General features: G+C 41.4%; 2 protein-coding genes and 1 long non-coding RNA gene across 5 annotated transcripts; 2 read left to right on the top strand and 1 right to left on the bottom strand.

Annotated features, from left to right (window-relative positions):
- Positions 1-876: 876 nt before the first annotated feature.
- On the bottom strand, positions 877-19892 carry LOC129498342 (uncharacterized). Its single transcript, XR_008662108.1, has 3 exons — positions 19376-19892; positions 5042-5209; positions 877-4494 (listed from the first exon to the last, which is right to left on the bottom strand). It is a non-coding gene; the product is annotated as an uncharacterized LOC129498342 (long non-coding RNA).
- Positions 19893-20040: 148 nt separating this feature from the next.
- Positions 20041-34449, top strand: SNRPB2 (small nuclear ribonucleoprotein polypeptide B2). 3 transcript variants are annotated; one of them, XM_055307211.1, is made up of 7 exons: positions 20041-20110; positions 22016-22105; positions 22486-22658; positions 26479-26619; positions 31673-31723; positions 33149-33237; positions 33697-34449. In XM_055307211.1, the coding sequence occupies exons 2-7, from the start codon at positions 22042-22044 to the stop codon at positions 33854-33856; spliced, it is 678 nt and encodes a 225-aa protein (XP_055163186.1). In that variant the 5' UTR covers positions 20041-20110; positions 22016-22041; the 3' UTR covers positions 33857-34449. The 3 variants fall into 3 exon arrangements, with proteins under 3 accessions (XP_055163186.1, XP_055163206.1, XP_055163195.1); XM_055307231.1 differs by having other exon boundaries at positions 20042-20110; positions 22020-22105; XM_055307220.1 differs by lacking the exon at positions 20041-20110 and adding an exon at positions 20128-21170.
- A 6536-nt stretch (positions 34450-40985) lies between these two features.
- OTOR (otoraplin) lies at positions 40986-44411 on the top strand. Its single transcript, XM_055305606.1, has 4 exons — positions 40986-41127; positions 41487-41626; positions 42529-42639; positions 43468-44411. Exons 1-4 carry the CDS (start codon positions 41013-41015, stop codon positions 43489-43491), a joined length of 390 nt encoding a protein of 129 aa, XP_055161581.1. The 5' UTR covers positions 40986-41012; the 3' UTR covers positions 43492-44411.
- Positions 44412-71477: the final 27066 nt, after the last annotated feature.

A 71477-nucleotide genomic window follows, 5' to 3' on the forward strand; every position in this document is an offset into this window, starting at 1 on the left:
GATAATTTATTGATTAACTCACTGAAGTAGTTAGTAAAGGTCACTCTTGCAGGGGGGAATATATATGATTTGGGAAAAAAGTGTATTCAAGGGATTCATGTTCATTTTAAACCTGGAAGTATGACTACTAATGAAAAATTGAGGCCGAAGCTTCTGATTAAAATTGATTTAAGGGTGGCCTTACCCAAAGCCAAGGAAATGCAGTAGACATTCTCAGTATCTCTCATGCTTGGTTGTTCTCCAATTAATTAATTAACCCTTAATTGTTCTGCATAAGACTCTTGTGAGCCAGGAACCTGGTGAAGGACTGCCATTTTCATGGGAAGGAACCTGAGACAATGGGATGTAAAATGATCTCTTAAGTTATAGAAGGAATCTATATTAGCACTTGGCACAGAAGGTGCATCCTCCCGGCTGCTTCTTCTGCACCATAAGGGGGCTTCTCCTGAATAAGCAGATGGTTGCTCTTTGTTCCCCATCAAAGGCAGCCTTTTTAACTTAAAGCAGGAAGGTGATTCACCAAATTATCTGCAGCCTTTCCAGACAAGCAATTACGATGCCATATAGTACCTGGGTTTCCAAATCTTGCCTATTTACAAAGGGTTTAAAAAGGAGAGAGAAAAATGGGCATATAGAACCATACAATGATCTTTATCTTCTTATGACTGGCTGCATCTGAACTGTTTATTTCCCTGCCTTCTAAAGGGATCAAGAAATCTAAAGTGGAGAACGCATTTTCAGTACGTTGTGCAGGCAATGCATCGTGAGTGCTCAGCCATGTTCACATTCTTTTTCAACATTTTTAAATCTTCTTCCAAATCATCTTGAAAGATTGAAGTAAATGAATATTTTGGTGGATATAATACACTGCTAGGCCCAAAAGCTCTTTATTTCAAGATTAAGGAGACGAAGAGAAATTACAATCAGAATAAATCCGGAAAACCGAAAGGGGTGGGTGCTCTTAATGAGTTGGCAGATTGACTGTGAAATCCCACCCTGAAAAGCAGGAACAACTTGGCTCCACAGCCTTACCTTCATTCAGATTCATGGAAGAAGAAATCAACAGTGTTTGAAGTGCCTCAGAGCAAGAATGAATGTGACAAGCACCAAGGGGATTACTGAAAGCATGAATCCAGCTTTGTGTGGCAGGGTTACTGAAATCCACTTTATTCACTTTTAAAGCATTCAGAGGGGGGAAAAAAGAAAAAAATACAGTATAAGCAGATGTTTCCTTTTCAGTGTTTTTAGCAAACAGTCTGGGCAATTGGACACAGTTGCTTCCTTGGTCCACACAAGCCATCATTGTTCTACAGGTGGTGGACTGTTGGATCCCCATGTGGGAATTTGCCCCAGTGTACTTCCTCTACCACACTCCATGGGCATTCAGGATTTAGACTTTTTGTGAATCCTGATGTTGCTAGGGAAAAGAAACCTTCCAGCTCCAGTTTAGAGGGATGAAGTTAAGGTCCCATGACCTTGGCCAAAGGATCAAATTGTCTTCCCAGCTGTAACAGGCTGAGTAGTGTCCATGCCCATCTTACCTCCATTCTTGTGTTAAAGCCCTAACCCCCAGTATTTCCAAGCGCTTTCAAAGAGGTAATTAAGTTAAAATGAGACCCACCTAGAGTGGGCCTTAATCTGTCTGGAGTCTTTTTAAGAAGAGATTAGGACACCAGAGACGTCAAAAATACATTCACAGAGCAAAGGTCACATGAGGACATGGTGGTCATTTGCAAGCTGTGGAGAGAGACCTTGGGAGAAACTACCTCTCTGAGGACTTTCAGTCTCCAGAACTATGAGAAAGTAAAAATTCTGCTGTTTAAGCCACTAGTTTGTGGTATTTTGTGAGGGCAGCCTGTGCAGACTAGGGCACCAGCTCTTGATTGTGTCTGCTGTTCAGCACTGACTTGCAATTGAGTGGACTTCCTGTGTCTAGGCATGCAGTAGGAGCTCAAAATTACTTGCTGAATGAATGAATGGATGAATGAATGAATGAATAAAATGGACATCCCTCTTCTTCAGTTTCTTTATTTCCCTAAAACATGCATAGTGATGGTGATAGTAAGATCCAGTCTTGAGCATCATGAGTATTATATTTCAAGCAGTTCCCATATAACTTGGGCTATTTTTCTCTATTATACCCAATTGGTTTGCAGTCCAGAAAATAACACAAATTAAAAATTGATGAGACAGGTCCTCTCACATCTGGCTCATCCTTTAATGGTTGGATTAGGTTGTCTTATGATTGGTATTTTATGTTAGGGGTGGGGACAGATAAATAGATAAACCAATATTCTTTATTTCCACCACTGTCCACCCCCAGAGTCCCAGTGAATGAATCAGACTCAAAGAAGTAGAACTTGGGCCGGGACCGTGCACTGGGGAGGGAGGAAGAAAGGCCAAGTCCTCGAATGCTTCAAGTACAATAAGTAGTAGAACTTTCATGATTTTCATCCTGACAACTCTTCCACTATGGACTAGATTTGACTTCTCCTTGCTCAAAAATGTCCTCAGCTTCACATGGTCACCTCCCTCCCTAGGAAATAATCTTCCACAGGAAAAGCCCCCAAGTGCCGCTCACAGGGCCAGGCTCTGGGCTGTCTATATTTCATGATTATGGAGCCAGCCTGCCACACACTCCATTAATCTCTCCAACCAGCCTCAGACTCCGACTGCATGATAAGTGTTTCCAATTTTAACCTGTCTTCCATGAGGCTTTGTTTATGTAAATGGCACTGTCTTGGGGAGCCCCGTGCCCTTTTTGTGTTCCCACGTCATTTCCATTTCATCATTACATTATTTTTCATTTGCGACTTCTCATTGTTGATTTGCCTACATCCTGCATGCCCTTTAGGTCAGGAGCTTGTGAAGGCACACCTGACGTTGCTTGCTGTTCTTGTAACCTGTCCTCAGGTGTGAGCAGAGAGTGCCTAATAACTAAGTGATGGGCTGGGAGGTGCCGTTCATTGTCTGTCTCTACCTTTGGTCCTTCTGCCCATCTTTAGTACTTGTATTCTTGATTTTCTTTCCCCTTGATGGTTTTTTCTGAGCTGTCACTCTAGTGGAGCACATCAAAATGGACAAGAATGCCATTGAGAGGTAAGCAGACAGGGAGAGCGTTTGATGTTTTTAACTTTGAAATGCTGTGTGCCACCAGGAAAAGCCAATAGGATAATTTTAGCTGTACGGTGGGTGAGGAACACACCACACAAGGGATGTGTGAGCTCACAAGAGCAGCCATTACAAGAAGAACTAAGATGGATGCCAATAAAGGGAGAGAAAAGGGGGCATTTCTCCCAGCCAACTGTCAGACCCAAAAACCGGGGGTGCCAGGGAGGAAAGCCCTGACAAAATAAAGGAGACGGAGGCTGATGGCAGAGAAGCGGAGCAAGACATCTAGAAAGTGCCACTGGAGCCAGTCTTCCTCTTCTGCCAAGGATGCTCTGCACTGCTATGCATGGACCACTCCCAGAACCTGGGACACCGAACAGCGGGCTCAGGTACAGAGGATGACTGGCCGCAGGGCTCCTCCTTGCCGATTAGAATTTCCTTCTGTGACCTAGAATCAAAGAACTTATCCTCTAGTCTTTTTCCAATGGAAAAGAATCATGGGATGTTAGAGCTACAAGCAAGTTAGGAGGTTCTCTGGTATACCACAGCTTGTCATTTCTGGGTTTGTTTTCTAGTATGCTTTTACTGAGACAGAACATAGATAAAAATGCACAAATCATGGGTGGACAGCTCAGTTTGTGTTTCATTGTACTGACATCACGAGCACCCAGATTAGGAAGTACAACATCCCCAACACCCTCAAAATCCTCGCTAAGCCCCTTTCCATGGGCGACACCTTCCTACTCCAGGTTATCTTGATTTTTAATACGATAGATCTATTTGCCTGTTTTTGAAATTTATATAAATGAAACAAAACAGTGAGGCCTTCTTTATAGTTGGCTGCTCTAACTCCACATTATGTTTATAAGATGTATCCCTGGTGTTGCCTGTAGTGATAGTTTGTCCATATCTGTCATCACGTAATATTCCATTATGTGAATTTACATCTTATTCAATGTCTTTATCCATTATACTTTTGAAAGCCATATGGGTCGTTTCTAGTTTGGGGCTATTACAAATGGCACTCTGAACAGCACAGCATGTTTGCTGTGTTGCTATCTCTATTGAATTTGCATGTAGATAGGTGGATTTGCTGGGTCATAAAATATGCCTATCTCCAACTTCAGTCGGTACAATCAAATAGTCTTCCTGGAGTGGCTGTACTAATTTGCACTTCCACCAACAATATTTGAGCATTCCAGTAATTCCACATGTGGTGTTGTCTGTCTTTTCCATTCTAGCTCTTCTGGAATGTGTGTTATAGTTTGCTTTTGAGATTCAAGGATTTGCAGTAAGGAAGCACCTGGCTGGCTCAGCTGGTAGAACATGGTGCATCTTGATCCCAGGGTTATGAGTTGGAACCCAATTGGGCACAGAGTTTAACTAAAAAAAAAAAAAAAAAAAAAAATTAGAGTAAGACTCTTTTTCCTTAGAGGAAACATTCAATACATGGTTAGTATATATGCCTTTGGTTTCTGATGCCTAGTGCCAGAGCCATCTACAGGACTCTATTAACCGGGAACTATTTAATGCCTAAAATGGAATGCTGCAAAACAAGTGTGAGGCCTTCAATGAGCTCACACTCAACCTGGGGAGATAAGAATCCCACATATAACACTAACAGGCCACATCAAAGTCCCAAAGTGTTTGGGACTCATGTTAGAACTCTCTTAATGTTTGTTAAATATTGGGTATTAATTCTTAAATGCAAACAGTAGAACCAGTACCTGAGTACAGAGAGGGGAGACATGAAAGTGTATATGCTGGGAGAAGCTTCAGGAATGAAATGGGACTTCAGCTGGGCCTTTAAGTGTAAGATATTTGCAGGTGGAGAAAGCTAGGAAAATATTTCCTAACATTTTCCAGGCAGATGGGCATGTACACTCATGTGTATATAACCCTGAGTAAATGTCTTAATAGCAACACTTACCGAAATTGCCAGCACCTCGAAGAGAGTCTCAGGGATCAGCTCATTGAATGCTTCAGAGAGTTAGTGCCATCCTTTAGGTTTCAGATTGTCCTCTTATATCTTGCTTTAGCTGTGACTTCAGTCATTTAGACCGAAAGGGCAAATTGGGGAAATGGCAGGAGGGAGGGGCTGTATTGAAAAAATGATTCATATACTGTCATCCACTGTTCAGAGTGGAAATGGATTCCACCGAATCTAGTCCCCATCTCAGATTTTGAAATATTGAATTAAATCTCTCATTTCTTGAAGGCACTCAAAAAGTAGAAATGTTAGCACAATTACATGTCACTAGAAAGGTCTCTAAGATTCATTTAACTGGGTGGGTATCTCTTCTAACCTCTTCAGTTGAAATCTGACAGATAAGGCAAATATTAATTTTCACTTTTTGTGTTTAGGAAACAAGACCTTCCAGACATCTCCTACAGAGAAACTACATTTCCTGGGTCTTGCTTGTAACTAGGTGAGCCCATAAAACTAAGTTCTGTTCAAAAAGATGTAGATAGAAGTATAGTTTGAGACTTTTGAGAAGCCTACTTAAGAGACAGTGAGATACACCACCTCTCCTTCCTTCCTGCTGCCAGGAATGTGGATATAATAGCTGGAACTCCAGCAGCCACTTTAAATCATGAGGTGATCTTTTGAATGGAAATGGAAAAACAGAGCAAGAAGAGCAAAACAATAGAGGGAACACTGACCCATGAAGACTTTGTGGACCTGCCCTACTCAGCTGTTTTTCAGTTGTATTTTATATAATACATCTCTGTGAGTTCAAGCTACCACAAATGAATCTCTGCTGTTAGCAGTAGAACACGATTCCCCACTGATGCAGATGGAGAGAAATGTGCGATCCATCTTTCCCAACCTATAGATTAAGGCTAATCAGTGGGTCCTGATGGTGTTCCCTCTCCATAGGAATCCCAGTGGAGAGGGATATGCACCTAGCCCCATGTTTGGTTCCCTGCACTACTCATGAATGTCACTATCTCTTCAGTTCAGGATTGATCTCAGGAACTGGGGAAAATAAGAAATATCTCCTCACATAAGACTGCAGACCTCTGTTATGACCTTTATATTAGAGACGCTCCTGGCCTTTGAGAGAGTTATCCAGAAATGTGAGAAAACTTTTCGTCTAGAAAGTTCAGGTGGAAGTTTGTATTTTCCAAAGTGAACACAGGAATACCTCTGGTCCCACGTGAATTTCAAGATATTTTCTGCTTCTGGGGTGCTTGAGTGACTCAGTTGGCTAAGCGTCCCTCTCTTGATTTTGGCTCAGTTCATGATCTCAGGGTCATAGTGTTGAGCCCCACGTTGGGCTCTGCACTCAGCATGGAATCTGCTTGTCCCTCACCCTCTGTTCCTCCCTCTGCTTCTCCTCCACTCATGTGTACTCTCTCTTAAATAAATATTATCTTTAAAAAAAAAAGAAATTTTCCACTTCTCTCATCAAGAGTAGAGTCTACGTCCTCTTCCTTTGAACCTGGTCAGGTCTTTGTGACTGTCTCAATTAACGGATGATGACAGAAGAGATTTTATGTGACTTTGAAGGCTGAATCATAATGGTAACACAACTTCTGTCTGGCACATATGCTCTCTCTCTCATTCTCCTGCCACATGCATTTCTAGTTCTGAGCTGTCATGCAAGAGGTCCACTCCCCTGAAATCACAGTGCTGAACAGACCACACACAAGGAGACAGAGATGCCCAAGAATATCAGGCACTCCAGTCCTGCAGCTGTTTGAGTCTTGCCAACCCCGGTAGGGGACATAGGAGTGAGGAAGTCTTCGAGATGATTCCAACCCTGCCACTGTCTGATGTGAGGTATCTCTCAAAGAGCTGTCTAGCTGAGCCTAGTCAACCCTAGAGAGCTGTGAGAGAGAATAGTCAAATGATTATTGCAGTCTCAAGCAACTAATTTTTAAGATGATTTTTCATGACTATAGAAAACCAGAGCAGCCTAACAGCTTAGGTCAGGCTCTGAGGTGCCATTCATTCCTGCCCCACATTCCAGGCTTAGATACCTGCAGAAGTGTCCCTGGTCCTTCCCATTTCACCTGAACTCCCCCAAGGATGAGGACTCACCACCCTGAAACAGCCAGCCTTATTCTCAGTGAGCTCTACAAAGTGAAACCTATCTCCCTGTGACTTCTACCTCCTGGTCTTTTTTTTTTTTTTTTTTTTTTTTTAAGATTTTATGTATTTATTTGAGAGAGAGTGAGAGAGCATGAATGGGGGGCGAGGGAAGAAAAAGCAGGCTCCTTACTGAGTAGGGAGCTGGATGTGGGGCTCAATCCCAGGACCACAAGATCGTGTCCCAAGCCAAAGGCAGACCTAACAAACTGAACCACCCAGGTGCCCCTCTACCTCCTCTTAACTGAGAGCACTGGGACTGTTCAGAGCAAGCCAGGTTCCCCCTCCACAAGCAAACTTTCAATTATATAAAGACCTCTTTTTTTTCTTCTTATGAATTTTTGTTTCTCTAAATTTTGCTTTTTTTTTTTTTTTTCCTTTTCGGTGTGTGTTTAACTGCTTACCCAAAGCCCCTGAGGAGCTAGGAGAAGAAGTGATGAGAGGCAAAAACTCTCTGTAAAGAAATCTTCAGAGGGGGATCCCTGGGTGGCGCAGTGGTTTGGCGCCTGCCTTTGGCCCAGGGCGCGATCCTGGAGACCCGGGATCGAATCCCACATCGGGCTCCCGGTGCATGGAGCCTGCTTCTCCCTCTGCCTGTGTCTCTGCCTCTCTCTCTCTCTGTGACTATCATAAATAAATAAATAAAAATTAAAAAAAAAAAAAGAAATCTTCAGAGGGCAGTGATGTAATAGAAGATAAAAATCAAGATTTTATATGAATATTATGTATTCACTAGAATTATAATTATGCAATATAAGTATATAAAATAGACCATGAAGTAATACCCCTCCATAGAAACATTATATTAGAAGTGTGATTTTCTGCTTGGTTTTCAAAGTTTCCTATACTATCATTAAATTACCTCCAAAGAAAAATAAATAAATAAATAAATAATAACCTCCAAAGAAGAACATGGTGTGTTGTGGCCTAAGGAAGGCAGAGATGCTAATGCTGAAGAGATGTCCTGCCTGCCATATGTATGTGCCTCACTTTAGCTCTCAAAGGCTTTCCCTACATCCACAAAGATATAAAATGATTGTATTCATGCCCAGTCAGCCTGCTCAAGGTCAGCTGGACCATCTAACCTTTGGCCAGCTCCCAGAAAATCAGTTTACCCAAAACAAGTAAACTAAGATTCACTGTTTCCAGACTGTCCATAGTTTTTCTCTTTCCTTTCTCCTTTCCCTCATAAATCCTCTTCCTGTCTTGGTTTATTAACAGCTTTGGATCATCTCCCTGGCAAAGGGTCAATTTGCATGCAAAAAAACCCTAAATATATCTGAATATTTTTTTTTACTTTTTTTAGCATTAAAAGAAAGTCAGCCTGGCTTTTCATTTTCTAGCATCAAAGATAAAAAGAAGCTGATCAGCACTATTTATTCCAGTTTATTTAACATTGCTTTCCAACTCTAACATTCTGCCATAGTCCACTCATTGTTCCTGAATATAACCTATGAATGCCTTACTTGTCTATTTATTCCCAGAGCTTCTTCTATGTGGTTTTCTTTGAGCTTCCAAGCTCAAATTCTCCCACTTCTCTGCATTCCACAGAGCCAGGGTATGTACCATATTTCATAAAGCACCTCTTGGATCAGTTACGCTTCTGAAGTGTCTTCTCTGTTCAACAAGTTTGTCATGCCTGTGAGAGTGGAGATAGTGTATTGCACACGCCTGCTGCCCCCACCATAGAAAGCATGCGCTTAATACATATTTTTTATTCCAATAGAAAGAACTTTTCTGAGTCAAATACAACCATGAGAAGAAATGGAATCCACCTTTTTAAGCACCTACTATGCGTTAAACTTGTAGTAGGTTATTTCCTATTACTTTATTTCATATAATCCATATGCTTTGACAGCATCCTCCTTAGGCAGGAGGGGCAAGAGAAGCCCCTCCCAGTCCACGGGGCCAAGTGGTTGTAACAACCAGAGCCTATATCCCTTTCTTTCATAGATTATGCTCTGGATCCATCAGAATCCTCTGTCTAAATGGCCTGGGTCCCCTTTTTAGGGCTTCCACAGACCTCTTCACACCCAAGCACAGACCTTGTCCAAGGGGTAGCCTGTAGGTGACTTCTTGGGGAAAGGGCAAGGGCAAATTAAGGAGAGAAGAATAGAGCTTAGACTTGCCAACAGGACTCCAGAGAGTGAGAGAGCATTTTCCAGTCTTCCTCCTTTATGTGTGTACATATACATCTGAAAGCTAGGAACTGCTAGTCACAGAACAGGAGTGTCACTACTTATACCACTTATACCTCATCCATTCAGCTCTTTCATTGGAAAATACCACATACTCTGTTCAAAGGGTCCATGACCATCAGGATGGAACCAAACGTTACTGCTGGGATTATGCTATGTGAGAACAGGAAGGAGCACTGAAGAAACCATTAGGGGTAGCCATTCATTTCATAGATAAAGACACTAAGGCCCAGCAAGGATAAGCTGATTGTTCAGCATACACAGCCAGTAGCCTGAACCAGGGCCTTGACTTCAGGGATGTGCTGTAGCCAGCTTGTTCCAGCTTGTAAGAAATCAGTTGTTAAATTTGCTGGAATTTTTCAAGCCTGTGACCATGGTAGGAGTATTTACACCACAGGAATTGGCTTTCTTCTCTCCTCCCCCTGGAGAGCTAATTGTTAGACATTTACTAGAGCAGCATTGGCCTTGATTTTCTTTCCTATGACTTGAGACATTGAATGGAAGCTTCTTAGGCTTTAGGCTGTTCTCATCAGCCAGTTATCCTGCATTCCCTTGCTTCTCACTTTGCTTGAATGATTCCTTCATCATAGGGCTTCCTGTCCAGATTTCCCCTCAGAAATCTCTAGACTTGTCTATTCAACTATCTGCTTGACATCCCCACCTGGGCATGTCACTGTCATATGAAACTTGACCTATTCAAAATAAACACTGGATTCTCCAGCTGCTTCCTCCAGTCGGCTTATGCCTCAACACCATTCACTACTCCTCCAAAGATGTGCATTGGAACCTGGGAAGCATCCTTGGTTATTCCTTTTTTTTCCCCTTCATACTGTGGGATTCAATTATGCCCCCCAAAATGTGAGCTGAAGTCCTTACCCCTGGTACCTGCGAGTGTGACCTTGTTTGGAAATCAGGTCTTTGCAGATGTAATTAGCTAAGATGAGGTCACATTGGAACAGGGTGGGCCCTTCATCTAATCTGACTGGTGTCCTTATAAGAAGAGGAGGAGAGACACAGAGAAAGACCCAGGGAGGCCACCATATGATGGTTGAGGCAGAACAATGTAGCTACAAGCTAAGGGACATCGAGGATCACTGGCATCACCAGGAGGTAAGAGAAAGACATAGAGTAGATTCTCCTCTAGAACATTTAGCGAAAGCATGGCCCTGTGACATCTTGATTTCAGATGTCTCTCCTCCAAAACTGTGAGAGAATAAGTTTCTGTGGTTTTAAGCCACTTTATTAGTGGTAGTTTGTGTCAACCAAGAGGAGAGGCAGAACTGAAATAAAACGAAAGCATTTATTTGGGGTCTCAGAATTACAGTTCGGGGAGCAGAGATTCAGGTAGTAAACTCACATTATGTTGCACTAGGGAACAGAAGTTAGGAGTTTTTAAAGATGAAATGCAATGCTTATATAGGTTGTTTATGAAGATTTTGATTCATGTTGGTGGCAGAAAACATCTCGGTAGACATAAATGGTTGCTAAGGCAGTCACTAAGCAAAAGTCTGTTACTGAAGCAAGTTGCAGAGTCCTTGGAATATTTAGGATTTGGACCCATTCAAAAGTTCATGGTTCTACCCAGTGAGAACGTGCAAAGAGCCCATTTCCTTAATGGCCTCCTGGTTCCATTTTAAAACCCCTTGATATAGCTGCCTCCATTTTATTTCACTTTTCACAATTATTACAGCAGCCATAAGAAACCAATACATCTCACAATCTCAACCCTCTCCATGTTCAATCTACCGGCAAGATCTCTCAGTTACATCTCTAAATAAAACCCAAGTCTGTCTTCTTCTCTGTTACCATATTAATTTAGGCCACCCTCATCGTCAGCATGGCTACTACTACCATTTCCTACCTGGTCCAGACTTTACTCCTCCAATTCATTCAGAAAGATCCATTCAAAGCCTCAAATCATGTTACTCTCTTCTTAAACATGTGATTTCCACTGCTCTTAGTATAGTGTTTGGATGTCTTAACATGGATTATAAAATAATACCTGATCTTTGAAACTCACCCTCCCCCTCACTCTCCCTACTCCAGCTCCAGCTGTTTTGTTGTTGTTGTTTTTAGTTCCTCAAATTTGGCAAATCCCTTTGCAGGAAGTATTTACTCTGCCTAGGGAGGTCTCCATTGTCCCCCTCCTACTTACTACCTTTCTAACTGCCTGCTCTTTATTACCTTCAGTTCTATAAAGTCTTTCCCTCCATCTTTGTGTTTTTCCTTTCTTTCTTTCTATGGAAGATTGCATTTTTGATGATAGTCATAAATAAGATCTGCACATCACCTACCTTCTGAGGGCCCAAGACACTGTGGCTCTGAAGACAGCCCAAATATCCTCAGAAGAGTACCCTCAAGGGAAACAAGTTTGACCCCTATGCCATCATCAAGCCCCCTGACCACTGGGTCAGCCATGAAGAAGACAGAAGACAACAACACACTTCTACTTTTTGTGGATGTCAAAACCAACAAGCACCAGATCAAACAGGCGTTGAAGCTCTATGACATTGATATGGTCAAGGTTAACACCCTGGTCAAGCCTGATGAAGAGAATAAGGCATATGTTCAACTAGCTCCTGACTATGATGCTTTGGATGTTGCCAACAAAAGTGAGATCATCTAAACTGAGTCCAGCTGGCTAATTCTAAGTACAAAGTTTTTCACCATTTAAAAAAAAAAAAATATATATATATATATATATAGTCAGATATATATGACTATAATATCTCCCTTCCCACAAGCTTTCACCATTAAAAAATATATATATAGTCATATATATATGACTATAATAATATCTCCCTTCCCACAAGCTTTCTACAGTGTGAATTTGCTATTCCCACACCAAGAAATGGAATCCAGTTTCCTTTTTCTTGAATCTAGGCTGGCCTTAGGACTCCCTCATTAACCAACAAGAAATTGCTTAAAGTTTTGTCGTGTGACTTTCCAGGCTAGGTTAAAAAAAAGTCATGAAGCTTCTGCTAATTTCCTTGAGACATATGGTCTGGAGGAACCTGGCCCCTATGTAAACAATCCAACTCCCCTGAGACCACCAGGCTGGAAACACCATGCATGGATGCTCCAGTTTCCAGTTCCATGTGAGCTCAGTCTTTTAGCTACTCCTAACACCAAATGTATGAATGAAGCTGGTTGGATCCTCTACATCACCCCAACCACCAGCAGAGTCCCACTGAGTGACTACAGTCACTCCAGGAGGAGTAGAAGAATCACCTAGCCACACCTAGCCACTCTCTGGTCAATTCTTGACCAACAGAGCCGATGAGACATAGTCTCAATGCAGTTTGTTACGCAGCAATGGTATTGGGAATATCCCCATAGTAGCTCTTCACAAGCATTTATTTATTGGTCTGACACTTCTAAGAGATCAGAAGCTCCATGAGACCCGCTAGCACATCTGTGCTGCTTACAATCACATCTTCAGTAGCTAGCACAGAATTTTCTAGCCATTCAATAAGGACAAGATTACCCCCAAAGTTTTACTCCTGTTTTAAGCTATTTAAAGCTTATCATTGTACAAAGATTTCTGGGATACCCTCTGCTGAATGAAGCAAAGGGGGAGCTCTTCCACTCTTAGTCACCTGTAATGAAATCTGACATTTGCAATTTCAGTCACGAGGAAATAACTTATAACTAATTTCTTTCAGACTTCTAAACTGACCAGTCTGACTTAGAATCTTCTACTGAACTGACAAAATGTATTATGTTATATTAATATCTTTCAGAGGCTGAAGTAATTTGGTAACATTAAATGTTAGAAAGCAGCTTCCTATTAAACGTGGAAAAATAAAAGCCTGATTAAGGAGAGACTTTTCCATAGCAATAAGAGATAAATATTATTTCCTATTTTTCAACATCCATTTTAATAAACTCATTAACCTATGTGATATGATGTTTCTGCCAGTGGATGTTAGGGAAATTTACAATAGTTGAACTGATCCCCATTCACTTTAAACAAAATAGAGTAGGAAGTACTAGCCTCATTTACATAACTGTTTTGGATTCCCTAGACAGAAATAATCTCCAGGGTTGTCATGTCCAAAAATAATCTGCAATTCAAACTAGAGGCTTCATTTTTTTCTTTTCAACTTCTTTGTGATAAGAATCTTAACTGTCTGATGTTGTTAAATCTTGCCTGAACTGTTTTATACATATCTTGGTCTCTTGTTGCAAGATGATTCTGACCACTCTAAAATTAGAGTATGAGCATGACGATTCTTTATTTTTTTAGAGCCCATCTCTTAAGATATGTGGAAATGCTACCAACCACAGATTCTTCTCTCAGCTAGGCCTCAAGATATTTTCTTATATAGTCATCTAATATATGTGCCCAATAAGTCTAGGATTAAGTTACTACATAAATGTCATTCAAAACATGGCTACAGTTGACCCTAATGTGGAGGTTAGGGGTGCTGAACCTTCTTGCAGTTGAAAATGCACATTTAACTTTCAACTTCCCCCAAATTTAACTACTACTGTTGATCAGAAGATTTACTGATAACACAGTTGATAAACATATTTTTATGTTATATGTATGATATATGGTATTCTTACAATAAAGTAAACTAGAGAAAGCTATTAAGAAAATAAGGAAGAGAAAATACATTTACAGTGTTGTACTGAATTTATTAAAAGTAATCTGTGTATACATGGATCCACATGGTATAAACTTGCGTTGTCCAAGAGCCAATTGCTGTTATAAATTGATTACTTTGATTTCCCATCAAAAGTAATGAGCCATCTCAGCTACATAACCTCTTATGCACTCAGAGACAGTCCCAAATTGTGGACCTACTCATGTAAAACTCTTGGACTTTCTTTTTTTAAAAAAATATTTTATTTTTTTAACTAATCTCTGCACTCAAAATGGTATTCAAACCCACAACCCTGAGATCAAGAGTTGCATGCTCCACCAACTGAGCCAGCCAGGCATCCCAACTCTTAAACATTCTAAGAATTATTTCTCAGAGATGGTTTCAATTATTATATAAGGCAGGATTGGTTATGCTATGTCACCTTAACAAATAACCCCTAAGTCTCAGTTAATTATTTCTTGCTTATGTTACATGACCAATTTGAAGTGGCATATGTGTGTAGGGGGGGGTTCTACCCATTGAAATCACTCAGTCACATAAGCTTGACAGAGATCCCATCTTGGGATGTGTTTCCAAGATCACAAAGCCAGGAAAAAGGGCACTTGACAAATTGTACACTAGCTCTTAATGTTCCTGCCTAGGGGTGATGTGTATCTCATGTCCTCAGACTTCAGTAGCCAAAACATGTTACAGTACTGTGACAATTTTCAAAGGATGTGGAGAAGTGCAAGCTCTCCATGAGCCTGGCAGGAAATAAGAACCAGAATGTTTGTGCACCGATATAATGGTTACCATGAACAAGGTGACTCTGAGCCTCACGAACGGTGAAGCAATCTCTCTCTTCAGTATGGCGTATAAATTCCAGACTTTGTCACTCTCACCTAAGATTTATTTCTAAATGGCCAGTGGAAGGCAGTTAAAATAAAGCTTCAGAGAAATAGTACTTCCTTTGAAAGAAATAGTTGATTTGTGTTTGCATAAGAAGATAGTATTCTGAAAAAAATAAAAAAAAAAGAAGAAGATAGTATTCTGTATCTGATAGTAGCTCCGTGACTTCAGAGCTAATTATTGTGAGATACCGGATAGTCTGTGGATTAATTCTCTTAAAGAGGAAATGCTTTGGATCTTACTTGTCAAACTATCATAAGGGACCATCAGCATCAGCATCACCTGGAAGCTTGATATAATTGTAGATTCTTAGGCTGTATCCCAGATTTACTCAATCAAAATTTGATTTTAACAAAACCCTTAGGTGATCCATGTGTACACTAATGTTTGAGAAGCACTGGATTAAGGTATCTGGGGTATGTCCATGAAATCGATGATATACCATGTGTGAGATTCCATAACTGAAGTCCAACATTTAAAAAAGAACTTTCCTTTTTTAAATTTGGATTTTTCCAATTGTCATAGGGCTGAGACTCAAAAAAATTTACGGTTTTAAATCATAGAAGCAAAACAACGTACTCTACTTAAAAATTGTTATCTGCATAACGTTTTGCTTGTTAGGTGGCCCTAATAAGTCTGGCATCTTATTTTTCCAGTCTCAAAGAGAATGGCAGTTGTGCGACATTATTACCTCAAGGGAGGTCAGAAGACACCATGCTGAGCACAACTTGCACATATCATAATACTGAGCAGTGAGAAGTTCAGGTCCCCCTCCTACCCCATCCCCACACATTTCTTTGGATTAATTATCAGGTCTTCAAAGGCAAACTACTGCTTCCAAACTTTAAGGAATGCGTATATTATCATAGCTTAACTTAGATTCCACCTGTCAGGGGGAGATGCTATTATTCTTGTGGATGTGAATGACACCTCGTTATTAATATTGACACAGTAGTACATATCAGAAGTGATAGTCACTTCTGGTTTTTTTTTTTTTTCCCTGAAAACAAGAATATTGGGGGATCCCTGGGTGGCTCAGCGGTTTAGCGCCTGCCTTTGGGGCAGGGCATGATCCTGGAGTCCCGGGATTGAGTCCCACATCAGGCTCTCTGCAGGGAGCCTGCTTCTCCCTCTGCATGTGTCTCTGCCTCTCTCTCTCTCTCTCTCTCATGAATAAATAAAATCTTTAAAAAAAAAAAAAAAAGAAAAAAAGAATATTTCCAAAAAGAATAAAATGTAAAGGCTGAAGTGAACTGAAATAATCACACAAAATGATTTCCTCCCCAAATTGCAAGGGTGGGGTGCTTTTTAGGAAGTTTTAGCAAACAATCTCAACCAGCTAGGAAAAGGTAAACCTAATTTAGTACTCAACAATAATGTCTAGGTTTGTTTAATGCTTGTTGTGAAAATAATTTCACTCTACATAAATTTCTTAATATAATCGCCACCTGGGGAGAGAAAGAAGCTACAAACAAATCGTCTTACACTTTTTGGCTCCATCTCACATAAATAAGCTAAAATTTATCCACCAGTTTTATGATGCATTTTCCTGTAAACATGGCTTCATCTCAGAACTACTGCAGCAAGACACTGAAAACATTTAATGAGAGACATAAAACATGTACAGATAAGGTAAGTAAATATTTGTATATTCTGAGTCACTAAGAGACACCTCAGTTATCATCCTTGTAAGTTAGATGTCTTGACACAGTTTTATTCCCAATTGTTTGTAGACATTCTTCTGCTACTGCTAAAATAAGTGAATTTCATCATTAGTAGACACGTAAAGCCTGGCTACGGTGTTATAGCGCTGCCTCTGGGTTTGGTTTGATAAAAAACCTGTTCCACAGGAACGTAAATCATGTTGCTTAACTGGAATGTGAGAGACTAGACTGAGCAGAACTCCGAGGAATACCATTTGCTCTTCTATTATTTTAGAAAAACATGTAAGGTTTTGACACTGATTCCTGATCTGACCCTCAAGAGGTGAATTTAGCTCTAAAGGAATGACAGTTGTGATACAGAACTCAGACTTGTCCAGGCCCCCGATGCGCAGCCAGCCGATGTCTGAGACACCAACTCTGAAGCAAGGAGAGCTTTGTTATCAGAAGGGCAGCCCAAGGAGAAGGCAGGGGACCATTCCCAAAGCTGCCTTGTACTGTTGAGCCCAGTGACAGCTTTTGTATGCTTGGGGAAGGAGGTGAATACACAGGGGAGGGTGAAGGTTTCTTGAAAACTTGACTGGGGGGTGGGACCTTGAAACAATCTGGAGATATGCCTTCTTTCAGCCAATGAAGCCCCCTTTGGGACCTGGCAATCAGGTAAGCAGTTAAGTTCAATACAAATGTTAGCATCATAGGGTCCCTGTTGGCTTACTACATTCAGTGGGTAAACAGGGGGTGGGAGTGGAAACAGCAAAGTTAATGGTTGATAAGAGGCACAGAAAAGATAAATAAGTAGGGAACAAAATGGAACGTGGAGCTAAGTTAATAATGCAACTAATGCAACTATAGTTCTGCTTATGCTTTTAAAGTAGGTCCAGGAACCAGGTGTCCAGCCTCAGCTGCCTTATAATACATCTGACCAAGGTTTAGATATTCTAATGCTCTTAACACAGTTCTATAACCAGGCCATGCAAGGCTTCTCACAAAACCAGAAAAGCTCCTCTCTCCCCGTCATTCCTTTCTCACTCCTGTTTTCAATTACTGGTTTCTCAAAATCATTCAGGAAACTATGGAGGACCGTTAATAGGCTATTGGAAAGCCCAGAGCAACTGCCCAAGGACAGGCAAAATGCACTAATTCTTTTTAAAAGAACCTGGGAAATAGCCTGCAAATCATTGTCACTGAGTTGGCATTAGATGATTTCTTTCTTACGGAGTAATGTATAGTAGCTATTATTTAGTTGTTAATGAAACGTGCTGCATAGTCTGTCTTTAGGGTCTCTGTGTTTTCTGTGGTATTTTCTTCTCATCTTTGCAAAGTCCTACCTCATTCTCTTTCAATGGTTATGATGAGTTCTTGGCCAGAAACAGTTGCATAATACTGTCAGGTTATAGCTTATTTTCAGAGAAATAGTTTGGTCATCTTCAGTAGCATTAAATGGAATGAATTAATTGTTCAGATGCCCATATTAATGTGCAAGGCAGCCCTTCCTTTGTTATTCAGAAATTATTTTCATTTTATTTAGTTTATATTCTCTTTTAATGTGTCAAGAATATGCCCTTTATATTCACTCATATTTCCTTAACTAAGACAGGACTACTTACATTTCTTCTAATATATATATGAAAATAATGCTTTTCTGTGATTGTGTATCATCACGTCCTACACTTAAGTGCATCTTTGTAGACTATCACATTTGTTTAGTGCTGCCTAATTTTCCATGAAGCTTCATTCACTCATTCAATACATGTTTATTGAGTATCAGTTACTTAGGGTACTTGAGTGAACAAAGTAGACAGAAATCTCCACCTTTAAGGAGTGTACATTATTTTCAAGTTGTTGCAACTTCAGGTGATCTTTTAAAAAATAAAAATCCCCAGGACGCCTGGGTGGCTCAGGGGTTGAACGGCTGCCTTGGTCTTAGAGTGTGATCCCAGGTCCAGGCATCAAGTCCCACGTCAGGCTCCCTGCAGGGAGCCTGCTTCTCCCTCGGCCTGTGTCTCTTCCTCTCCCTCTGTGTCTCTCATGAATAAGTAAATAAAATCTTAAAAAAAAAATAAAAATAAAAATCCCCATTTAAAAACCCAACCTATTTGGCTCCTTCATTCGTATGTACAAATCATAACCAGAATTTAGATATAACATAAAACATATATTTTGTGTCCGACGGTGTGTTCACCACTTTACATTTAGCTAGCTCACTTAACCCTCACAGTAGCTGCAAAAGGAGGTACTACTATGATCCTTAGTTTACAGATGAGGAGAGGAGGCTCAGAGAGAGTACTTAAGGAGAAGCAGGAAAATTAATAAAGAGACACCTCACTCAAGTGGGCTGGGGAGGTTAGAAAGGGGAGTACCACTCAATGTCAATGACAGGAAGAGCTGCCAGTCACAAACTCCAATTACAGACCAAACTACAGAATCCCCCCTGGTGAAGAATCCTCAATTACAGGGCCCAGCAGAAAAAAGATGTACACTGCATCTCCTCCAAGAAATTCATGACCTCTGCCAGTCAGCCAATGAGAAACCCTCATGGCTCTGAGATCTTGCCCTTTTCCAATGGATTGTCTTTCAAAACGACCCCTTCCAATTTCCTCCTTCTGCCCCATGAAGATAACTTTCCCTGGCCGTGTTTGTGGGGTTCACCGATGGTTTGCCTGAACCTTGCTTGTCTTGAATTTCACCATTCCCTGCCATTCCCCACTAAATCCACTTCTCTGCTAGCAAAATAAATTTCGTTCTCAAAAAAGTCTATCGGAAGACACAGGATTAGATCCCCCTTGGCTTGGAACAGCCGTTTCATACCTCAGATGATACTCCACATGCCTTTGGGGAGTAGAGGGATGACTGCAGGCGCTTTCTGGATTCCCACTTAGTTAAGCATCAACAACTCGTATTATGCTGGAGCAATCTAGGCGTTTTGTGGGGAGTGAAGATGGGGAGGGTGGCAAGGAGCTTTGCTTTTCACCCGGCGAGTGCAGCGGGGGCCTGGGGTGCTTGCCACCTGGGTGCTGTCTGCTCCGGGAGGTGGTTCCCGCGGCGGGTGAGCGCGCGAGGGAGACCGCCCGGAGCCGCCCGGGGTTCAAGCCCAGGCCCCGAATGCGGAGGGAGCCGCTGCTCTCAAAGGGAAGTTAACCCCGAGGCCCCCGGAGCCCCGAGAAGGGCGAAACCCAGGAAACTTCCCGGGCGGCTGGCATGAGGAGCTGCCTGTAGAACTATACAGGATCTTTCCTTTGCGTGGGGTACAGGTGCACGAAGCCGTGGCTGGCTGAGGAGTCACCGCCCCTCCCTCCCGCCTCGCCGCAGGACCCCGGGGCGCGGGTTCAAGCTTCTTCCCAGCCCCGACCCACCCCTCCCGCCCGCGCGTGCGCAAGGAGATTCCCAGCTGCCGCCCCTGGAGCGGGAGCGCATCGATCGACTCTGAGCTCGACTGCTCGACTGCTCGACTCGTCGGCGCTCCATTGAGGCGCGTGGAGCGTAACTTCCGGTAGTGGCTCCGTTTCCGGTTTTCGGTTCGTCCGGGACCAGCGCAGGCCTCGGGTGAGTTGGGACGTGTTCTCGGGTTCACTGTTTCCGTCCCCCTGGTTGCCGGCCGCCCCTCGGCCTGACGCCCGCTCGTGGGACCAGGGAGTGGACGCGGCGCGGTTGGTGGGGCCTTCAGGCGTCCCCTCCTGGGTTCGCGGAGGGGTTGGCGAGAGGGTGGGGGGGTTGGAAACCGACGCGCTGGTCCTGTGAGGCCCTCGGATTTAGAAGTCTTGTCTCTAGAGGGGACGGCTGGGATAGGCGGCCGCGTGGCCGCTTCCTGGGGCTTCGGTCGGCCGTGCCTGTGGCTGGGGAGGCAGGAGGCCCCCTTTGGGCTCCAGGCGCCCTTTATCCGGTGCACACCGCCATTGAACCTCGCGTGAGGCCCTTCGGAGCCTCCCCTTGGAGAACCTTGCCTTCAGTTTGACATTTCGCTTGTTTCCGTGACCGCAGCCTTTGCAGGTTTCAGCTAAGAGGGTCGCAAGCCTGAGAAGCGTTACCTTTCCCTTGTTCCCGAACAAATGCAGTGCCGATCTGTAGGCTTCTTCCCTATGGGTTTCCTTTAAAAAATATATATATATCTTATTTATGTATTCATGAGAGAGAGAGAGAGAGACAGAGAGACAGAGACAGGCAGAGGGAGGAGGAGGCTTCATGCCGGGAGCCCGACGCGGGACTGGATCTCAGGTCTCTAGGGTCACGCCCTGGGCGGAAGGCGGCGCTAACTAAACCTCTGAGCCACCCGGGCCGCCCCCCTGTAGGTTTTCTGTCCTCTTCACAGACGGGGGGTTTAAAATGGTGAAATGAAGGAATATGTGGGGCACCCAAGGAAATAAAGCAGAGTCACGGTTCGCAACTAAAAACAAGGTAAAAAATGAAACAGCAAAGTGTGTGTGTGAAAGAAAAGTGCAAACGACGAAGAGACAGACGAGGGCGGAATTCCCAGTCCTGCTGTTTGTTAGCTGTGACGTGGACAGGCCCTCCACGCTAGCCGTTGAGGACAGCTACTCGAAGTGCTCCCTGCCCATATGAGAGCTTTGCTGCGACGTCTTGTCATTTTGTCTCCGAGTTCTAGTAGGTAAATGCTGCTAAACCAGCCCCATTTTACAGCTTTGGGCCTGAGAGTTTAAGGAACTTGCCTGCTGTCAAGCTGCTGGGAGTAAACATAGATAGGATTTGAATTCAGATGAGGTCGGTACTAGAATCTGAGCTCCGTAAGCGTCATGTAGTACCGCTCTATCTGAGCCCCGTGATTTCAAGTGGGCTAGAGGTGACCGTAGAGTCAGGACAGCTGGTGATGGTGTATGTGAATTTAGTAGGCGTGAAAACACTTCCTAAGTGTGGACCCATTAAGTATTGCTTGGTAAACTTCGTTAATATTCTGTCTTAGTGATTTTTACTGGGCACAGATTTGCTAGTTTGTTTCTCATTTTTCTTAAAAATCCAAAGACGGCATTTTAAAATAATTTCATTAAATGGGGCACCTGGGTGGCCCAGTCGGTTAAGCATTGGACTCTGGGATCTCAGCTCAGATCTTGATCTCAGGGTGGTGAGTTCAAGCCCCAATGTGGGCTCCGCCTACCTAAAAGATAAGTGAATTAAATAATTTCATTAAAAACGTTATTTTGTTAGGCAGGTGAAGAAACTATTGCTTGCTGCGTGAAAAATAAATATGAAAATAAATGGATGAAATAATGTTATTAAAATCTGCCTAGGTACTTGGGCTCCACCCATGTTTTGAACCTGAAAACTGTTTTGTTTAAGAAGGAGGGATAGCAAGTGCTGGAGAGGTTTTGAAGACTACCGACAAACTGGAATTTTCTGACATTTGGGATTGAAAGGAAATTGTGTAGATCCCTGTGTTGTATCCTTACATAGTGTGAGTGAATGCTCTGCTTATAACAGTATTTACTGTCTTTTTAGGCAGTTTGAACAGTTTAACTGCAAACATGGATATCAGACCAAATCATACAATTTACATTAACAATATGAATGACAAAATTAAAAAAGAAGGTAAGTGCTTTTAAAAAAAACATTTGTTTACAACCAAAGTGCATTTAATTACTAGCATCTTTAAAATTGTGCTGCTTGAAAACTTCTGATGTAGTAATCTTTGTTAGTACCTGAAATAATGTCTTCTTTCTTTTTTGTGAGGATTTTAAGGCTTTTTAAAAACAACAATAGGTAGGGACTGAAAATCTGGTGAATATGTTTTCACGCATAGATAAAATGGTTTGAAACAACTTAAAATTAGATAGTATAATGTGATTTTATTAAAATATGTAACTTTGTATAAATAAGTATGGTGGGGGGCACTTGGTGCAGTGTCATTGTATAAAGAGATCTGTCGTTTCTTTCACAAATAAATTGTTTTCCCCTCTATTTTTGCTCAGAATTGAAGAGATCCCTATACGCCCTGTTTTCTCAGTTTGGCCATGTGGTAGATATTGTAGCTTTAAAGACCATGAAGATGAGGGGGCAAGCCTTTGTTATTTTTAAGGAACTGGGCTCATCCACAAATGCCTTGAGACAGTTACAAGGATTTCCATTTTATGGCAAACCAATGGTAAGATGATATTATTTTGGTTTGATCACTATTAGTAATATGTTAAGTTCGTAGATACACACTTGAAACTTTGGCCATTTCTTTTTGCTTTTAATTAAGTGTTAAAGCAAGTTTAGGTTTATTTTATTTACACATTTGGGTTTATAGAAAAGTTGTAGAGTTTATAATTCACTAGTTTATGTGAGTTCAGATAGGCAATAGCAAAATATATTGAAGTATACGATGTTTAAAAAATAGTGGCAGTATAGGCAATATTCTCATCTCAGGAACTAGAAGTTAACTCAGAAGATTGAAAAGAAATCTTTGTAAACTTGTAAAACAATACAAAACACAGAAATTATGGGTCAAATAGGAAATCAATTTGAAGTTTCAGAAAATCGCATAGTGAAATACCACATATCAGAAGCCGTCTGGCCTAGAAAAAGCAGTGATCTAAGAAAAATTCATAGTTTTGAATTCATAGGTTTTATTGACGAATAAACAATGAGCAGCATTGAAATAGTTATGCAAAGAAAATTTTAACCTCAGGAATGACATAGTGAGATTCGCATTTAGCTGCTGGGTGAAGACTGGATTATGGGAAGGCTGGGAGGCACTTGGGAACTCAGGAGGCCATTGGTGTAGGCAGAGATGGTAGAAGATTGGATTAGGGTGGAAACAGCGTAAAGCAAGGGGTTCCTACATCTGTGAGTACGGGGTACCTTGGTTATGGATTCCTAGTGCTTTTTCCTGAGACTTGGAATGGGATGAGAAGAAACCTTGAGGAAAGAGCCACGGCGCAGTTTCCCAGGCCGTGCATCCTCATTCTGATTCTGCCATTAACTGGCTGTTTGCCTGTGTTCATCTTTCACTACCTATAAAATGTAAGCCAATTGGCTGTCCTTGAGCTAATTCAGAGGTCAGCAAAAACCATATAGGACTGGGTAGTAAATATTTGAGGCTTTGTGGTCCACGTACAGTTTCTGTCACATATTCTTGTGTCTGTGCATGTTGTTAACAACTCTTTAAAAGTGTAAAAAAAAAAAAAAGTCCTTGATTTATAGACCATACAAAAACAGGCCATGGGCTGGCTGGAGTGTAGTGCCGATAACTGATCTAATCCCTTTATTTTAGAAATGAAGAATCAGGCTCAGCAAGGTTAATTGCCAGACTAGGTTATAATAATATAACATATGGCAGTACAAGGCCTTGAAAGCTAACCTGACACCCAGTATTATGGTTTTCCCCCACCTTGAAACTAGGAGTTGGCAATCTGTCCTAAAGGGCCAAATGGTATTTTAGGCTTTGTGAGCCAAATGATCTCTCCTGCAGCTGTTTAACTCTGCCTTTATGACAGCAAAAGCAGCCATAGGTGTGTGTAAATGAATCATTGTGGCTGTTTTAGCAATATCAAATTAGCAAGACCTAATTTACAAAAACAGGCAGTGTTGCTGTGGTCAGTGGTTGGAGGACCTTTATATATAGCACATTGTTTAGTTCGGGAGTGGGCACTTCTTCTCTGTTACTGGAGCAAGTTTTCCTTTTCTATCCAATTCCCTTTTTCCCGTAACTTCCCATCTGATGGGTACCAGCTGTGTGGAAAGCCTACATGCACTCTTTTTAATAAAAGTTGGAGTTTTCTGAAACCAGTTTGTCTGTCTTAGTAAGTACGAAGAAAAGGCATAATGGAGATTGCAGTTGGCAGGAACATAAGACTGGGTTTTAGTTTAAATTTAAAATTACGTTAATACAGGGGAATGATTTCCTGTAGAGGATTTTAGGGTTGTTTTGTTGAGTTGAAATGACAAGTTTGAATGTGCCTGTTTCTCAGATAAAGGAAAGCTAGAGATTGTTTGCTGTGTTTGGTGCTGGCTTCACTTTGCCAACTATTTTAAATCAATGGAAAAAGTCCAATAGACTGATAATGCATTGAAAGTATTTTTGAGTTCCATTTTCTGCCTTCAGGAAGATAGCAGATACTGCCAGATTTCCAGCATCCTGGAAGAGGAGGAAGAATATTCTCTGAGCTGTCTTGTTCTGTGTTCATTTAGGTGGTTAGTTGCTCCTATGTTTTAACTCCCAACATACCAGATCAGAAACAAGCAAAATTTGCTATAACTTGGAACTTACAACAAAGTTATCCTAATTCAATGATATTTGGTTTTTTAATGCCAAAAACACCTTAGTAATATAGAACCATCTTCCTGTTATGAAACCTTTGACATAAATGTAAGCCTTGCCCCTTTTCTAAGCTGCGAGTGTACTTTTTTTTTTTAATCCCTTATGGGTGTTTAGACCACATTTTTTCAGTATTGGTACTTTTGACATTTTGACCTGAATAATTCTTGTTGTAGGGGGCCGTCTTGTTCATTGTAGTGTTTAACAGCATCCCTGGTCACTGCCACCTGCCAGTAGCATAACAACTCAGAGCATCTCCATTCAATAGCACTAGTTATCCCCTGTGGGCAAAATCACCTGGGGTTCAGAACCAGTAGTGTAGACCAGCCATTTAAGAATGATGATTGAGATCAGAGATTTTCACAAGTGACTATGTGTTAAGGACAGATCACTTAAGATCTGTTCAGGTCAGGGAGAAGGTTGAAGACCTAGGGGAGATGAGAGGGAGTCCTTGGGACCAAGTCAGAATTAGTCTAAGTCTGTTCCTTCTGGTCAGATGGTGACATGCAAAACCAGCAGTTGCTTGCAGGGGTAAGTCCACTTAGGGACCATATGGTATAGCAGTCCAGGGCAGCCAGGGGTACTGAGCTTTGGGTATTGATGTGAAGGACAGCATGCTCCTCCTCTCTATTTCCCCAGTACACTCATCTCTAGCTGAAGAGAAAGACTTACTTTTGGTTTTGGCAGATTTACTGCTTTCAAACCCATGCTACTTTAGAAGGTCACTTCTTTCAGACTGAGAGGAAATTCATATTCTGTAAGGCAATTTTAGATAGTAATTTGTAGGACTCTTGTGTTTTGATATGATCAGAGAGATTGTTTCAGCTCATTCAGCTCCAGAGAAGAAATGCTTCCTAGAAATGGAAGTTGCAGTTTGCAAATAGATACACCCTAGAAAATAGTTTAACTCTTAGCAAAAATTTGGGGATGGGTGCTTGAATCTAGCTGTGTAATAATGCTTTAGACCAGGGCCATGGTATTCAGGGTGTAGGTTCCACCATCCACTTTCTGCTTGTTAGAAGTACAGAATCTCAGGCTTCACTCAGACCTGCATCAGAATCTGCAGTCTTACAAGCTCTCCGTGAAGTTCGGATGCACGCTAAAGTTTATGCTGGCATACTGTTCCTGCTGGCGGCAGGAAGAAGCAGCAGGTGGCCTGGTTGCACTAGCTGCAATGCCATCCTTTGTTTCTTTTCAAAGCTTTTTAAAGTTTAAGTTGTTGCCACTATTAGTCATTGCATTTACAAATTATAGATGGGGTTCAGAGGAAAATCATTCTGACACTTTAGTACTTTAACTGTGGAAATAATAAATTCCGTATGATACATTCCACAACTGATCAATACATCTTGACTCATTGAGCGTCCAAACTAAAGAGTAGACAACTTTCCCGTGCATTTTTCTGTTTTATGAAATTGAGAGCAACATTGGTGCAGATGTTTCAAAGTTCTATTTTTCCCATATGAGAATCTATGGGTTTTCTTCTAATAAGCATAGCACAATTTATTTTCATTTGGTGCTCAGTGTATTTGACAGATTTCCTTAGGGATATGTTTAAACCAGCTTGTCGTGTATTTGTGTAATGAAATTTGAAATATTAATGAAGAGTGTAAACAGCCTTCAGCATAATGAATAGTAACCTGTCTCCATATAATTAAAACAGCGAATCCAGTATGCAAAAACAGATTCGGATATAATATCTAAAATGCGTGGCACTTTTGCTGACAAAGAAAAGAAGAAGGAAAAGAAAAAAGCAAAAACTGTGGAACAGACTGCAACCACTGCAAGCAAAAAACCTGGTCAGGTGAGATGGACAAAGTTCCTAGGTTTGTTGGTGTTAAGAACATGATGGAGATGTCTGTTTTCCACTTAGGGATGGTCTTTGAGGTGTGTGTATGGTGCCTATGTGTGTTTGTTTAAAAGGGACACTTGTAAGAAGCTGGAATCAGTGGAGATCAAAAATTCCAATACTGGGCAGCCCAGGTGGCTGAGCAGTTTAGTGCCGCCTTTGGCCCAGGGTGTGATCCTGGAGACCCGGGATCGAGTCCCACGTTGGGCTCCCTGCATGGAGCCTGCTTCTCCCTCTGCCTGTGTCTCTGCCTCTCATGAATAAATAAATAAAACCTTGAAAAGAAAAGAAAATTCTAATATTTATATTTAAGCACCAAATTAAAATATAAACTTTTATATATGCAGATCTATATTAAACAGTTTTATTTGAATCTGTATAACCTTTTAGTTCCATCATTCTTCAAAATATGTTTTAATATCTTCAGGCTTATTTCTCAAGTTCTACTGCCCATAAATAATGTTGTAGGTATTATCTTTAATTTTGAGTGCTACACACAAAGCTGCTTTCTTTGAACAATTCAGAAATTTAAAAATCTAATTTAAAATAACAGGTAACAGTGAAATTATCATTCAAAAAATAGCTACTTCTGGATTGAAAGTGATTAGAAATCCAGTTCAAAAATTTGACTTTTGTCTAATTGTTTAAAAAAAAAAGAGACTGGTTCTTGGGTTTTGAATATATATTTCTCTATAATTTTATATTTGCATATTATAAATAGTTTTATGTATTTCTCCATAATTTTAGAGATTACAGGTTAAATTTTATGACACAGTCTTTAAAATTTAGACGAGATCTTTCAAAATTAACTGAAAAAGTTTGAGTCAGTAACGATGTAAATTCTTTTTTTTTTTTTTAATTTTATAAATTAATTTTTATTGGTGTTCAATTTACCAACATACAGAATAACACCCAGTGATCATCCCGTCAAGTGTCCCCCTCAGTGCCCGTCACCCATTCACCCCCACCCCCGGCCCTCCTCCCCCTCCACCACCCCTAGTTCATTTCCCAGAGTTAGAAGTCTTCATGTTCTGTCTCCCTTTCTGATATTTCTCACACATTTCTTCTCCCTTCCCTTATATTCCCTTTCACTATTATTCATATTCCCCAAATGAATGAGAACATACACTGTTTGTCCTTCTCCGGTTACTGTGGCCAAGTTCAAAAAGGGTGTTGCCTGAGTTCTCCTCTGGGATTTTGATGGAATCTTGTCTCACATTTAGATCTTTCATCTATTTTGAGTTTATCTTTGTGTATGGTGCAAGAGAGTGGTCCAGTTTCATTCTTCTACATGTGGATGTCCAATTTTCCCAGCACCATTTATTGAAGAGACTGTCTTTCTTCCAGTGGATCGTCTTTCCTCCTTTATCGTATATTAGTTGACCATAAAGTTCAGGGTCCACTTCTGGGTTCTCTATTCTGTTCCATTGATCTATATGTCTGTTTTTGTGCCAGTATCACACTGTCTTGATGAACACAGCTTTGTAGTACAACCTGAAATCTGGCATTGTGATGCCCCCAGATATGGTTTTCTTTTTTAAAATTCCCCTGGCTGTTTGGGGTCTTTTCTGATTCCACACAAATCTTAAAATAGTTTGTTCTAAGTCTCTGAAGAAAGTCCATGGTATTTTGATAGGGATTGCATTATACGTGTAAATTGCCCTGGGTAACATTGACATTTTCACAATATTAATTCTGCCAATCCATGAGCATGGAATATTTTTCCATCTCTTTGTGTCTTCCTCAATTTCTTTCAGAAGTGTTCTATAGTTTTTAGGGTATATTTTGAGAACCATTTGAATGGTAAATGGTTCTCCAACCTTTTATTTTCAGGTTGTAGGTGTCTTTCTGTCTAAAATGAGTCTCTTGTAGACAGCAAATAGATGGGTCCTGCTTTTTTATCCAGTCTGAAACCCTGCGCCTTTTGATGGGGTCATTAAGCCCATTCACGTTCAGAGTTACTATTGACAGATATGAGTTTAGTGTCATCATGATATCTATTTAGTCCTTGTTTTTGTGGATTGTTCCACTGAACTTCTTAAAGGGGAGTTTTAAGAGTCCCCCTTAAAATTTCTTGCAGAGCTGGTTTGGAGGTCACATATTCTTTCAGTTCCTGCCTGTCTTGGAAGCTCTTTATCTCTCCTTCCATTTTGAATGAGAGCCTTGCTGGATAAAGTATTCTTGGTTGCATGTTCTTCTCGTTTAGGACCCTGAATATATCCTGCCAGCCCTTTCTGGCCTGCCACGTCTCTGTGGAGAGGTCTGCTGTTACCCTAATATTCCTCCCCATGAAAGTCAGGGACTTCTTGTCTCTTGCTGCTTTAAGGATCTTCTCTTTATCTTTGGAATTTGCAAGCTTCACTATTAAATGTCGAGGTGTTGAATGGTTTTTATTGATTTTAGGGGGGGATCTCTCTATTTCCTGGATCTGAATGCCTGTTTCCCTTCCCAGATTGGGAAAGTTTTCAGCTAGGATTTGTTCAAATACATATTCTGGCCCTCTGTCCCTTTCGGTGCCCTCGGGAACCCCAATTAAGCGTAGGTTTTTCCTCCTTAGGTTCATTTATTTCCCTTAATCTGTCTTCATGGTTCCTTAATTGTTTATCTCTTTTTTCCTCAGTTTCCCTCTTTGCCATTAACTTGTCTTCTATGTCACTCACTCGTTCTTCCACCTCGTTAACCCTCGTCGTTAGGACTTCTAGTTTGGATTGCATCTCATTCAATTGATTTTTAATTTCTGCCTGATTGGATCTAAATTCTGCAGTCATGAAGTCTCGTGAGTCCTTAATGCTTTTTTCTAGAGCCACCAGTAGCTGTAGAATAGTGCTTCTGAATTGGCTTTCTGACATTGAAGTGTAATCCAGATTTTGTAACTCTGTGGAAGAGAGGGCTGTTTCTGATTCTTTCTTTTGAGGTGAGGTTTTCCTTCTAGTCATTTTGCTCAGTGCAGAGTGGCCAAAAACAAGTTGTATTGGAACACGGGGAGTATCACTGGTCCGTCTAGCTGGTCTTCTGGGGGAGGGGCCTGCTGTGCTGATTTTCAGGTGTTAGGACTTGGGGGAGCTGCTCTGCCCCTGCCTGCTGCCGGGCTCAGCGGGGGTTGTTTACCCCGTCAGGCCCCAGGAGGAACAGCCGCAGTTGCTATGGCAACTCTGGAAGCCTGGATTCAGCCCCTGCAGGAACTACGGGGCTCGGGGCTCTCGGTTCTCCCCTGCAGGGCCTGGAGGCTCCGGGGCGGGGCCGCTGATCTGCTCAGCTCGGGGCAGGAGCGTCCTCGTCCTCGCTGTCCTGGGCCCTCCCGGCCTCTGCCTGTCTCCGGGGGAGGCCGGATCCTGGGCTGTGTCCCCGCGCCCTGTGCCCCGGAGCCTGCGCTGTTGGATTCGCGCTCCCGCCCTGCAGCTCCCTCCCTGGAGCCGCTCCCGAGTCCCTCCGAGTCCCTCCGAGCTGCTCCGGCCCGCCGTGTGCGCTGCAGCCCTTAGGGACCTTAGGGACCTCTCCCGGGGCGCAGGTGCCTGTTAGTGTCCCAGGGAGCCCGAGGGCGTCCCCGCCCTCCTGGGTCCTGCCCCAGCTCCCTGCAAGCCCCTTTCCGCCCGCCCGGGAAGGTTGGTGCAGCTCCTGCTCCTCCTGGACGGGGCTCTCCTGTCCTGGGGACACTCGCCCCGGCCTCAGCCCGGCCCCTCGCGGGGCCCCTCCCCCTCGGAGGCCTTTTGTTTCTTTATTTCTTTTTCCCCCGTCTTCCTACCTTGATAGAAGCGCGAACTCTTCTCACTGTAGCATTCCAGCTGGTCTCTCTTTACATCTCAGGCCAAATTCGTAGATTTTCAGGATGATTTGAAGGTTATCTAGGTAATGTGGGGACAGGTGATTTGGGGACCCTGCTCTTCCGCCATCTTGCCCCTCCCCACGATGTAAATTCTTAATGTAAAATTAAAAGGAATAAGAAATCTTTCAAAAATAATACGGTTTTTTAAAGTTTTTTATTTTAATTACACTATAGTTAGCATAAGTGTTAACATTAGTTTCAGGTGTACAGTATAGTGGTTCAACAGTCCTGTACATTACTTCATGCTCATCACGATAAGTGCCCTCCTTAATCCCTCACACCTATTTGACTCATCCTCCTACCGTCTCCTATCTGGTAACCATCAGTTTGCTCTCTGTAGTTAAGGGTCTGTTTCTTGGTTTGTCTCTCTTTCTTTCTGTTTTTCCTTTGTTGGTTTTCTTAAATTCCGTATATAAGTGAAGTCGTATGGTATTTGTCTCTGACTTATTTCACCAGCATTATACCCCTAGTTCCATCCATGTTTTTGCAAAAGACAAGATTTCTTTTTCTCTCTTTTTTTTTTTAATGGCTGAATAACTCTCCATAGTGGTTATCTATCGATGGACACTTGGGTGGCTATTGTAAATAATGCTGTTATAAATTTAAGGGTGCATACATCCTTTAGAATTAGTGTTTTTGTATTCTTTGGTTAAACATTCAGTAGTGCAGTTACTGGATCATAAGGTAGTTCTATTTTTAATATTTTAGGGACCCTCCATACTGTTTTCCACAATTGCTGGACCAGTTTGGATTCCCACCAACAGTGCATGAGGTTCCTTTTCCTCTACATTCTCCCCAACGCTTGTGGTTTCTTATGTTTCTGATTTTAGCCATTCTGACAGGGGTGTGGTGACATCTCATTGTAGTTTTGATTTGCATTTGCCTGATGATGGGTAATGTTTGTCATCTTTTCTTGTGTCTTTTGGCCATCTGTATGTCTTTGGAGAAATGTCTGTTCATGTCTTCTGTCCATTTTTAGTTGGATTGTGTGTTTTTTGGGTGTTTTATCTGTTTGTATTATACTTTGGATACTTAACCCTTTATCGGTTATGTCATTTGCAAATATCTTCTCCCATTTTGTTGGTCTTTTAAAAATTAATGTTATTTTTATGCAGTTATTAAAATTATAAACCTGCTTTTTTAGAGCAATCAGAAACCTTAAATCTTTTCTATTTTTTTTTTTAGGGAACACCAAATGCAGCAAATACCCAAGGAAATTCAACACCAAATCCTCAGGTAATCTTTGTATCTATGTGGTGCTTGCTTTTTAAAATAAAATTATAAACCAGTGAGAATAATATACAACAACTTGTCACCAAAAACTGAAAATAATTCCTTATATAAGACATTAAATTATATTACACTTTAATATAGGAACTCACTTTTCAAAACATTTTAATTTTTTTGAGGGAGGGAAAAATGAAACCTGACTCTGTTCCTTGCTTTCCATAATGTTTCAGTGATGGAATCAAAATGACAGATTTTGAACTCTGTGAAGGCAGGGAGTGAACATTTTTATTTTCCCTAAAGTACCTGCAAAGCCCAGGGCTTTACAGATGGACAGGTGTGGGGAATTGGCCAGGTAGACGTGCTCTATTTCCATACCGGTTTGCCTAAAGCAGTGAACCATCTTTTCTAATAGAGCAGCGTTGTTTTAGAACTACCATTGATCTGGTTTCTGAGAACAAATACATGTCTCTTTATATAGAGTTTTTAGAAATCTCTTAGCAAATCTTGCTAAAGGCCTCAAGGAGAAAGATTTAGTGGTTCCTCTTGGTTCCTGGGATGCTCAACAGGATCCTTAAGGCCAGAGAATTCCTTGCACCTCAGAGCTTTCCTTCTTCAATTTGAAGTTATGTGTATTTTCCTAATTATCTACCTTTTCCTCCTTTGGAATCTTTCAGCAATTATAGTACAGTTTACAAATGCTAGCACTTATTAATTCTCTAAGCCTTAAGTTATTTTTTACACATCATCTTTTCTCTTTATGAAAGACAGAGAGCCTCTTAGGTACAGGACGACCCTGTCCCTATAGTTCCACATGACCGCAGGTCAGGATATCAGATAATTAGTTTAACATCTGATAATGTTTGTTTCTACTTATTTGGGAATAACTAGATGCTCTGTATATCTCATTTACTTGGAGAAAAGGTTAAAAGTCACCAAGTAGTGGCTTTAAATGGTAGTTCTAAATTTTGTTAAATGCTGGGAGACTGTAAACAATAATGCAGAGGATTAAAATCTGAGTGTTATTATTCAGGTAACCAGCTGAATATGGGTGATGCTGCTGCCTTCTCTAGTTTTGTTAGGATCTTTCAGTTATGTAACCCAGCTGACAGAGTTCTCCCATTACAACTGACTCCTGATGCTTAAAACTTAAATATTGTTTTAAATACTATTAAATACTTTCAAGTTAATTAGTTTTGTAATTGTCCAGATTTGTATCAGGTGATTTGAGTGTCTGCTGAGTTACCGTTCAGTTTATGTTAATTTCTCTGGTGTCCTTGTTTTTCGACTTTAGTGTTTGATGTAGTGCTACGATTTCATAGTCCTTAATAAACTGGAATGTCGCTCTCTGAAGTTCAGATTTTAATATAAGAGCTAAATGGCTTACTATACTTTTTGTACTTAAAAGCTAACTGCCTTTTTTCTTTATAATAGGTCCCTGATTACCCTCCAAACTATATTTTATTCCTCAACAATTTACCAGAAGAGACTAATGAGATGATGTTGTCTATGCTGTTTAATCAGTAAGTTTTTTCAGAACCAGTCTGTGTTGTGAAAGCCTCCCACCAGGACAAATAGCACTTCTGTGGGTTAAATCCGTTTGTGTATCACACAGCAGTAATTCCTATAGGTTCCTTGATTTGGTCTGGGATTAATCATGTGAGTTGAAGCCAATCTGCAGATTTAGCAAATAAAAAGCTAAATTACCTCTGATGTTTGAATAATTCTAATTGGTAAGTAAAACAAGAAATAAAGCTTAGATACAATGACAAGATTGAACTAGCTTATATTATACCTACATTTTTTCATGGTATTATTTATATTTTAGACTCTTTCACTCTATTCAGGATTCTTGGTAGGATATGATGCTTTTCCTAGACTAGTATCAGAAAGTTGCTTAACAAATTTAAACACAGAATAGACACTTATGTATTTGATATCCTTTATATATTTACATATATAAATTATTTCTCCTCTTATAGGTTTCCGGGCTTCAAAGAAGTACGTTTGGTACCCGGAAGGCATGACATTGCTTTTGTTGAATTTGAAAATGATGGACAGGCTGGAGCTGCCAGGGATGCTTTACAGGGATTTAAAATCACACCGTCCCATGCCATGAAGATCACATATGCCAAAAAATAACATATGGCATAGTTGTCTTTAAAGGACTTGGTGTTATTTAAAGTGTTTGTTTTGATAACATTTGGTCAGGCCATTTTGAATAGTTGGGATGTGGGTGAGTGAAAGAAATTTTTGTGAATTTTAAAAAATAACTTAGTTTTTGTTTAGCCTTATTGAGCTATGAAATATGAAGGCCTCAATTTTGTACAATAAACTTTGATTTGTATTCTATACATAATTCTACATTTATTCCATCGTCCTATCACCAAATGTTTATGCTAGTCTAGAGCACCTCTTAAGATATATAAAACTAATAAGATGCTTTCCTAGTATTATTTTGGAGCAACTAATGGCAGAAACATTTTTTTTTTTTTTTAAGAATTTATTTATTAGAGAGCATGGGTAGGGGGGAGAGACAAACGGAGAGGGAGAGAGCGAATCCTGAAGCAGAGTTCTTGCTGGGCAGGGAGCCCAATGTAGGGCTCCATCCCAGGACCCTGGGATCATGACCTTAGTCAAAATCGGATGCTTAACGTACTGAGCCCCCCATGTGCCTCCATTGAATCCTTTTAATAAAAGAGAATTGGATCAAGCTCTTGATTACATTTTCTGTAGTTATTTAATTTTTTTATTCAAACTACTACCCTGGAGGGTTTTTTGTTGTTGTTTTTGTTGGTGGTTTTTCTTTTTTTTTTTCTTTATTTCTTTTTTTTTGTTTTTTGTTTTTTTTGTTGTTGTTGTTGTTTTGAGTTGTATTACTGGTAAAAACAATGCCCTAGGTGTTAGGGGGAAATGAGACCTGGGCAGTATCTAAATTTTAATTTATACCTAAGGCTATGATTCAGGCATCTTTAGAAATGGACAATTTTTTGCATGTACAGTAAATTGACCATTTTTCTGTTTCAGTATTTCCTTGAACAGAAGTTTGAATTTGTATTCATTGTATACTTAATGGGAAGACTACTTTTAGACTAATGTAGATTTTTGTCCCATCACTCTTATGAATACATAAGGAGGAAAAAGCAAAATAGTTTTTTTTCCCTAAAGCTGCCACATTTAGAATCTGACTCTTACTTGTATAACTTTAACTTAGTTGTCAATTTCATATACTCCTGTAAAATGTATTAATTACTAGAAAGAGGACTGTGCTCTTGGGATGTTAGAGCAATGCCAGTTGGCTATTGCATTTTCTACTTCCTTACTCTCAGGGACTGTCCTTACCTTGTCTCTGAAAAGATTTCACAGATGCCCCTGCTTTGAGTGTCTGTATGAGAGGAAGTAGAAAGGTCAATATGGCTGGAGTGGGGAGAGGAGGGTGAGGGGGATATATAGGTCTTTTTAAGGACTTGTAACATAAACTCTGAAATGGGAAACTCGAGATTTTTTAAAATTTAGTTACAATAAAATTCATTTTTAGTGGTTTTTCGTGAGTGACCCAATTTGATGAGTTTTGACAATTGTATACAGTTGTGTAATAACCATAATGAAGATACAGAGTATTCCATCACCTGTCTGAAAGGAAGGCTCCCTTTGCAATCATCTCTTCACCAGCCCCCAACCCCACCCCTGAACCTAGGCAACCACGTTCTGTTTTCTATCACTATAGTTGTACCCTGTCTAGAATGCTTTTGGGGGTGTCTGGCTGGCTCAGTCTGTGGAGCACACAACTCTTGATCTCAGGGTTGTGGGTTTGAGCCCCATATTGGGTGTAGAAGATTACTTAGAATTTTAAAAACATTGTTAGAATGCTTTTGAAGTTCATCTCTATTGTGTGCAACAGGACAGTTGTAACGATGGACAGGCATTTGGGTTCTTTTAATTTGGGGCTGTATAAAGAGCTTATGAACATTTACATGCAAATCTATGGACATGTTCTGTCAGAAGATTTTGATCACAGGAGTGACACCTGATTACTTCTGAAAGCTTTTTATTTTGATACAATTTTCAATTCATATCAAAAATGCAGAAATCGTATGCAGCTCCCACAAATGTTTCTGAACCATTCAGAAATTCTGCTGCCTTGATCCTCTATTACCCCTTAATATTCAGTGTGTGTTTCCTAAGTACAAGACCACTCTGCTGCAAGACTAACTGCCATAGGACCAGCAAAATCAGGAAATAACATTAAGCCAGCATTCAATCTTAGATTTTGCTCATGTCCCAAAAATGACCCATAATTCCAATCCAGGATCATGCCACATGCATTGTCTCTTCAGTGTCCTGTCTGTCCCTTGGCCTGTCCTTACTTTTCATGATCTTACTGGTATGTAGAGATATCTCTATGTCTGCATTTGTGGCTGCATCTATATAATTATATTAAAGAATGTATAGCAGTACCTCTAACTGCAATCGGACAACACAGTTTATTCTGGGTTTCCCCCTTTCCTTCCTTGTAACTTCTCCGCTCCCAGTGATGGATGCATTTACTTATTTGCTTAAATCTCCTGGAATGTAATCAAACTCTGGAAAGCAAGGCTTCAAGAGGGAAAAGGGTAAGAGAAAAGGAGCTAAGTCCACTTTGAAGATGGGATGAAGCTGTGATCTTCAGCCCTTCCTCCCCTTCCCAGTCTGGGAGTTGCCAGGAGTTTCCAACGAAGTAGACGATGTGCCCATCTCATGTAGTGGTTCTCAACTTCTCAGTTTAAGGCTGCAGATTGTTTCCAAGTGCCCACATCTCATCTACACCCTGTATCAATTAAATCTCAATCTCTAGGTGTGAAACCCAGTCAGCAATATTTTTAAGGTCCTTAAGTGATTCCAATGTGAGCTAAGAACTAACAAAGCAGATTTCTATGTTTCAAAATAGGTTGTAATGATTAGTTCAAATTGTATTTTTCAAAGGCAGCACATTGATGAGTAGAAGATGGTGCAGGAATGGAAAGTGTGCAGGACGCCTGGGTGGTTCAGTTGCTTGTGTCTTGTCTCTTGGTTTCGGCACAGGTCATGATCTTGCGGTTGTGGGATCGAGCCCCTGCATCAGGCTCTGCTCTGCAGAGTCTGCCTCAGATTCTCTCCCTCTTGCTCACACTCACTCTCTCTCAAATAAATATATAAATAATCTTAAAAAAAAAAAAAAAAAAGGAAAGAGTTGCAAGAGGCTCACATCTCCATTTTCAACTTTAAGGCTTTAAGTATAGTCTGTTGGGTAAATTTAGCAAGCATTTTGTCCTTGGGAATATTGTATCCCAGTAAAGATCTAATGAAGACTGTGAAGCCCTGGCTTAAAACGTGCGCTGTAATTGATTTGCCCTTGAGCTGTACTTCTCAAACTGTCCTGTTCTTCCAAATCACTTACATAGTTTGTTAAACTGTAGATTGATCTAGTAGGACTGGGGGGAGGGGTGGGGTTTGAGAGGCTTTGTAAAGTGACGCTGAAGGTGCTGGGTTGGGGACCATGCTTTGGAGGCAAAACCTCAGTCTCTGCCCTGATGGCTTAGTCTTGATTAGGGCGTGTTATGAACCTCTTGAATCTGGTAAAACCTAACAGCCTTCCTCAGGGAAAACAAAAATAAAACCAAAAGCATTCATGTATACACCTAAACATACAATTTCAATGAATATCTATTTTTGAGTACTAAGGGTTTTTCTAGGTGCGAATAATGATAGAGCAAAGAGAAAACTAGACAAGTTAGACAAGTCTCCACCTCCTGGAGCTTTCATTGTGGTGTCTGGAGACAAATCATCACCATGTAAACAGATAAGGCCTGTCAGGTAGTGACAAGTGATGAGGCAGGGCACCGTGGTCGCACGATGGACAGATTGAGCTGAGGAGTGCAAGAAACCAGTCTGTCTGAGGAGACATCTTGTCCAGGGCCCTGAGTCCAAGGCTATGGAGCAAGAGCTTTCCCGGCATTAAATAAACTCCGGAGGGCCGGAGGTAGAAATGAGCTTCGAGTTTTCCAAAGACAGAGAGCAGCTGGTATGGCAGGAACAGAGTGGGTGAGGCAGAGAGTGACAAGGCGGTGACTTGAAGGAGCAGAGAGACCATATCGCGCAGGGCCTTGTAGGTCACGGTGGCTTAGGAGGCTGCTTCCACCCTATCCCTGCCTAAACCCATTGTTCAAACCTTAAAGGAGCCCCTACCCCCGTTTTAAGAACTACAGATCGAGAACTAATTCAGGAAGGAGAGCAGAAAAAATGTCATTTGGGGATTAAAGGCTCAGAGAATGCACTGGAAAATCCAGAGGAAGGAGGTGAGCCTGCTCAGGACTGAGCCCCTCCCCGGACCCCCAATATCTTGCAGGGCTCCAGGTCCAACTGCTCACTATTGTAACTTTAAGTTCCAAATTGCAAAACATTAGTTTCCATCCCATCTCTGCATCTCTGCCCGCAGCAGAAGGCTAGGACATCCCAGGCCTGCTGCAGATGCTCTTAGATGGCTTAACATCTCTTTTCTTTACTTCTCCACCTTCCAATAACCAATAATGGCTTGGTGTAGCACCAGCCTTAGTTTGCTAAATTGCTTTGATGGCTTGGTGGTGGCTTTATTCCACGGTTGACTCTGCCTCGGGGGCGGGGGGTGGGGGCGCTTGGACACAGTGTGGCAATCTGAGTTGGTGCAGTCCCCGTTTCTGCTAAGTGCCTCTTAAATGGCAATTGTCTTTTAACTTTCCTGTGTTGAGGGCTGGCTTGAGACCATCACAATCTGTAAAACAGCTGCCTGATCAGGATTAAGAACATTTAATCAATGCTTCAGTTTTCCCAGAGACCCTCTTGGGTTCCTAGATTATAGGAAGGAAAAACACACTGGCAGCCTGCTTTCAGAAATATTTTCTAATTTATCCTTTCCTCGAAGTGAGACAGGAAATGATGAATTTAAAATCTCAATTCCGGGGCGCCTGGGTGGCTCAGTTTGTTAAGCATCTGCCTTCAGCTCAAGTCATGATCCCAAGGTCCTGGGATCAAGTTCCACATCGGGCTCCCCATTCAGCTAGGAGCCTGCTTCTCCCTCTCCCTCTGCCTGTCACTTCCCCTGCTTGTGTGTGCATGCGTTCTCCATCTCTCTCTCTGTGTCAAATAAACAAATATGTAAAACCTTAAAAAAATAAATATATAAAATTGCAGCATGCGTGCAGCTACCAAACACTTGAAATGTGGCGAATGCAGTGGGAACATGGAACTTCTCATTTTTATTTAATTTATTGGTTTAAATTTTTAAACTATACTCAATTGGTACTGGAAAACTTTTCAATGTGTTTGGAATATAGTTAATATGAGAATCTATTTTTCAACTATAAATTTTATAAAATCAAAACACTGATCAAGTGTATCTTATACAAATTTAACATCTGAATTGAGATACATTGTAAATGTAAAATTCATGAGTGTCAAGGACTCATAAAAGAGTATAGGGCAGCACGGGTGGCTCAGTGGTTTAGTGCCTGCCTTCGGCCCGGGGATTGATCCTGAAGACCCAGGATCAAGTCCCACATCAGGTTCCCTGCATGGAGCCTGCTTCTCCCTTTGCCTGTGTCTCTGCCTCCCTCTTCTCTCTGTGTGTGTCTTGCATGAATGGATGAATAAAATCTTAAAAGAAAAAAAAAAAGCACCCTCCTCCAAAATTTAAAAAAATAAATAAAAAATAAGGAATATAAAATACTTTGGTAATAATTTTTATGTTGATTATGTCAAAGTGGTAATTTTTTATATAATAGTTTAAATACAGGGTAGTGTTAAAATTAATTTCAGCTATATCTTTTTATTTTTTTAATGTGGTTATTAGAAAATTTTAAATCCCTACTATGTGGCTTGTACTATACTTCTATTAAACATTGCTGACTTAGACTAACACCTAGCAGCACTGGACCCAGTCCTGCTGGAGAACCTTTAGATAGGGTGCTTAAGACAGGTGGCTCTGGCCTTTGCTGGGCTGTAGTTTCTTCACCCATAATGAAGATATTGAATTAAACAAGCTTCCAAATCCAGGCCAGCTGTATAAAAGATTGTCCCCTAAAATTACACACACATAGTCACACCCCCACCTCCAAATAAAACCTTTTTTTAAAATAGTACTATATTTGGCTTTACCGGTTTATCCTCAGTTTTGTACAAAATTATTTTGTAAGTTGAATGCTTGTCCTCATCTTGGGAGGTGACTATTTTGGGGGGAGGGAGGAGGAGGTTCGGCTCTGAAATCTCATCATCACCAAGTTTACAGAGCATCCTGACAGAGACCTCTATTCTAGAAACAATGAGGGGGGTTGTGAATCTTATGAAAGAAATACCAGCCCCAAACACTAGAAAAAGCAGCAGCCTACTTTCTGTCTTTCCTCATAGAAAGGAAATCTTTGGGGGCAGGGAATTTTTTTATTCATCGCTGCATCTCTAGTGCCTAGAACAGTGCCTGGCACACAGTAGGTGCTCAATAAATATTTGTTGAATCGGCGGAGCTGCATATTGGCACTTGAAGTGATTTCTAGCAGCGCCCCTCTGTCCATCGGAAAGATTCCTGGAAGCAGGGAGAGGCTCCTACCCAGGAGCATTTTGAGATTGAATTTCAAATGTCCCAGAAATGAAAAAAAGATTGTTCCATTCTTTCCAACTCACCTATCTCTTCCTTTCCGCATTGATAGGGTCTAGATGTGTGGTAACAACTCATGTGTTACAAACCATGTGTGCCTCAGAACAGACTCGACTTCCAAATATCCTATCATGGCTGATTTGTAAGCTTAAGCATCCTTGATTTAGCTATTAAACAAATCCACATGTTTATTAATTGAATTTGTTTCAAGGAAAATTATGTGTCCTAAGGATATCAATCTCACAGTTTCAGCAGATTCCTATAGTTAGTACATCTTTGCTCATAAGTTGAAAGAAATGAAAATTGAGCTTAAAAATTGTTTTAAATGATTCAAAATTCTGATACTTCTTTCCACAATGCCCTGCTAGTGCAAAAATGCCACAGCTGAAGTGGCTTTACCAGTGGTGGGCTGTCTTGGATATCATTTGTGTTTTTTAAAAAAAAAAGACACTGAGTTTGAGTCTCCTTGGAAAAACAGATGCAAATTAGCCCCTGGAGCCCAGCAGCTGTTATGAAAGCAGAGGACTGGTGGGCTCCTTCCCATTGGCTGGGGGGGATTTACCCAGATGTCTGGCTTCCACATAAAAGATAGGAACCACTGCAGTCAGTTTCCACTTCCAGTTAAAGGACGACAGCAAAAACAGCAAAAAAAGGAAGATGGCCAGACTATTATTACTTTTCCTCCCAGGTCTTGTGGCCATATGTGCCGTGCGTGGAATATTTATGGACAGACTTGCTTCCAAGAAGCTCTGTGCAGATGATGAGTGCGTGTGTAAGGACATTTTTATGTCTTTTGTTATTTTTCTATTTATATAATTGAAAAAAAGCTGCTAATAGTCAAAAATCTGATTGGGCTTTAAGTGAATCTTCTCTAATGTCTATGTCGTTAGCATTGCTTCTCCTGGTCTGTACCTCTATCTTACTACGGAGAATTCTCTTGGTTAAGATCCTGTTGGGTGCAGCTCTCATACCATGGCTATGGCACTCTTCTTCAACTGAACAGGAGCTGTAAACTGAGAGTTATTACTCACTCTGATTTCCTAGTTTTCTGATATGCTTGGCCTTTTTACTGTTAGAAAAGCTAGGAGACTAAAATGTAGTCATTTCAATGTGTGTTTTTTTTTCTTCCAGATACTATTTCTCTGGTCAGAGCTCAAGAAGATTACAATGCCCCAGACTGTAGGTTCATTAATGTGAAAAAAGGACAGCAGATTTACGTTTACTCGAAGCTGGTAAAAGAAAATGGAGCTGGAGAATTTTGGGCTGGCAGTGTAAGATGAGATCCTTACAAATATGCACACATCTTGACATATGTTGCTCTTAATTTTTTCTCTATGACCTACCTTCAATACATTTTAGTCTTTAAAACTAGCTCTTAAGAACAATGTAGAGGTTGTAAATGCAAGTTGCACAAATTCACATGTATTTGCTTTTCTTGCACGTTGAAAAAACAAAATTTCCTAACAAGACCAAACACAGGTTTATGTGATGTGTTGGCAAGAACTAGGCAATCACATGGGGACTCGAACATCCCAAAGAGTTTGAAACTTACTCAAATGTTTGAAAAGGTTTGCCAAGTAAAAGGCATGCGTGTTGGCAGCCAGTCTCCACTTCAATATTTTAAAGGAAACCAATACCCTCTTCAGTTCCAGAGAATCTGCTTTCTTCAATGAGAACCTGCTGGGGTAGGCCCTCCGGAGGGACGAGGCAGGGCTGATTTCCTGTCTGCATTTGCAGATCCACAGATAGATTCTCAAGTAATGAAGAATTAAATCTTAAATTCACTCCAGTATCTGTGCCCTTGAATTTTTAACGATTGAGAAATGCCAGTTCTTTAAAATACAAGTATCTATTTAGTTTCTTTTTTTTTTTAATCGACCGACTTTGTCTATGGGTTCCAAAAAGATTTTGGGTGGCTCACAAGATTGCATAAAATAAATGCTCAATGAGACTGGGAAGAACAGGCCGCAGAAGAGCAGATACACACTTTCTGTGGGTTGACTTAACTGCTGTGAATGAACTTCAAATTCGGGTCTGAGGCCCCTGGAGCCGAGTAGAAAAGTGAGGTATTGCCATTATGTAATTCTCATTAACAGCACATGTGATGCCAGAGGGTTTCTAGAAGTGGACTCACATCAGCAATCCCCTGACTGTTACTCTTCTGGGTGCTCAGGTTTATGGAGATGACCACGAGGATGAGATGGGAGCCGTGGGCTATTTCCCCAGCAGCTTGGTGGAGGAGCAACACGTGTACCAAGAAGCCACCAAGGAAGTCCCCACCACGGTAAGTGTCTCAGAGCAGGCCAGAGGAGGCCTCAGACTCTGGGGTCATGCAGGTGTCAACAGTGCATCATGTCACTTACAAGACGTATGGAGCAAACCCCTCGCCTTGCAGTGGGTGCTTCCCTGAGACTGGGAGCTTTGGGAGAGCATTTACCCCTACTCTAGGGTTGAAAGGTTACTGGACTTTCTCCACTGGCCTCCTTTGGTTTTTAGATCCAAATTATCCTGTTAAAGAGTCCACATCACAAAGAAAAAAACTAAAAAGTATTAATGGACTCTTAATTGATGTGCATTTATTTACTAAAACACTTGGGCTGGGAAAAAAATTGGTACCTGTATTTAATTGACTCAAAACATCCTAGAAAAAAAAATCTTTAGATACTTTATTTCTGTGGTAGATTCTACTTACGTTTGAAAAAGAAATTATGCTCTTTCCAATGCCCTGGGGTCTTGTGAACCCCAGAAGAGAAATAAAATATCCCCTTTGAGCTACTTTGCAGGATGGTTGTTTTGAAGAGCTTCTCCTAGAACTAATTGCTGCGTGACATAATTCAAAACATTGCCCAGCCCACACGAACGGGACTCGCCTGTCATCACTTCTGAGCGTTGAGCTTGAAGGTGTCCAATAACCACAAATTAAAAGTGTATTTGAGAACCTTCATTTTTAAGTAGTTTTTGACTTAAAGTGATAATTAGATCATATTCTTTGGGGTTCAACCTTATTTAAATTCCAAACTTCCCTTTGATTACCCATGATTTTTAAATAAAGAAACTTACCTTTGTTTTCAGGCCCTGTCGCTCAGTTCAATCTTGTTTGTTTGTTTTCCAGGACATTGACTTCTTCTGTGAGTAAGAAATTAGACAAACCTACAAATAGAAAGGAAAAACTAAAAAGAAAAAAAAAAAAAGTCCCTAATTCCTGACTTTTGTTTCAAGGCTGTGTTACCTTACAGGCCGGCGGGGCCTTCAGCATCAGAGGTAGCAGATGGCAGAGGGGGTTCCACTCAGTTTTCTGCTGGCCTGGTCTTCCCACCACCTGGGCAGGGTGAGGTTCAACTCAAGTGGGAGAACTGAAAGCAGAAATTATGTTTCAGCCTAGAGAATCTTCTCTTCCACAGGGCTGCATACAGATGATAGTACATTTGTATGACTTCTAAATCGTTCTCGCCAGCTCTTTGGCTCCTTATACAAACTTGGTAGGTCACAGGTCTTCCCTTTGGAAGTGCTGTTTTGTAATTATTTGTCTCACTGGCCATTTGGAGTGTTATAATGTACCCAAAGGGGCTAAATCCTCAAGGAGTACTCTAGGATTGTTGTTACTTTTAATATTTGATGCCTTTGGGTTGTGAAACTAGTGGCAGTAGAGGAGCTGTTTGGACTCATAGATATTTAGACTATGCCTTTTGTTTTTAAAAATAAATCACAAGTTATTTCAATTGAAATTTATCTTCTAATGACCAATTTACCTCTCCCCAAATTTTAAATATGTGTGTATGTAATAAGGATGGAGCAGCTTATGAAATATTTGTAATGGAATAGTTTCCCCTTTCATATGTGCTGTTACTGCAAACATTCGAGCTTCAAGTTCAAAGACTAGGTGTGGGGGGTGGCACAGAAAGTCTGTGGGTTGTTTCTCTACTTCTCTTTCAACTTTGAATATCCTCTTCCTGTGCAAATTCCCCCAGTCAAGGATAATGTGTGAAGCAATCTGGTAAGGGGATTGGTGGTCCCAATGGATGTATAAATTTTTCTACATTTAATTGGATATTTGCTTTGATTGTGTATTCCTTGTATAATTCTTTTTATGTAGTCATGAGTCTTTGTTTACATGTAATTAAAATGCCTATGCTCAAAACAATTCCCAATTTCTGACTTTTCACCTTGGGGTGTCAAAAGTCATGGAGAAGCTTGGAAGTGGGGTTAGTCTTCAGTTTTCTGTGGTCTGTTCATCCCTCCAGCATGAGGAGGTGGGCATTTAGGACAAGTTGGAGACTGGGACCAGCCAGGGTCGTTTTCCCAGCGCTGTCCACTGTGGTTTGGGGTGAATATGTTTTTGCCAAATTCCTATGGGATTCCACCATGTGAAATGGTACTCCAAAAGAAGCCCCCTCAAATCCAAACCTACCAGTCCACTGTCTCTGTCTTACTGTACTCCATACAATGTTTCAGGAAGCATCTAGGGTGGTCAGCACAATTTTAAGGTAAGAGGCATTTGATCTACCTCTGTTTCTATCTGCCTCTCACTTGCTGGCTTCTTTAGTCCAGGTACCCCATTATCCCTCGAGACACCCAGCACCCCCATGGCACTCCCATGGCCAAAGCCCCCATGCATCTGGCCTCATGCTTCCAGCCTTCCTCCCCAGGCACAGGGCTCTGGGCCACAGTCCCTCCTGGCAGCACCTGGCTCCCACTCACCAGAACCAGTCTCAGCCAGGACTTTTGAGGTCACTGATTGGTTTCCATCTCCTGGGGGCCTAGCTGCATCCACAGAACAAAAGCACCTGCAGGAACTTTTAAACACCGTCTAGCCATTCGTAGATAAAGTGCCACCCCTGACCCAGCGGCAGCTTGGGCCTCTCCTGGGAGCTGGTTGGAATGTAAGGGGCACGCTGCAGACTCTCTGAATCACAATCTGCATTTTAACAAGACCCCAGACTCGAGATCCATGTATGCATTGTAGGGCAAAAGAAACCTCCTTCTACCCTCCTTGGATCTCTGGCGAGGCCTCAGAATTAAACTGACATAGACAGATTATCAGGAGAAAAGCATGTGTGTTGAATTTAATATTTTTACATGGAGATGGGAATCTTCAAAGAGAAAATGAAGACACAAAGAAGCCATTAGAGCCACATGGCTATATACCTTTTCAGACAATGAATAATAAATTGTGTACATGACAAGACAAAGTGGCTCGGACTCAGGACAGTAAATTGTGGCCCAGTGACTAGGAATGTACAAGGAGACCTGTGGAAGATAAAGGTGATTTCAGCAGGTTTGTTTGTACAGGCCCATCCCAGGGCCAACTCCCAGTGCCCAGTGATAAGAGCATTCTCTTCCCAGCACACGAAGGGCACCTTCCTCGTGGGAAATTTTATGGCCTGTTTTAGGGCAGAAAGGGGGAGGTCAGAGAGCCCTTCTGGCATCTGTGCTTTCTCAACCGCATTCAGCTCAAAATGATCAATATGCCACAGTGACATCTTTTGGGGTAGCGTGCTCTGAATCCCTTGGACATGAGAGGTTATGAGAAACACTGATTTTAGTTCTCTCCTCTCATCTGACACATAAATAAATGAAAAAAGCTTGAGTACCTGAGAGTTGATGCAGCTCTCCCAAGGTTAAACAGGCAGGGTTTCAACATTCCTTTTTTTTTTTTTTTTAAGGATTTTATTTATTTATTCATGAGAGACACACAGAGAGACAGAGACACATGTTTAGGGAGAATCAGGGTCCCTGTGAAGAGCCCGATGCGAAACTCGATCCCAGGACCCCAGGATAATGACCTGAGCCAAAGGCAGATGCTCAACCACTGAGCCACCCAGGTGTCCCAGGATTTCAACATTCCTAACCTGGTATCCCTACCCCATGTTGCAGATACTGGCTCAGTAAGACTGCTCGTCTCTATGTTAGAGGAAAAGCAACCTTGGGGTGGAGAAGTGAGAATCTGGGGGGCAATGAGGCCTTCTAGGACCCATTCCCACTTGGAGAATCTTCCTTCCCTCCCTCAAGGAGCAAGGATATCTTATACCTCGAAGAGGTTCTCAATCACTGACATTGCTGCTTGGCAACCTCAGGAGCTCAAGAAATCTGAGACTAGGCCCTAGGAGGGCATGGGGAGACAGGGAAAGAGGCAGAGCACTCCAGATGGGGAGGTGGCAGTTTCCTGAAGCAAGGGACATAACACGAGGTTTGTTGTGGCGGCTGCAAGGCTGTTCGGGTCCACTTCGAGGGTCAACTGTTGGTCACGTCCTCTCTAGGACCTCCCCCAACAGACATTAAAGAAAACAAAAAACCCCAAACAACTGGGCCTAGGGATTCCTGAGGGAATTCCAACTTGTAGGTTTCCTCTGTACTCCCAAGCTGAAGGGGTGTGTGTGTGTGTGTGTGTGTGTGTGTGTAGTGTGGTGTTTAAATTGTTCTATATAGTTGTCCTGTTTCCTCTTGGGAGAGAAATAAGGATTTCACCGTCCTTTATGTATATACAATGGAACATTCCTCAGCTACATAAAAGAATGCAATCTTGACATTTGCAACCACATGCATGGAGCATTATGCTGAGTAAGGTAAGTCAGGCGAAGGCGAACACCAATATGATTTCACTTATGTGGAATTTACGAAACAAAGAAACAAAGAAAAAGGAGACAACCCAAAACACAGGCTCCTTTTTTAAAAGGACTTTTAAAGTCTTTTTCCAAAGACTCTTAACTATAGAGAATCAAACTGGTGGTTGCCAGAGGGGAGGTGGTGGGAGGTGGGGGAAGTAGGTGCTGGGGATTGAGAGGACGCTTACCGTGGTGCACCCTGAGTGCTGTACACAGCTGTTGACTCACTGTGCTGTACACCTGAAACTAACTTAAAAAAAAATAGAATTTCCTCATCCCTGACCTCACAGAACTTGGGAGACAATATGCACAGTGGCCACAGGTAGTCGAGGCAGGTAGATTTCAGGAGCCAATTTAGCGCGAATAGTGAGAGTTGGCCTCAAGCAGATCTACTCGATGGGGTTAGCAGAGCAAGATGAGAGAAGCGGTGAGGCCCATCAGAGGTGAGAAGAGTCGGGGCATGGTAGACACCAGCAGGCAGTAAAAAGAAATGTAATCTTGTTTAAGGGAACTGTGTAATTGGTGGCTCAGAGGGGTCCAGGGGACAGAGCCCGGGGCACCGCAGAGCAAGGTGGGCTGTTGCTCCTAGGCAGGCCGTGCATGCTTGAGTAAGGTTCTGACCTTGCTGGAGCTCGGTTTTCTTGCCTATCAATGAGGTAAACAGCATCTTTCTTGCTGGGTTGTTGCGAGGCATAAATATAATGTGGGGTGGAAAAAAAAGGGGGGCAGCCTGGGTGGCTCAGCAGTTTAGCACAGCCTTCACCCCAGGGCATGATTCTGGAGACCTGGGATGGAGTCCCACGTCGGGCTCCCCGCATGGAGCCTGCTTCTCCCTCTGCCTGTGTCTCTGCCTCTCTCTCTCTCTCTGTGTCTCTCATGAATAAATAAATAAAATTTATAAATATATATATATATATATATATATATATATATATAATGTGGGGTGTAAAATAGAACACAGGGGGCTCTGGGAGTGGGACCCCTAAATGGCAGCCAGTAATATCTGATGCGGGGGGTTGGAGGGAGAATGGACTTCCCTCAAGGAGTTGTGCTGTAATCTGCCAGATGCTTCACTGGTAAAAAAATATAATTTCCCATTCAGGCCATCTGGAATTTCTAAATCAAAGATATTTCCAGATTGCATACTTTTTTTTTGTTGTTTAATTTATTAAAAAAAAAAAACCTGAAATTACCTGAAATAAACCATTAGCAATTTGGTGACATGGTACAGAGTATATGAGTGTAATTTTGATGAGTGGTCCACAGGCCCTCATTCACCCCGATGTGTGAGGGCCACTCGCATCCCACTAGGGACCACCACACCTTATAAGAATCAATATATTGGGTTCTCTCTATATTTTTTACCTTTGAGACCTACAGCCAGATGGGTGTCAGTATGTAGATTAATCATATTGAGGCTCAACAAGGTTGCATTGTCTCATTTGCATAAAGCCATCCTAGCAAGGATGTCAATAACAACATCTCTTGGGAAACCCATTATTATTTTGGAAGGGAGGAGGGGCGGAGGGAGAGGGAGAGAGAGAATCCTGAGCAGGATCCGTGTGCTGAGGGCACAGCCCCAGACAGGGCTCCATCTCACAACCCCAAAATTACAACCTAAGCCAAAATCAAGAGTCAGTCACCCAAGCAACTGAGCCACTCAGGTGCCACAGAGTATGAGATTTCTTATTGGCTACATCTTTGTTATGTTAAACGATCCTACAATAAATACAAGTGATTTTTATAAATACAAGTCGTTTTGGCTATAAGTGGTGGTTTCCCTATATTATGTTGAAGCCAAAGGACTGACTGTAATGTGAATTGTTGTAGACTTGAGACCCCTTGGGGCTCTGGCGCGCCATGTGGCATGAAGGCTCAGGCTTCTGTCATTTGTGTGGCCATGTTCATGTCACTGAACCTCTTGCCTCCCATTTAAGTCATCTACACATAGGAATAATAATGCCTTTGAGGATAATAATAACTAACTTTGGGGGGTAACTATGAGGATTAAATTAAATGAGATACAGTAGGCAAAATCACCCAGCCCGTACACAGTGGGTGTATAGTCAATGGTAGTAAAATTCACTTCAAAATGAAAGGATTTTAAAGCGTTTTTGAAAATTTGAAGAACTGCACTTCTTTTGTTTAGTGAATCAAAAGTATATCTTTAGCATGTTTTCTTTCGAGAATACTTTCTTAATTTTCCTTGGCTTTTTGGAAGTTGTATACAAGGCATCCTGCAAATACTGAGCCTGAAGATATGAACACACATGCACACATACACACATGCAAGACTTGGCAGATGCTCTATCTAATGTGTGCGATGGCACATCTCCCCTGCCTTCGTTATCAGCGGAGTGTCTCTGGTGCTCTGTCAAAGCGACATTTAAAAAACACCTGGCAAAACAGAGCCCTAGTGCTCTCCAACTTCCAGCTGTTCCCTCCCACACCCTCTTTTATCCTTGGAGAATGTTGCAAATGGCAGCTGGCCATGGGATTCTCTGCCCTATCTGGTGCCCAGCCAACAGTGACTTGACTTGACTTCAGATACTCCTGAGTGTTTGTGATTGTGATATATGCTGGAGATGACTAATAAATAAGTGGCCAGGAGCTCTTTTGAGTAAAACCCTTGCAGTACTGCAGAAACTATGAACATTGACCTAATTATCCAGTCTATAGATTTGGAGGACACCTCATTTTCAGAGTACAAGCTTTTGAATTCCCTTTCTTGGCCACTTCCCCAGAACAAATATCAGCAAATGGCAAGAAAGGACAATTTAAGGCAGGGTTTTGATCATCCCAGGAAAGCACTAGGAACTCCTCCCTGCAAGTCAGGCAGCATATCCCTGCTAACAGCAAGTCTTTTTGTTAAAAGTCATACCTTTTGTTCAAGGAGGAAAGTGGTTGGGAATGCTACTTTTCCTTTCTGCAAACCTGTAAGAGGTTAATCAGAATCTACAGCAGGTATTAAAATCAGAGACCTATCCTTTCCATTCCTGACCTTGAGTTGTGTGTTTCTTTTTTTGGGATTTTATTTATTTATTCACCAGAGACACACAGAGAGAGGCAGACACATAGGCAGAGGGAGAAGCAGGCTCCATGCAGGGAGCCCAATGTGGGACTTGATCCCAGGACCCCGGGATCACACCCTAAGCCAAAGGCAGATACTCAACCACTGAGCCACCCAGGTGTCCCCTTGACCATGAGTTTATAAGACTCTTTCCTAACCAGGCCTGGCAAGATTTTTCAGACTTGCCATGGGAAATGGAGTAACTGGGGTGATTGTTGGAATGTCAGGCCTCAAGTTAACTTTGCCAGAAACAACTAAGTTATTGGGGCCCTTGCCCCTTGCCCCAGATGCTTTTGTGAAGACAGTTTGTGTGAAAAATATTGGAGTCACAGCTGACTTAGCTCATTGTCCGCAGCATGACTAAATTCAGCAGCAGTTTTTGTGCAGTCAAGTTGTAGAACACTCTAGTGGATTTCATAAGCTTAGGAGAAAGATAAGTCAAGGCGGCAGTGCCTTTAGCATCACCCACTCCTGACCCTGGATAAATGGGGGCATTTATTGCTTCTTGTGTTTATTGGCTGAGGAGACGCTTGTGCCCCCATGGATCCGATTTAATACAGGGAGATATTAAGCACTTTCATGTAGTATTTAAAAAAATCTCTGGAGGCAGCGAGTATTTCAGCTCTGAGTGTAGAGAAGAAATAGGAGTGAGCACCAGGAAGAAAATCTCATTTCTTCAACAATCAGCCTCATCTATCTGAAATGATGAGGGGGGAGAAAGTAAGAAAGAAATTACACAAGCTAATACTCTTCCATGTTCTATCCTTGAAATACAATTTTGGAGACTTTAAAGGCCTTCTCATGTTACAATGTCTGACTGCATCGCCTGCAAATACCACCGTCTATCAGTAATTTAATCGGGAAAGGAGTATATCGATCCACACGCTTCAGAGAATCCACCTTCTAACCCATCATTAACAAAGACAGAGAATGCTCCCCAAGCTGTGATTTAAATATTTTTCTAAATGGAAATGACTTTTCTGTCACCCGTGAGCAATTGTTTTAATCATTTCTTTGCAAGCTGTGCTCAAGTGAGTGTGTTTGGGAGGTAAAGATGAGATGGTGCTGGTAATACCACGTTCCCTGCCTCTCATCTCTTCTTATCCTCTGTTGCCCCTTTTCCTATTTGCTTCAGCAGGTGAATTTATCCTGGCTGAATGCCTCAGTTGGGTTGAGAATGTTAACCCCTTTGAGCAATTCTATGTCAAGCTAGGGGACTGGGGTTGGGAGGTGTTGGGGGCTGAGTGGTAAGGGTGTGGGAGAGGTAGGGGGAACTCAGGTCAGCTTTGAGATTTCTACAAACCAAAAGCAGAACCCCTGATGTGTAGTCCCTAGCTGGCCATCCACCCACCTGACTGGACCCCAGTCACTCGGGTTCACAGTTCCCTCCTCTCTTGCCAGCCCCTCTGGTGACAAAATGATTTAAGGCTCTTTTTGTCTGCCCCTAGATCTTTCCCTGAGCCTAGGATCCTAGTAATGATTAATACTGCCACACACGGATTAGCAGAGAAAACTTGAGCCTTGACTCCCAGGGGTTGCATGCAGGCGTGCTGGTTCCGCCACCAGCCTCAGCTGGGCCCTCCGGGGGCAGCAGGCAAGAGAAGGAACAGTGGGTTGGCAATGCTGGTCTGTCCTGCAGGAGAAGGCCACTCTAGGTGAGATGTGTCCCCCAAGCCCGCTATTACCTGAGGCAGGCAGATAGATGATCACAGGAGAAGAGAATCACTATTTCTTGAGCGCCACCTATATACCAGTGTCTCCTATGAGGCTCTTTAGAAGCAGACCCTGACCTGAGGACTGGTTTACAGTGATCTACGGGGGAGTGACTATTCAGGGGAAAAGGGAGAAGGTAGCAGGATAGGGAATGAGTTCAACAAGGGTGTAATCACCTCCAGCAGGGTCCTGTGGTGTCCAGCTCCTGCCTAATCCTATTAGGGCCTCAGTGGGCGGCAGGGTACACCTCAGAGGTGGTCTGGACCCATCCAGAAAGCTGAGCTCTCTTTTGGCTCACTGTTTTTGTTTTTAAAGATTTTATTTATTTATTCATGGAGACACAGAGAGAGGCAGAGACACAGGCAGAGGGAGAAGCAGGCTCCCTGTAGGGAGCCTGACGCGGAACTTGATCCCAGGATCTCAGGGGTCACGCCCTGAGCCAAAGGCAGATACTCAACTACTGAGGCACCCAGGCGTCTCATGGTTCACTATTGATTAAGGTCCGTGGTGGGGTTCATCTCATCTTGGCTTTCCTCCTTGATCAGCTTCCAGGGGTCCTGAAACTTGATGTGCACGTCAGCGGTCGTGGGGAACTTTGGTGGGATCAGGGTGACACCCAGTGGAGAGCTTGGGATCTGGCACACGGAGAGACGTTTCCAAACTTGAGTCCGCAGCCCCGGATATTAATCAGTAGGTGAATTTTGAATGAGTGACAAATGCTAAGAAGGCCTGAGCAATTATCTTGCTCTCTCTCTCTCTCTCTCTGTTTTTCTTATTAATCTTTTTTTTTTCTTATGTAACCTCTACTCTCAACATAGAGCTTAAACTCACGACCCCGAGATCAAGAGTCACATGCTCTATGGACTGATCCAGCCAGACACCCTATTTTCTGAATTGTAATGAACCATTAGACAGGGCTGGATCATCCTGACACACATGCACCACACCTTCTGGAGCTGTGCTTGTACAGAGAGAACCTCCATTCTGCAATCAGCTTGTTACAAATGAGCATCAGCAATTCCCTTTCTTCATAATCTGAAACACCGTCTTTTTGCTTCATGCTCTGACTGTGCACGTCCTCGCTCCTGATGTCACATTTCACAAAACGCCCTTTATCAGCTCCAGGAAGGCTCAGGGCGAGTGAAGGGCTGACACGTGATGTGATGGGGACTGAAGGCTATTTTGCATTTCTTCCTACATTCCTTTCAGTCTCCTCTAGGAGATTGCTTAATTGCTTTTCAAACAGCTATCATGTCCTCCTAGCTTTACAGCTTCTTCCAGAAGATGATTACAATGTCCTATTATTTTTCAAGCTAAATAGTGCTTCCTTACCCCTCAGTAATGTATGCACTGTCAATTTCGATAGCATCGGCTGTCTTTCCCCAACATGAATCTCTTTTTCCCCTTTATTCCCCTCCTTTGCTATTGTCATCCTCTTTAACCTTTCTCGGAAGAGCTTCTGAAGCACACAGATATATTTATGGAGTATCTGTACATTTGTGGATGCAATTGATGGGGCGCAGAATATATCACCCCAAAATATGCCACCTGGCATATCGATCATTTCGAATTAAAGTTACTTAAGAAAAAGCCATTGTAAGAAGGACACTCTGACCCTCCTCTGTCCCCCTGAAAGCAGGAAATAAATTCCCTGCTGAAGGATACTCGCCCAGCACCTGGCAGGGAGGAGGCATCCTGATCACCAGAGATAGAGAATTCCGGATGGAGAAGTCTGCATAAACGAACCTGGCTGCCACTTCCCTAACTAGCAACCCCGACCCCAAACCCCTTTGTTTTGTCAAATTTTCACAAATTATTGCTTCTTTGTCTAAAAGGCAAAAAGCTGCCAGCTTTGGTCACTTCTCTGAGTCTCGTGCCTCTATGAGTTCCTGTGTATATGAGATTAAATCTGTTTTTCTCCTGTTAATCTGATTTATGTCAATTCAATTATTAGGCCAGCCAAAGAACCTAGAAGGTAAGAAGGGAAATGTTTCCCGCCCCCACACAATTAAAAATTTAAACACTCTCCATTTTGTCTAATGTTGACATTTCTCATTTCTGGAAGCAAGAATTTACTTAAACGTTAATAACTATATGTGTGATGTACTTTTCAGTGCATACTTCAGTCCTGAGAAGAGGAGAAAGATACCGTGCGGCTCTCTCATCTATTAGAACTGTGGGTTTGTTGAAAAGACATGTAATTGGAGACCTAAAGCCTAACTGGAAATGTGTTACTTTATCTCATTCCACAAACCTAAGAGAATGTAGACTTTGGAAAGAAGACTGAATTTAACTCCTGTTTGTTATGGCTCACAAGCTTGAATGGGGCTTCTGTGATAACTATTTTTTGAAGTTGCTGATGAATTTAAGTTTGAAAGAAAGGAAAAAAAAATAAAAGAAAGGAAACATTCCTGTCCTTCTCTTCAAAACCTCCTGCCCTCATGTGACGTAGTGTTGCTTTTTTTTTTCTTTTTTCTTTTTTAGGATTATTTTTCTAAATGGGCACTCTGAGCAACGGGAAGGTATACGATGGCTAGAATACACACTAGGAGTTGGAATTTGGATTTGGGTGCTCCGGATCCCACATCCCCGAGGCTCCTGAGAAGGAAGGTGAAAGAACTGAGTGAGCTGTGAGATGTGAGCTTCATTAACGTTGGGCAAGCATCAGAAGATGCCCCCAACTCCTGACTTGGGGCTTCTGTGGCACAGGCTGCATGAGAGTGTGGCTCAGGCCGGCAGGCCTGCATAAAGTTTCTTGGTTCCTGCCCCTCCGAGTCTGTCACCCAGTCTGTAGCAGGGGATGCAACTAGCCATGGGACAAATAGCTTATGCCACTCCGGTATAGATGGAGAAGCTACAACGATGGAGAGGAAGAAGAGCTCGTCTCCCAGACTAGCCAAATGAAACTGAGTTCCAGGTGCCCCCAGTGATAACTTTCTTGATCCAACACCCCCAGTGCCTGTCTTGTCACTCACCTCACTTTCCCACACCCTGACTCTAATCTCTGGAATCATCTCCCCAAGGAATTACTTCCGCTCGTATCCCTGTTTCAGGGCCTGTTTCTGAATCAAGACAAAACATGTGTCCAGAACATGAGAGACTCCTAAGTCTGGGAAATGAACTAGGGGTGGTGGAAAGGGAGGTGGACGGGGGGTGAGGGTGACTGCGTGACGGGCACTGAGGGGGGCACTTGACGGGATGAGCACGGGGTGTTATGCTATATGTTGGCAAATTGAACTCCAATAAAAAACAAAAACAAATAACAAAAAACAAAAAACATGTGTCCGGTTCTGTCCTTAGCAGGCAGGCCTCATCCAGGGGAGCTGGAAGCAGAACAGGACGTGGGCAGAAGGCCTGGCACACAGAGGGGCAGGAAGCGATGAGGCAGGGCCATAGGTCTAAGCCCAGGGGTAGGGGTACCCAACCGCTAGCAGAGCCTGGCACACTGAGTGTCTGGGAGTCTGACCCAGAACATTTACAATTCCTTCCTCGTTGGGGAAGAGATGGTGGGAGGCAGAGTGGTGCAAATTTGGGATTTCCCTCAGTGTCCAGCCAGCCCAGCCCTGAGAGAAAAGCCAGAAGCCAGAAGCGAAAGATCCACTTTGAACCCGCTCGGGTTTGTCCCTGGCTGTGCCCACATCAGCGTGGCAAGCGTTAAGCTGCCTGTGCTGGGCTCTCCCCGCAAGCTCCCATCCGGGCGGGCGGACCGAATCCGATCTGTCTCTATTTTATGTTCAAAGCTTGGCGTGCCATTCCCGGCCACCGCCACCGCTCGCTCTCAGGCCCATCACGCCAGGACTTAACTGTTCAAACAAAGCAGTTCTTCCTTTCGTCCTCCGCCCGGTATGAACACGACTCAGGGCTGCGGAAATCTTGTAGTGCCGCCTTCCGGGTGTATTTTATTAAAAGGTAAGATTATGCTCGAAGCAAAGGTCGGGCAAACATTTGCTTAATGCTTCAGTCCTCAACCGGCTGGGGAGTAGTTGCTCGAGTTGGAAGCTGAGGAAGACGGCCGCCAGGTTAAGACAGGGCTTTACCTAAAGGTCAAACCAAAATATAATGGGAAAGATGAAAGCAGTTGGAAATAGGCTGCTGCTGCTGCTGCTGCTGCTGCTGCAGCTTCTTCTTCTTCTTCTAAGATTTTATTTATTGGGGATCCCTGGGTGCTCAGCGGTGTAGCGCCTGCCTTTGGCCCAGGGCGTGATCCTGGAGTCCCGGGATCAAGTCCCACATCAGGCTCCCAGCATAGAGCCTGCTTCTCCCTCTGCCTGTGTCTCTGCCTCTCTCTATCATAAATAAATAAATAAATAAATAAATAAATAAATAAATAAATAAATCTTAAGAAAAAAGGATTTTATTTATTTATTCATGAGAGACACAAAGAGGGAGAGAGGCCCAGACACAGGCAGAGGGAGAAGCAGGCTCCATGCAGGGAGCCCGATGTGGGACTCGATCCCTGGGCTGAAGGCAGGCACCAAACTGCTGAGCCATCCAGGGATCCCCCCCACCCTTTTTTTTTTAAAGGGAGACTGGTTCTAAGTAGAGACTTGCTTTTGCTTTCAAAGTTTCAATGATTCACCATCAGTTTTAGAAACACAGTTGTTCTCTGAAACAAATGGGTAATTGAGGAAGTGCAGGCACAAATTTAGACAGGAGGAAGTGACCAAGTATTGGGGGTGCCAACACCCCCTTTCCCAACACCACCCAACCAAATGCTTTGCTTCTTCATGACACCTGCTTTCCAGGTGCTCTGATGTTCTGGATGGTTAGGCCCAGGGTCCCATTTCCCAAAGGGACAGGTGGACTGGGGACTAGAGTAGCTACTTTTTTTTTTTTTTTTTTTTTAAAGACAGCGAGAGAGTACGAATGGTGGGGAAAGGGACAGCGGGAAAGGGGGAGAGAGAATGTTAAGCAAGCGCCATGCTGACACGGGGCTTGATCCCATGACCCTGAGATCATAACCTGAGCTGAAATCTAGAGTCAGATGCTCACCTGACCAAGCCACCCAGGTACCCAAAGGTAGCTATTCTTGAATCTGTTATGGGCCAGATACTTGACATCGCACAGGTGCCAGCAGTGCAGGGCCCTTTGGCTAGAGGAAGGGACTACAGAGACTACAGAGCAGGTCTCTGGGGAGAATCCGCAGGGTTGAGAAACTCCCCAATTTTCCTATAGCCCCACATGTAGGAGATTGCCCATACTTGGATCAGGCTCCAGACCACGCATCCTTATTTCATAATCAAGTGAATGATGAGGTGCGGTTGCTGTGTGGTGCTTTCCCAACCCTTGGCCATGCCCTCCCATAGCAGCCCCAGTAGCTTTGCTCATCATTCGATCTAATCAAACCCTCTCTGAAACCTGTTGGACTCACCACGTGGTATAAAAATGGCACTCTGATGTACCTAGCTTGGACAGGTGGTTCTGCCTGTCTGAGATTTATGGCAGGTAGTTAGTTAACTTCTTCAAGATTCATTGGTACTAGTTATGTTTTTGGAAATACTGCTTTATTGATTGGTAAATACTTCCTGTAACCCCTCAAGTGTCCCTTCCCTGACATCCTATCTCTCAAGCTCTTCCTCTGGGATCACCAGGATCTCCAACAGTTAGAAGGTTCATTAATGCCTAAAACTGCATTTGCCCTCAGGATTCTGCTCCATCCTGACAGTGAGAGTCATACTGTTTGACAAGCTAGTCTAGCTAGCTCCTAGACACTACTATTGCACTTTTCATGTGAGACAGATAAATCACCCTTTAAGCTGCTGAGAATTTGCTTACTTGCAGCTCAGTGAATTCCCCACTGATAAGTGCGCTATTTCCAGGACCATGCCATGTGTGTGGCCTACACTCAGTTATCCGAGTAACAACTTGGGCATGTGGTCTAAAGGAAGGAGACTAAGAAGCCTGGCTTGATTAGAGGAGAGAATCATAAAGAGGAGAATCTTTGACAAAGTAAGTACTTCAGGGTAGTCTGAGAAGGATAATTTGAATCTCTTCATTTTGGAAAAGAAAGAGAGAGAGAGAGAAGAACGATCCATAACATGTACTCACGGGATGAAAGGGTTATTAGAAAGAAAACTTTGGAAACTGCTGAGTGGTAATATTTCTAACCCAAGTTAATAACTTGCTGGAAACCCAAGAGGAAGGCATTTCGTCTTAGCTTTGCCATTAAGCACAAAGCCAAAGCTCTCAGAATGTGATTTATAGCCCTCAGAGCTCTGTGGATTTCATTACAAAGTACTAAATAAAGCCTGGCACCTCTCAAGGTGTCCCATAGCCCAGGATATGGAGAGATAAGGGGTTTTTGCCAAGGTCAGACTGAAGGCAGCAGGGAGCCCATGGATATGAGTTGGTTAAAGAAGAAACACAACACACACACACACACACACACGATATGGGTAGTTGGTAGGAGCACTATGTCTGAATCTCATGCCTGCTGTGGCAGATTATAATTTCCAAAGATGGTCCCATCAACATATTCTTCTTATAATGGATATAGATCCTCTCCCATCAGGAGGTATGTGTGTGGGGTGTCTCTTCCCCACTTTGCACCTGGTGGGTCTGTGACTATGATGGAGGGGTAAGTCATATAAGGCGATGCAACTTTCGCTGGCCCTCCCAGGGTCTTTGACCTGGAAATCCTGCCACCAGCCACATGGAAAGGCCACTGTAGATGTTCTGCCCACAAACTTAGCTGATGGTCAGCATTGACCAGCCGTCGTCAGTATTATCATCAGCAGACACGGGAATGAGTGAAGCTTCAGAAGATGCCAACCGTGAGCCTTTGAGCTGCTCCGGGGGAGCCATATGATGCAGAGATGAGCTGTCCCTATCGAGAACTTTCCAAACTGCAGGCTTATGGGCAAAAAAATGTTATTTTAAAACACTAAGTTTAGGAGCAGTTTGCTATGCAGCAATTCTTCGGAGTGTAGTGCTAACAAGAGTTGCTCAGATATCACTCGTGACAGAGAATGTATCCGAAGGGACAGAGTCTACCAACATATTAGCAGATCCAAGTGAATATGGGAAGGCGACACTCTGGGTCTTAACAAAGCCTCCGTCAGGCCTGACTTTGTGGGGTTGATTGGCAGAAATACTGCCTGTGGTTCTGGCCCCGACCTTTAAATGGCCCTGGTTTTACTTTCCCTGTTGGTGGCTTTGTTGAGAAACAACTCAAGATGAAAGTCAAGGGATATCTGACAGAGACCACCAATTGATTTCCCAAATCTATTTTCTCCTTCTTCCTTTGGTAGCAAGTTCCTGAATCGTAGCAGTGCACAGATCACTCAGAAAAAAGATTCCTGCTGCAGGCACTTGTGATGTGCCATTGGGCCCATCTGGGCTTGCTGCAGCCGAGGGCACGGGTCCACACACCGGCCTTCGTTAATTATTTTCTCCTCTCTGCCATATTCATTTTTCTTGGCTTCTTTCTTAATTGAAATATGAATTCACATAACCTAAAATTCACTATCTTAACCATTTTAATGTGTATAATTCAGAGGCAGTTAGCACATTCACAATGTTGTGCGATCATGATTATGATCTGATTTTGGAGCATATCACCCAGAAAGAATCCCTGTGAAGCAGTTCTTCCCAAACCCACCAGCCCACAGTTTTTGGCAAACACCAGTCTACTTTCTATCTCTATGGGTTTTCCTATTCTGGACATTTTCTTTAAGTGGAATTATATATGTGGCCTTTTGTTGTCTGGATTTTTCACTTAGCACAATATTTTCAGGGTTTGTCCATGTTTTAGCATGTTATAGTATTTTATTTATTTTTTTATGCTGTGTAGTATTCTATTGTACGGAGATAAACTGCATTTTATTTATCTATTGATTAGTGAATTGACATTTAGGTTGTTACCACTTTGGGGCTATTATGAATAATGCTTATATGAATATTCATGTAAATGTGGACATGTGCTGTCATTTCTCTTGGGCATATACATAGATCTTGTTATAATCATACTATATTTAACTTTTTGACAACAGTTAAAATGTTTTTTGTAGTGACTGCACCATTTTACTTTCTGACCAGCAATGTATTAGTGTTTCAATTCCTCCACATCCTTTCCAACACCTATTATTATTATTATTTATTATGGCCATCCTAATATATATGAAGCAGTATTTCAACTATTTTTTGAAAATAATATATTTTCCCCACTGGATGATCTTGGCACTCTTATAAATCAATTGGCTATAGATATGGAGTTTATTTCTGGACTCTCAATTTTATTCCATCATTATCTTCATATGCGGTTGAATTCAGTTTGCTAGCATTTTTTTAAGGATTTTTTGCATCTATATTTATAAAGGGTATTGGTTGTAGTTTTCTTTACTTGTGGTGACTTTTTCTTTGGTGTCAGTGTAATACTGGCTTCATAGACTGAATTAAGAAATGTTTCTTCCTCTTATATTTTTTAGAAGATTGTAAGAATTGAGGTTCATTCTTCTTTAAATAATAGCATTCACCAATGTAGCCATCTGGTCCTGAGCTTTTCTTTGTTGGAAGTTTTGTTTTGTTAAATGATTCAATCACTATACCAATTGTAGATCTATTTGGATTTTAAATGCCTTCTTTGGTTAGTCTTGGAATTTATCCATTTCATTTAGGTGATTTGTTGGCATAGAATTGTTCATGGTATTCTCTTTTAATCTTCTTTATCTCTGTAAGGCTGGTAATAACATTCCCAATTTCTTTTAAGATTTTAGTAGTTTGAAACCCCCCCCCACCTTTAGTCATATAGCCAGTTTTGTCAGTTCTCTTGCTCTTTTTTAAAGAACCAATGTTTGATTTTACTGATTCACTCTAGTGTTTTTCTGTTCTCTATTTCATTCATCTTCATTCTAATCTTAATTGTTACCTTCCTTCCGCTTTTTTTGAATTTAGTTTACTCTTCCCTTTCTGGTTTTTAAGGTATAATATTAATTTGAGGTATCTCTTCTTTCTTGATGTAGGCTTTTATAGCTGTAAATTTCCCTGTAAAAACTGCTTAACTGCATCCCTGATGCTGTGTTATGCCTTCATTTTCATTCATCTGAGAGCATTTTCTAATTTCTTTTGTGATTTCTTTTTTGACTCATTGATTACTTAGGAATGTATCATTTAATTCGTCTGTATTTGTCAATTTCTCAGGTTCCTCTCTATTTTTGATTTTTAATTTCAATCCATTGTAATCAAAGAAAATAACTTGTGTGATTTCAATTCTTTTAAATTTACTGAAGCTTGTTTTATGGCCTAATTTGTGGCCTATCCTGGAGAATGTTTCACAGCTTGAGAAGAATTTATTATTCTTATGTTTTGGGGTAGAGGGTTGTCAGGTAGGTTGAGGCTGTTAATAGTGTTGGTTAAGTCTTCTATTTCCTTGTTTATCTTCTGTAGGCAATTCTGTCCGTTATTGAAAGTGGGGCATGAAGCATCCAGCTAGGACTGTTGAATTTCTTATTCCTCCCCTCAATTCTGTCAGTCTTTGGGGCACCTGGGTGGCTCGGTGGTTGAGCATCTGCCTTTGGCTCAGGTCATGATCCCGGGGTTCTGGAATCAAGTCCTGCACTAGCTCCCCTCAGAGAGCCTGCTTCTCCCTCTGCCTATGTCTCTGCCTCTATTTCTGTGTCTCTCATGAATAAATAAATAAAATCTTAAAAAAAAATTTGTCACTCTTTGTTTCACCTATTTTGAAGCTCTGTTGTTAGGTGCATATGTATTTGTAATCACTATAACTTCTTTATGAATTTATCCTTATATAGATATGGTAACATATTTTTCTTTTAAAGTCTATTTTATCTTGTATTAGGATAGCCATCACATGTCTCTTATGGCTGTTACTTGCTCATACTTTTTTGCATCCTTTTACCTTCAACCTATTTGTATCTTTGAATTTAAAGCAGATCTCCTGACATCAAAACTAATATAACACTCTATGTTAATTATGCTTCAATTAAAAAAATACTCTATGTCTCTTGTAGACAACACACGTTAAATCATGTCTTTTAATCCATTCTGTTAGCCTCTGTTTTCTTTATTGGATTGTTTAATCCATCCACAATCAATATTATTGATACAGTTGGATTTATGTCTGCTATTTTACTTTTTGTTTTCTGTATTACTCTCTCTTTTTTTTTTGTTCTTCTATTTCTCTTTTACTGCTTTCTTTTCATGAAGGAAATACTTTCTAGTGTATCATCCTAATTTCTCCAAGAATTTTTCGCTATATGTATTTCAGGAGTATTCTTAGTAATTATTCTATCACTTACCATATACATTTTAACTTATCAAAATCTAATTTAGATTTATAGTAACTTATGTTAGTATAACACATAGAAATATTTCTCCTAAATAGTTCTGTATCTCCCTGCTTTCTTATGTGCTGTTATTATTACAAGTATTCATCTATAAAATGTCACAAACTTAATGATATGTTGTTAGAATTACTATTTTATATCATATTGTCTCTATTAACGCAGCTGAGAAAAGAAAGGAGTGCTAATACATACTCAGAGGGATTATGTCTCAAGTAACTGTTAATAAATATTTGTTCAATGAATGGATTGTGAACCAAAAACAAACGAAAATGTATTTCAAGAAGAAATATGTGATCAACTGTGTATGTCAAAGGTGCTATAAGGATGATGAAAGTTGAGAATTGATCACTGGGATTGGTAACATGGAGGCATTAGTGGAATTCTGAGGGTAAAAGCCCAGTTAGAGTGGGTTCTAGGATGTATAGAAGCTGAGGAAGTGGGGAGAAGCAGGCTACTCTTCAGGAGTAGTTTACTATAAAAGTGAACAGAGAAATGGGACTTAAAGGAAAATATGAGGTCAGCAGAAAATGTTTTAAAAGATGAAGGATTGTGCAGCATTTAGTATGCTGAAGGTATAACTCAATAGGGAGGTTTATGAAGAAGGTTAGTATCCAAGTTGAGATCTGCCTGAGGTTGAAGAATGAGCAATTCATCCATTGGATATCAAGATGTTAACAAGGAGATGTTCCTTTTGTCTCTGAATTCAGCAAAAACAGAAACAACCTTAAATCTAAGGATCATTTAACAAAAGCCACCAGACACATCCCCAAAGAACCACCATAAGAGGTGGGTAAGCCAGCGTTATGGGGTGGCCATCATCTCACCCCTTTTTAGGGACTGTTCAAAATGGTAGCTACTGGGCAGCCCCGGTGGCTCAGCGGTTTAGTGCCGCCTTTGGCCCAGGAAGTGATCCTGGAAACCTGGGATCGAGTCCCACGTCGGGCTCCCTGAATGGGGCCTGCTTTTCCCTCTGCGTGTGTCTCTGCCTCTCTCTCTCTCTCTCTTTCTGTCTCTCATGAATAAATAAATAAAATCTAAAAAAAATGGTAGCTACTAGCAACATGCAGCCACTTAAATGTAAATTAATTAAAATCAAGTACAATTCAGCAAGTTCAGCTTTTCAGTGCACTGACTACATTGTGTCATTACATGAAGTTCATTACATGAAGTTGGGCAGCATTGGTCTAGAACAGTTGGTAGAGAAAAAAATGGCTAGAGTAGGCGGTTCTCAGCCTTTGTGGAGAATGCTGTACATTTCCCTGCTCTGTTAGTTCATTGGATTTTTCCCCCCAATTGTATGTTTGGATGTGCTCCAGATCTGCTGCTGGGCTGACTGGAGCAGGAGCAAGGAACTGGAGAGAGATGGTGGGCAGTGGGAAGATAGAAGGCAGCACTCAAGCAGGGGAGGAGAAACATTCTCTTCTAACCATCCTCATCCTCCTAAACATAGGTGAGTGAACACATGGTAGACACATTGGTATCTGCTGGTTCTCTTTTGGCTTTTAATTATTTGATTACTTTTTAGCTACATGATGAAATACATAACACATTTTCTTATGAGGCACATTTTAAAGTTTGCCTTAGTCTTCATTGTCATTCATCTTCAACAAAAAATTTAATTTGGGTATGATTTGGGGCATCAGAAATAAAGTTAAGGAGAAGAACAGAATCTGCCAGGAGAGAGGTACATTTGCAGCCACCATCTGTCTCTGGCTGCACAAGGTGCACACTAGACCCTCTACCACACTGTGCGTGGATGCACGCAGGCACTTTTCGCTATTTTGCTAACATGTACTAGCAAGTCTTTAGGAAAAAAAAGAAAAAGCCATAGCGTTTATGCATTGTTTCAAGTTTTATTCCTTTGTGCAGACGATTTTTTAAAAGTTAATTGTTAAGGATTATATTAAAATCCTATTTTATGTCTTCTAGCACCTTTGACATGACTTTAGCAACCCTTAATAATATTTTCATTCCCACAATCCTCTCTGTGCTGTCTTGAAATGGATTCTTATACCTCCTAAATTATTGTGATCTCGAGTAGTGTTTCTGCTGAGGAACTGGGGTGTGAGAATTCATTCCTTTCATTAGTTTATAAAATGTTTGCTACAGTTATTGCTAAAGCCTGAGTTAACGGAGATGCTCCTATAATAGGCACGCCAGTCAACTAAATAGCGAGGTCTTATTTGAAAATCTTTCAAAAATAAATACTTCTTGAACAAATTCAGAGTATATTTACTGAGAATCTATTACATGCCAGATACTGTTCAGGACCCAGGGATACAAGAGCAAAGAAGAGAGAGCCTTTGTCTTCATGGAGCTTCCCTTCTAAAGATGAGAGACAGGTAATAAAGAAATGTTAAATATTTCAAATATTTCCTGATTTCAAGTCAGGAAGCAGTGAGCATTTGAAGAAAAAAAAAGGACAAGGGAATAGTAGAAAATGCCTGTGAGTAGTCAAGAAATAGTCTCTGAAAACTTTCACTGCTATTTGAACAAAAGCATTGGAATCGGCCACACAAGTATCTTCGAGGTAGAAGACAAAGCAAGGGTACACCCGGGGAAGAAATCCTGCTGGCTGTGGCTGGAGGGCAGAAGGTAGAGCATCAGTGGCAAGGAGATGCATAACTATGTGGAACTGGATCATGCCGCCTTGTAGACCATGGTAAGATTTCTGGATTTCATTCTGTGTGAGATGGGATTGGCTTCAAAATTATTCAGTGAGAGGATGGAAAGGGAAAAGTGAGTAGAGGTAAGGATGAAACAAGAATAGTCAGGTGTAGATAATTGAATGAGAGTTCATCATTTCTTTACTATTGTGTATCTTGGGGATCCCTGGGTGGCGCAGCGGTTTGGCGCCTGCCTTTGGCCCAGGGCGCGATCCTGGAGACCCGGGATCGAATCCCACGTCGGGCTCCCGGTGCATGGAGCCTGCTTCTCCCTCTGCCTGTGTCTCTGCCTCTCTCTCTCTGTGACTATCATAAATTAAAATAAAAATAAAAAAATACTATTGTGTATCTTTATACATTTTCTTTTTTAAAAAGATTTTATTTATTTACTTGAGTCAGAGAGCGCACGGGTATGTGAGCGCGTAAGAAGGGGGAAAGGAAGGGTCAGGAAGAGGGACAAGCAGGCTCCATGCTAAGTGCAGAGCATGGGGGGCGGTGCTTGGGGGTCTTGGTCTCACAACCCTGAGCAGAAAACAAGAGTCAGCTGCTTAACCAACTTAGCCACTCAGGTGCCCCTCTTTGTACATTTTCTTTTCTTTTTTTTTATTTTATTTATGATAGTCACATAGAGAGAGAGAGAGAGAGAGAGAGAGAGAGAGAGAGGCAGAGACACAGGCAGAGGGAGAAGCAGGCTCCATGCACCGGGAGCCCGACGTGGGATTCGATCCCGGGTCTCCAGGATCACGCCCTGGGCCAAAGGCAGGCGCCAAACCGCTGCGCCACCCAGGGATCCCTACATTTTCTTAAAATACTTTTTAAAGTATTAGAGAAAAAACACATAAATCAAGTCACTCCCACTCAAAATCTTCTATTACATTTGTTTTAAATTAATTAATTTGATAGTTATATAACTATTAATTGTTTCCGTCTGCTTCTTTAGTTTACCCTTCCTAGGTTTTTATGTTGGGTGTTTAGTTAATTTGTTTTACTTTTTTCCATTTTTTGAACATATTTAATAATTTTTTTCTGATAGCTGCTTTAGCTATATTGTATAGATTTTCATGCCATTAGAAATTATTCTTTTTTAAAAAATTTTATTTATTTATTCATGAGAGGGGCAGAGACATAGGCAGAAGGAGAAGCAAGCTCCCTGTGGGGAGCCTGAAGTGGGACTTGATGCCGGGACCCCAGGATCATGACCTGAGCTGATGGCAGATGCTCAACCACTGAGCTACCAGGAGCCCCAGAAAGTATTATTTTCTTAAAAAAAAGATTTTATTTCTTTATTTATTTGACAGAGAGAGAGTGAGCGAGTGAGTGTATAAGTAGGCAGGGCGGCACGCAGAGGGAGGGAGAAGCAGGCTCCCCACTTTTCAGCTTTGACCCAAGCATTGTGTAGCTTTTCAAAATTTTCAGGTGGAGTGAGGTTTTTATGGCTTGTTATTAATTTCTAGTTTTATTGCATTGTGGTCAGAGATCACTGCTTATATTATTTCTGTATGGGGGAATTTATTAAAGACTCTTTTATGATTCAAGAGATGGTCAAATTTTATGTCTTCCATGACATTTGAAAAGGTATGTTCTCTATTATGGAGTTCAGAGTTCAATATACATCTGTCACTTCTATGTTATTGATGAGATGATATTTAGAACTTCTGGATCCATCTTAAGTTTTATTGGTTCTCCTGCTCAGTCTTCATTAGAGAGAGGTGTGTTTAACATTCCTATTATCCTAGGTTTCTGTGTGTTTTTACTTGTATCTCTGATAGTTTCTACTTTATGATACAGGGTGTTTTGGGGTATAGATATTAATAATTCTTATGTATTCTTTCATGATTTGTAGCTTATAGAAATACCTTTCATAGCCGTTTTTGGGTCTTAATTTTACTTTATCAGATATCACTCTTAAATCCCCTTCTTTTTTATGTCTTCTTGCTTGGTGTATCTGCTTATCATTTTACTTTGAATCTTTTGGAATCTTTGCATTTTAAGTGTGTGTCTTATTTTTTTAAAGATTTATTTATTTTAGAGAAAGAGGGGAGGGGCAGAGGAAGAAGGAGAGTCTTTTTTTAACTTATTTTATTCAAATTCACTGGCTAACACATAGTGTATTATTAGTTTCAGATGTAGAGTTCAGTGATTCATCAGTTGCATATAACACCCAATGCTCATCAGATCACATGCTCTCCTTAATGCCCATCACCCAGTTACCCCATCCTTCCTCCCACTCCTCCTCCAGCAAACCTCAAGTTGTTTTCTAGAGCTGAGTCTCTTATGGTTTGTCTCCCTCTCTGTTTTCATCTTATTTCATTTTTCCCTCTCTTCCCCTATGATCCTATTTTGTTTCTTAAATTCCACGTATGAGTGAAACTGTATGATAATTGTCTTTCTCTGACTGGCTTATTTCACTCAGCATAATACCTTCCAGTTCCATCCACATCAATGAAAATGGTAAGATTTCATCCTTTTTGATGGCTAATATTCCATTGTGTACATACACCACATCTTCTTTATTCATTCATCTGTTGATGGACATCTGGGCTCTTTCCATAGTTTGGCTATTGTGGACATGGCTGCTATAAATATTGGGATGCAGGTGCCCCTTCAGATCACAGTGTTTGTATCCTTTGGGCAAATACCTACTAGTGCAATTGCTGGGTCATAGGATAGCTCTATTTTTAACTTCTTGAGGAACCTACGTACTGTTTTCTAGAGTGGCTGCACCAGCTTACATTCCCACAGCTGTGTAAGAAGCTTCCCCTTTGAAGGAGAGAGAATCTTAAGCAGACTCTGTGCTGAACGCAGAGCTCGACATGGAACTCAGTCTTACCACCCTGAGATCACACCTGAGCAGAAAGAGTTGGATGCTCAATCAACTCTGCCACACCGGCTCCCCAAGTGTGTTTCTTGTATATATTATGGGATTGTTGTTTTTGGTAGTTCATCTGAAATCTCTTTTAATTAGGAGTTAAGCTCATTTGCATTTATGAATATGATTATTATGTTTGGTCTCAGTTATGTTATGAACTATGTAAGAGGAAAGAGATGGTCAGTTCAAGTATAGCTTCTTCTTCATGGGCTGAAATCTACACAACTTTGTGGTAGTAAGGGAGCTACTTTTGTTGGGGGTGGAGTGGGGAAGGAAAGTGGTTCTAGAGACTGCAGTCCTTGAACAGTGCTGTGGATAATGCCAAGACTGGTGGAGGGGTAGTAGCAGGGTGTGGAGATGAAGGAATGATGATGTGGCTAATATCTATTCACCTTTCTTACATAGGAGTAGAATTTTTAATTGGATAAATTAGAAATGTGAGCACTCAGTGAATCATATTTCCCAGCCTCTTTGCAATCAGTTGTGGCCACACGACTAAGTCCTAGACTTAGTAAATTTGATGGGTGAATATATTTGATGTGTGCAGCTTTTTAGTTTACTTTTAAAATGCAAGAGCCATGCCCTCCTTCCTCCATCCCTTTCCCCCATTCTCCTTTCCTATCAGCTAAATGCAGATGAGATACCATAACCCAGAGCACAATATAAAAACTGGAACTTGAGAATGGCCAGATTTCTGTCATTATTGGGGTGCCCTGACAGCTCTGAATCTCTTATCTGGATGCTTTTTGTAAAAGAAATAAGCTCCTATGTTGTTAAGCTACCGTATTTTGTGGCCACCTGATTAAGGCAGTCTAAAACAGATGCTCTTACCTGGGAGCACACAGACCTGTGAGTGTTCTCTTCAGTCCTAAGATGGTGTGGAGGCTGGAGGAGGAGCAGCTTCCTGGGATCAGGATCCCTTCAAATTAATGTATCAGAGTTTCTATCTCAGCTTAGAAGACTGAGCCCTCTCATGTATCTTTCTTCAGTCTGAGATATTCATTATAATATTAGACAGTTATAAAAGAGAATACGAGTCTGGCCAGCAGTTAATAAATGATGTAAATTTCTATATGTTGGATGCAAGGTGGAGGAGAAAACTGAGTGGATAAAATCACAACCAGAATAAATGGAAAGAGGTTGCCTGGAAAAACCCTGGATAGGTTCTATATGCAGAGATGGTGGGCACCAGAGAATGTGAAGGTGGAGAAGCAGGGATAAAATAAGAGGACTAATTAACAATTGCATCACAAAGAGTCCAGCCTTCACTCCCCCCTCTCTCCCTCACCAATTCAGAGTTCAGACATCCCCGTGTTTACCCTCCCTCACCCCAGGCATATAATTAGGTTTCTCTCAAAAGGAATTGAACATTAAGTGTAAAGACACTAGGAGAGCTGGGGCAGGTGTTCATATCTCAGAATAAATATATACCTATTATGGCATCGTGGGGGGGGGCACCTAAACATAGTTATTTATTATTTTCACTCCAGGGTTTGGTGGATAATAAATCTCACACATATTCACTGAGCTACCAGCCAATTTTCCTTTATTTTAAAATATTCACAAAATCCAAACATAAGTAGACATTGGAAGAAAACCTGTGGCATGCAAGAGAATTATGGAAAGTAATAGAGGAGCTCTTAATAGGAGAAGAAAGGTAATTATAAAAACTGAAGAGATGGTAAAACAAACTATTACTGTGAAAGAAATCAGAGACAACATTTCATCCATAGAACAGGAACAGGATGCTATAAAAATGGAACAGAAAAGAATAAATTACTTCTGAAAATTAAACATATGGTTGTTGATATTGTTAGAAAGCATATGTTTAGAAGTTTGGAAGAATAGTTCAGAGCATCACTCAGAATACAGAGAATAAAATATAAAAGGAAAGGTAAGAGTATAGAGGGCCAATCTAGAAGAAACACAACAGAAGAAAATTTCCCAGAGCTGATCAGAGACACATTCTTTAAGCAGAGGAGTTCCACTGGATAATGAGCAGAATAAAGAATTATAGTCCTAGTCATAGTCACATTGCTGTGAAATGTCAGAACATATAGGATAGAGGTAAAATCTTGGAGGGAGGGTTACAATAAAAGAATAAAACCTAGACTGTCAGCAGACTTCTCATCTCCAACAATGGATTCTAGAAGAGCGTGATGCAAAAACTTTAAAGTTCTGAAAGATATAGATTTCTATTCACAGTTAAAGTAATTATTGAATTTAGTCAAATTAAATTCATTTTCAGATACATATAGTTTTACAAAGTTTTGTGTATCTTTTCTGAGGAAGTTACCTGACTATTTGCTTCAAGGAGATGGTAAATACCAAGACAGAGGAGGATGTGGTGCATGTAAATCAGAAATTCATCCTAAAAATGAAAAGAAAATGTATCCCAGGATGATAGTTATTATGGGTCAGCATGAAATTTGTCTAAATTAGAACAGGAAAGTAGAAGGATCTAATAAAACTTTTTCTAGCAATAATGAGTGAGATTTTGACATTTAAACTGCAATGTTCTAGGAATGTTTTTCCTTAGGACATGTAATCATCCTTTCCTTGGGAAGTATAAGATATCTCAAATGTGTGTATGAACAATTTAAAAGCAGAAGAGTATTGAGAAACTTTAGAAAAATATACAGAAAACTGTAAAAGAAAGTCATGGTCCAAGTATGCAGGAAGCTGAAATTTGGTATAATGTTAAAAAATATTAGGATGTAATAAAATAATTCATTAAATCTTGACAGCTGTGTTCTCCTCTGGCTGAAACAGTTGTAAAATAGGAAAAATAAAGATGGTATGCTACATGGCTGTGTGATGGAATAAAAACATAATAATATAAACACTTGTAGTTACACATTTTTAGAATGAAGTATGCAAAATGAGTGGAAATTAATTAAGGCAAAAAACAGAATGTAAATCTCATCAATCTTGAAAGTGCAAAGCTATAGGTAATGGATTTGGAAATCAGAAAAAGAAAGACAGTGGAAAGAAGTAAAATGGGCCCTCATACTCTCATCTTTTACCAGAGAAAAGTCAAGGCATACTTTTGAAGGTGTATAAAATAAGAAAATGCTCTTTCAGGTATCAGGTGACAAATCTATTTCCTTAGCTTTACTCATATGAGTTTTGCCATATCTTAACCTGTATTATTATTTACTTGAATTTTCTGTTTTTTGTCATCATTTTTTACTTAAACATATAATTTTAATAGCACTGTTAAACAGGAAAAACCAGTATTTTTGCCACGAATAGGAGTTTTTTTTATAATGGCAGTAAGTTGGCTTAGTTTAAAAATAAAATTAAAATTAAAAATATAATAAAAATAAATCAAGTTAATTTATAAAAATATACACATGATAAGTAATTCCTCTCAGATTAAGCTGGCTGTCTTGAGGATGAGTGAATAATAAAATGCTGAATCAATAATAATGAGTTGACTTGATATCAGCAAAATAGTAGAAAGCTGAGGTAGCTATATTATTTATTTATTTTTCTTTCAAGATTTTAACTTTCAAATTCATTAACATATAGTGTAGTACTAGTTTCAGGAGTAGAATTAGTGATTCATCACTTACATACAATACCCAGTGCTCATCACAAGTGCCCTCCTTAATGCTCATCAACCCATTTAACTCAGCCCTCTACCCACCTCCACTCCAGCAATTGTCAGTTTGTTTTCTGTAGTTATGAGTCTCTTATGGTTTGCCTCCCTCTCTAGGTTTTTATCTTTTTTTAAAAGATTTTATTTATTTATTCATGAGAAACACAGAGAGAGAGGCAGAGACACAGGCAGAGGGAGAAGCAGGCTCCATGGAAGGAGCCCGACGTGGGACTCGGTCTGGGGTCTCCAGGACCATGCCCTGGGCCGAAGGCGGTACTAAACCACTGAGCCACC

Source organism: Nyctereutes procyonoides, unplaced genomic scaffold, assembly GCF_905146905.1.
Source record: "Nyctereutes procyonoides isolate TBG_1078 unplaced genomic scaffold, NYPRO_anot_genome, whole genome shotgun sequence".
NCBI classification, from domain to species: Eukaryota; Metazoa; Chordata; class Mammalia; order Carnivora; family Canidae; genus Nyctereutes; species Nyctereutes procyonoides.

Excerpts from the sequence above, each read along its gene's own strand:
- SNRPB2 (XM_055307211.1), top strand. The coding sequence starts at position 22,042 with ATGGATATCAGACCAAATCATACAATTTACATTAACAATATGAATGAC. Across the intron at positions 31,724-33,148 it reads ATTCAACACCAAATCCTCAG|GTCCCTGATTACCCTCCAAA; the intron begins GTAATCTTTGTA and ends TCTTTATAATAG. Across the intron at positions 33,238-33,696 it reads TTGTCTATGCTGTTTAATCA|GTTTCCGGGCTTCAAAGAAG; the intron begins GTAAGTTTTTTC and ends CTCCTCTTATAG.
- OTOR (XM_055305606.1), top strand. The coding sequence starts at position 41,013 with ATGGCCAGACTATTATTACTTTTCCTCCCAGGTCTTGTGGCCATATGT. Across the intron at positions 41,128-41,486 it reads TGCAGATGATGAGTGCGTGT|ATACTATTTCTCTGGTCAGA; the intron begins GTAAGGACATTT and ends TTTTTCTTCCAG. Across the intron at positions 42,640-43,467 it reads CCAAGGAAGTCCCCACCACG|GACATTGACTTCTTCTGTGA; the intron begins GTAAGTGTCTCA and ends TTTGTTTTCCAG.